Genomic DNA, 72,089 nt, shown 5'->3' on the forward strand with positions numbered 1-72,089 from the left:
GGACTCCTGGTCTAAAGTCCTGTGTTTGTTTGACCCTACTCAAAGTCATTTAGCCGTGTGATGTGTCTGAGTAGGGTTGTAATACAAGCAGCCTGCCTGAAGTACATCAGGATTAACATATCAAATTTAGGGAAAACACTGCTGATGGGTACGGAGGAGATATGGACGCAAGCCCTGGAGCCTAATAGATTTCATGTGGCTTAAATGTCTCCATACATTTTCATTAGCGTGAGCGTAAGGACACACTGTGTTAGGATGACAGTAATATACCCAGACAGCCACGGAGCGACCAGAATCTGAACCAGGGGCGGCTCTACGAGACGTGGTCTCAGACAGGGCGGATGATGCTGTGTGTGTGTGCGTGTGTGTATGTGTTCGGCTGGTTCAGCACGGTTCGTGACCTTCTCTCCACATACGTGCTCCACGGGGCCTCTGTCTTTGTTTGTGATGGTATTGGTCTTGCTGGGTTATGCTGCTCAGTGGGTCTGCGCAGGCCTGAGGTGGCTACCCGCTGGGGTTTGGACTCTTCCAGATGTGAGGGAGTGAAATGAATTTTCATTATGCTAAGAACAAATCGCCTTTTCTCTTCATATTCCGCTGATGGTTGAGCACTGAATGATGAGATTGTCTCGGCATTGTTTTGTTCCTTTGCATGTCTACAGTAGCTGCATCGCGTGATGCTGTTGAATATAAATTCCAATCTAGCTGTGACGATTAATGCATATGGAACGGATGGGTTGGGCACATGACTATATTTTGAATTCAGTGTTCAGGAGGGGAATGGGACTAGATCAGAGCTACACGCCATATTTTCCAGTGTAAATCACAATCCAGTGGACAGAGCTCATTGATTCCATTAAAAAGCCTGATAACACATTTAGAAAGCATATTATAGATTACAAAGAAATATTAAAATGGCCCACCTGGGTATTTAGAAAGCTTTGTGGTTTAAAAAGATTAATGTCTAATTCCTGGCAATATGGCTATTTGCTCCATGTATTCCACTGGTTTGGTGCAGTGTATTTATACTTTGCTTCATTTCTTTATGTAATGGATTAAATCAAGCAAAATACAAATAAATGTCTTCAGAGGTACGGGGATGACATGATGATGATACTCGTTCATTTAGTTTTTGTTATTGTTTTTTATTTATTTATTTATTTAATTATTTAAGTGTATATGTGATAAACATAAAGCTCATTATTCAAGTTATTTAAGTTATAACAAAAGAATGTAGTGCTTACCTCTGCCTACACTACGTGTAGACTATTTATTTATTTTATGTAGAAACTACTTGCCTTGAAATTTGGTGCAGTCATTCGTTGTTCTCAGAGAAAGAATACTTGTAATTTATTTGTATATGTTTACTGTTCATTTTATGGGTTATTCTAGTTTTGTTTTCTTATAATTTGAAGTATGTTGAAAATAAATCTATTGGAAGAAAATGGATGGATGGATGGATGAAAATAAAACGTTTTGGCATCTTTCATTTTGGTCAATAATCTTCATTTTTCCTCTTGGCCGTCCTTTATTGACTCGAGGTTGGAAAAACCAAAGTTGTTTTATTATGACAGCTACCATTGGAGTAGACTGTTGAAGTCTACTTTGAATTGTTAGATCAATCCACCAACTACTTGTGGAGGTTTTTGTTCGTGAATATGTTGTCCTTAAAATTAGTTTATTTATATTGATATTTAGAAAGAAAATATAATAATAATACTATTTTCAGAGATAAAAAAACATCCTTTCAACATCCAAGCATTATAAGCCTTGCAAACTTTTTACAAATATTACAGTTATGTGTGAATTAATTCAACTGTTGAATAATTGATTCCCGATGGGATTGTTAAATGTCTCATGGCTGTGATGAAGACAGAGAAGTTCCAAAATGAGTTGACTGATTTATTGAAATGGCGGCTCCGTTCGACACAATACACAGAGAGATGGAGGCCAGAGAGAGAGAGAGAGAACGCTGGGAATGGTTGCAGCACGCATGACAAAAGGTTTGTGTAATGATGTCTTTCTCAATTACTAACCCTTGTCACCCTTGGGTGTCATGGATGAGTTTTCAGCCTGAACAAAAAGACTCAAGTGGGCGAGATCAATCAGAGAGACGCATCACTTGAGTTGGGCTGATTTCACCGCTGCTGTGCCGCTAACTGTGTTATCGACATTGGTTTGCTGAATTTCTAATTAAATGAAATGTGTATTTACTACAGTATGCTGGAGTGTGCTTTGCTTCATGTTCAACACTTTCAAACTACTGTACTGCTCTGTGGGAGAGAGCGTGCATTATTGTTTGGGACACTGGGGGATTACGAGGAAGTCTTGTGTGTGCCAGAGCCTGCTGCCGCAGAGCCGGCCCGACACTAGATTTAAAAGTCTTCATGGCGGGATGCTGAATTAAACATTGCATGCATGCCATCCTCAATCTGCGGCCCTTCAAACAATCCAAGAGTGCGTAATTAGTCACACACAGTGCTGTCTTCTCTTTTGGAGACACGAGGCCAAAGTCAGGATTAACGCACATGGACAAAGAGTCCCACATAGAGGAGGGACAATTATGACAATTTAAATCCCACAGCATGTCCCCAGGGCCGCCGTCACTTGTCCAAGATGTCTCCTCCCCAATTTTGTTGCTGCTGCTGCTGCTGCTTTTCGACAATCAAGCCGCCTGTCAATTACCGTAAAAAAACAGCAAAAGAACACACTTTGCAGGGAGATGACAGAGTACCCAGTAGAGACACTGCAAACAAAAATATTCTGTTTCAACCCGGATGCATGGTAGCGTGGATTCATGACAACCCTCTGAAGGGGAGAGATCAAGATCGGTGCTTCTGGTGCCACAGAGTCAGAAGAGTCAAGTAGCCCCCTGTAGACGAGCCATATGGCCTAGGAAGGGTTTCATGGGTGGCAGCAAGCCCCATGCCAGTCCCTCTGCTGATTTCTCATTATCGAGGAATAAATAGAACAAGACAACAAAACAGTGGCCCTGTTGTGTCGTATCCATTCTGACTTCGGTGTGAGACAGATGGTGCAAACTAAATGGCAAGATTTGAATAGTTGGGAAACTGGGCAGCAGCACTGAGCACAACAAACAACAAACTGTGATGAAGAGAGAATTCCATACTTCCCCTTTTCTCCAACACCATGATTTCCTTCCTATGTCTCCTGTTTTGTGCTGCACAACCAAGTGTCACTTTTAACAGTAATCAGAACGACTGCCCCTGCACTAGTTCTTGCTTCATTGCCCGTGCAAGCGGAGTGCGTGGCAGTGGCGTGGGAGGCTGTAGGGGAGCCACAGGGAACAGCAGATGCCAGGTCTCCTCCAAGGTGGCTGACGGGCGGGCGGGCAAGGCAAGACAAGCACAGGATGCAAAACGCTGAGGCAAAAAGGCTACCTGTATATATAGCACAGCAGCTCGGAAGCTTAGCTTTCCATTAAATCGCCATGCATTTCCCAGCTCCTGGCTTTATTGCACCGTTGCTTCGAGACTGGGAGCCCAGGAGGCTCTTCAACATTATTAGCAGCTTACAGTACATAATCCCAGAGCAGATCCTTGCCTGTCCTCAGACCAGACTGAGATATATAGCGAGCGATGCGGAGTGAGAATAGGGAAGGAGGGCGGGGCGGTGGCGGTCGCCTGTCTTTGTGAGTCCAAGTCACTGACGCAAAAGGAGAGACAGAGAGGCAGAAATACACTGTAAAGCCTCCGTGTTTCTTGTCATGGTGTCGAGCTGGTTCAATGACGGACACCAGATGGTGGCCCGTCTCCAGAGGTCCCGTGTGTCTCACTAAGTCATGATGCCAGACATGGTGCCAGTGCCCTCCTCCGCCATTCCTTTAGAAGGAGATGAAGCCACGTCATTCGGCCTCCCCGATGCCTCGGCCTGGTTCCTCTCCCGAAGCTGCTGGACACTCTCAGGTGCTGTTTGCTAGCAGAGGAACTGAGGGGGGGGGCTAAAAAGAAGCAAATATGCAATTTTTAAAAACTAGAAGAAAAAAAACTTTATGCCCTGAAATCGTCCATCTTCATATTAAAAAGAAACATAATAGCTTTAATTCATCATGCTCAAGGGCTGCACAGTGGATCTGACATGGACTCGTCATCATTTATGCAGTATAGGAGAAACACACTACCAACAAATGCAGGACAGAAACCTGCATACTGACGTCTTCAGTGTTTACTGTGCAGGTAGACTATGCTGTATGTAAATAAACAAACAAATAAATGAATTTGTGAATAACTTCTTTCCGGATCCAGGAGGTGCTTCGTCACCAACAGGAGGCTCAGACATTTGATCAAAAGAAGACATTCTGGTTTCTTCTCGACTCACAAGAGGTGACGAACTGAAACAATAGCCAACCAGCAAACAAACAGTAAGCACTGCATCTAAAGATGCTGGAGTCACAAAGACATATTTCGTTTTATTCAGAAAGATCAAAAATGAGTGTGCTGTATGAAGTTCATTGGTTTTTAAATCATTGCTGTAATTCGCTGCAGACACTAACAGGTGTATACATTTCGACAAAAGTATTTCCTCATTTGAGTGTAAAGAAGCTCGACGAAAGTGGACGAAAGAGGAAAATACAAGATGTCAGTGCGCGAGCTGGAATTCAAAGCTACACAGTCACATGAGAACGGGGCATTTTCTTCAAATAGATGAGCCATGAGGATGCATCCACAATTATACACTGTACACACCAGCTCATCACACGCTGTGCCGTTCTGACACATCCTGTGTCAGAAGGTGAAGATACAATCTTAATATCCGTCAGCGAAATGTCTCATTACCATTGTTAGCTTATGTGGTCGTCACGACGCAACGGAGCCAGCCTGTTAGATCATCAGTAGATTAGAAGCAACGAGGGACAGAACCAACACATCCCTCACAGCCCTCACAGCCCAGGCCTTTTCCCGATGTGTCGCATGAAGAGACACGTGTTGATGTGGCACAGAGAACCCCTCATCACCCTGACAGGACTTTCTGTGCACTCTGTGATTTTAGGCCACTGATGGCACAAATAAACAGTGTCAAACCATCCAATCACCCCACTTGCCTGAGTGTTTTAGTTTGTCATGTAGACCCTGTAATCATGACCCCATGGTTTGTCCTTTTGTCCGGCTTATCTTCAGAAAATTAAAGTGATCTGAATCTAAGATTGCAACCAGACATTTGTGGAAGTATTGTTATTTTCTCACCACTTTTAAAAAACAAAGTGTTTGAAATGTTTAGTCTTCTGCTGATTATGCACACTCACGAGTCCATATTTGTGATATAAGATGTGTGAGGGTGGAAGAAGGAAAAGAAGAACGTCGTTTTTAAAGAACCTACGCTGACTCTTTTCCAATCATAAATCTATTGATAAAAAAAACCAAATAAACAAGGACAAAGTTTGTATCTTCACAATCCATACCTCTGACAATGATCACTTCACCTTACTTCAGCACCAAAGACAATTATGGAAAATCAATAATTTTGACACTGGCCATTTTTAAAAAACAACAACTCTAAACGGTTTGTATTCAGTTTGGATTAATGACACCAGTGCACTGAGCCTGCTGCATGAGCATGTCACTGCTTCACATGTATCTTGCCTCCCAACTCCCCCGCGGCAAAGCTCTCAGCTGCCTCTGCTGCTCTGCTATCCTGCCTGGCAAGATGACTATCAACACCAACTTAGCATCTGCCCAGTAGCGTCTCTGCAGAGATTTCATGCCTTCCCCACTTATCCACCTGCTCCTCCCCTCCCTGCTAACCTCACCCGCCCCTCCGCTCACCCTTCTCTTGCACTCTCTGCGCTCCTCTGCTGGCTGGTGTGACATTTGCCATTCAGGCGAGGGAAGAGGGACGAACCCCTCTCCAGTCTCTGACCTTTTCCCCTCGCTCCCTCTCTGGTGTCACTGACGCATTCACTGCCAATTTCACTGCCGATGAATTTCAGAGACTAAGAATAAAAATTCTGTTGCCTATATTGTATGTAATTTGCTTTTGTTTTGGGGTTAGTTTGAGCCGAGTTTCTCTATCCAATGATATCTAGCTGATAACCTGTCTGAACACTGTACCCAACTGCCTTACTTAATGCAGGTAACTGCTGCAGCAGCAGTAAAGGTTAATGAATGCTCATTGAATGCCACACGCCACGGGCCGCTTTGGGGCATTATGTATTCAACTTATTCAGTGGTTGGCCTACAGATGATCTACAGTACATTTTCTGTCCACGGCAGAGCTACTAGAGATATCCTCTCGAGGCGATATAAATATCTCATTATGCCCGGACTAAAAGTAACTAACGTAAAAGGAAAATGCTTAAAGTTTAGTTGTTTTTTCTCTCTCTTTGCATTCTAACCACAACTTTACTGCAGCTGCAGTGCTAATCAGGCAGACTGCCGGCACACAACAGGTTAATACTAATTGAAGTGGAAGGAGGGCTCAAGAAGTGTTTGCCAAGATAAGGCTTACCTGACATGTCAAAGCAAGAGCCATCCAACAATCACCTTGTCAAAGCTGTGATCTCCCTTTCCTCCCCTCCAGCAGCAGCAGCAGGGTGCTGGTGACAGATATGGCCAATTATAGGTGGAAGTGGAGAAGATGATGTGAGCTGAAAGCTTGTTCACACGTGGCGGGTGTCCAGACGGCCAGGGGCTGCATGGTGGAGGGCCATGGGAGAGAAAAGAAACTCATCAATAGTTGAGCTCTCCTCTAGTCTGCTTGTCGTCTGCTCTCCTCTAGTTTGCTCACCTGTCGTCTCGTCTCCTCTCCTCTAGTCTGCTCACCCGTCGTCTCCTCTCCTAGTCTGCTCACCTATCGTCCCCTCTCCTCTCCTCTAGTCTAGTCTGCTCACTTGTCGTCTCCTCTCCTCTAGTTTGCTCACCTCTCGTCTCCTCTCTTCTAGTCTGCTCACCCGTCGTCTCCTCTTCTCTCCTCTAGTCTGCTTACCTGTCGTCTCCTCTCCTCTCCTAGACTGTTCACCTGTCGTCTCCTCTCCTCTCCTCTAGTCTGCTCACTTGTTGTCTCCTCTCCTCTCCTCTAGTCCGCTCACTTGTCGTCTCCTCTCTTCTCCTCTCTAGTCTGCTCACCTGTTGTCTCCTCTCTTCTCCTCTCCTCTCCATTCATTCTGCAGGTCTGTGGCAAATCAAAGACTACTTTTTAGCCGATCAATACTGCCCCTTAACTTCCCTTTATTACTCCACAGCCGGGATAAGGGTTAGCGAGGGAGATGCAATATTCAGTTCATAAATCATGCAGTAAAAAAATGTCAGGGGGGTAATTGTGGTTTTCTAACACCCTTTAAAGGGAGGCAGATTTTATTAGTGGGTTAACATCGGCCGGCGACCCTCATTTCTTCTCATTATGGGCTCATGGAGGCATCACCAAACCTTAAACCCTGGCTTCATTTCTCAAACGCACACCTCTGCTGAACATGCGGAAGCGCAACAAAGCCTTGTTTGTTTGTAATACATGACAGGATTGTCTTGGTCAAACTCATTGTCTGGGCTTTTTAGTTTTATTTTTTTTAATCATTGATTTGTTTTCTGTATTACTTTCTACACTTCTAGTTTCCTGAGCAAATAAAAAGCCTCTTTTCTTTGAGCAAATACATAGCACAAATAACTGGAATGATTGCCTCATTAAGGTGCTCCAGAGTTCTATTACTCCCCCTCTCTCTCTCTCTTTCTCTTCCCTCTCTCTCCAATGAATTTCAATTGGCTGATAATTTTCCACCATATCCCCCAGTTACAGCGCTTTTGTCACATCTTTTAGTGATTAAACGGATCGATTTCTGTTCTCTGTGGGTGATTAATCCCACAGGGTTAGAGAGATTACAGAGAGGGGAGCCACGAAGAAGCCTTCTTAATGGATTCACACAGAGAGCCTTCCATTCATAGGGCTAATGAAATTGGATTACAGGACCGGGGCTTCTAGAGAGGAGAGGGAAAACTCACAAGAGGAAACTCATGTCCAACGGGATAAAAGTTAGGAAGAAAGCAAAAGGGTTTTATGATGAGAAACATTTTGCTGCATGAAATAATGACCTCACCCCCTGTGCTGTCCGAGTGACCCTTCTTGTCTTTTTTTTTCTGACTGAAAAACCCAACACCTGCCTGGCTGGTGGGGGTTCTCACCTCAGCGTGTATCTGGTGAGATATTCTCACAGTGGAGTCTCACATATGATTGATCGTGGTCATTATTAGTCAGTGGGACGGGTGAGCAGTGCAAGGGATCATTGCAGCGAGCCACTGCAGCCGCTACAGTCATTTGGGTATGCCATAGCCCAGCTGTTTAAGGCTTGAGGGAGCTGGTTGTGCTGCAGGGCAGTGAGGGGGTTTGGATGTTGGTGACAGTGGCTGCAGGCCTTACAGTCAGAGGCTCATATCTGTCCTCCACAGCTGGACATGGGAGCGCGGAGGGGAAGCCGTGACTCTTGTGGTCCAGAGGACTGGAACTCTCCTTCAGCCGGGCGATCTGTGTCACACCCCACAGCTTCAAACCTCCTCTAAAGCTGGAGTGGAAGGGGGGTGGGAAGGGGGGAGGCAGGAGAGTGGAAGGACCGGAGGGGAAGGTGGAGGAAGGAAAGCCTGTCGTTGAGTTTTAAAACACATGTATGACCCCCCGGGGGGGGGGGGGGGGGGGGGGGGGGTCAGAGGCCCCAATCACAGCTGGAGGTCATCCGTGTTTCTGGGAGGAAATTGGAGGCGAAGTTGGTCGGAGCCGGTTACTCCAGGTCATCGCACAAGCGATAGCCCCATTTCATCTGGAGTACATAGACTAAATGTGTGACGGATTACAGAGCGGAGAGCACACTCTTTAATCTTTAATCTCAATGGACCTAGGTCTGACGAAATGCCGCGTGTGTGTCTGTACTGCATATGGTACGTCTTTCACAAACATAACAGCTGTTTGTTTTTACCAGAAAGGTATCCACACTGAACAAGAAATTGCAGGAAGTACTGTATTTCCACTATAGGCAAGATTTATTTTTATTTGTGTACTTTATATTCAGACAAAAATGTATTTGGCGAGACTTCGGTGCATGTCTCGTATCAGTCCCACCACTGTACTTAAATGAGTAGTGACAGGTCATGAGGGGGCAATGAAGGGGCAAACAGGGCCCTGAGGTGACATGTCTCATCCCAGAGCAAAGGGCACCGCTGACAGGAAACTGCGAACCAACTAAAAAAAAGCAAAGAAGCGACCGGGTGCTTGTTTGCAGTCACATCCTGTCCCCAATCCACCCTGTCTGCTGCAGCTAGACCAGGATTCCCCCAACATCACTAGGGGGCATCACTGAGCGCGCACACACACACACAGACACACAAATGATTGGTCTACTGAGCCATAACTCAGTTGAATCCAAACACACAGACTTGATATGCAGAATTTTAGATTCAGCATCATTTTGGCTTTTCCCCTCTATCCATCGAGAGTAAATATCCCGAACAAAAGACCCTGCTTGTATCTGCCAAATTACCAAAATGTAAACAAATCGTCAAAAAAAAGGCTCAAAAGGGGTCTTTAAAAACTTCTGGGTCTATAAATTGTGAACTGCTCTTATATGCTAAGGTATGAATTTGTTTTAAAAAAATAGTTGGGCTGGTTGGTAATGCCGATCTTATTTATTCCCCACTCGTTTAATAGCCAACCTGCACTTAAAGCCCATGAAAACGCTTCAAATGATTTCTCTAATAGAATTAAATATTATGGCTAAATAAGCAACAATTCAGAAACACAACAACTGATCAGATTTGATTGACAGTGAGCAAACAATCCGATCTAGAGGGTGCTACATCGTGATTGGCAAATGGAACATTTGACGTCACCGTTTTCAGATGGAGCGCCGCCCACTTCAACCCAGAGAGAAGAGCACAGACACAAACTGTCGTGAAATAACTGGAAATAAGTGTTTCCATGTAGGAACCTCACAACCAGATCAAATGTGTTTTCACTGCCTTTACAACCCAAATATACTCTTCCACTTAAAGTTTTGCTCTTACTGTTCATAGTTTGTTTATTGCCATGAACAAGTAGTGACTTCAACAGAATGAGTAATGATGGAAGTAAAATAATTGAAAATAAGAATTTAAATTCTAACTGTAAAGTTTTCTCATGGTCAAATCAAAATGAATAAAACATTTAAATACTGCAAGCGCTTGCCATTTTTTTCCCACTCACTTTAAATAATTCCACAGATTTACTTTCTTTGAAACAAGAAGGTTTGAATATTTCTGCAAAAAACACACATAAAGAAAACATTTGCTGTGAAATAATCCGCAAAAAAAAACCCACTTTGTAAAGTCCCTGAGGTACGGCCACTTTGAGTATAAGAAAACAAATATTGAAGCTTTCATGACTCACATGACTCGCAAATCTGGGTGAGCTGTGCTTGTGCGCTAACCCAGGGTGCTTTTTTGGAATCCAGTCCAAGGTTGGTTTGGTGTCATGCACTTCTGACGTCAGACGGTTGCAGTTTTGGGGGGCTAATTATGGGCCAACACAGGGGGATTTCTGCCTCAAGTGAAAGCTGCTCACGTAGAGAGGTTAGTCGAGCTGCTGACTCTTTCAAAAACGGTCTGTCTGAGTGAAGCACTCATATATATATACCGGTGTATATATATATATATACACTCACACACACACACACACACACACAAAATCCAAGTGTAGCCTTTATTTCTTGCAGTGCAGAATGTCTCCAGGTAGAGAGGCGAGAGTTTTCCCTCAGTGCAGAAGCCATTAGTCAGAATGGAGGTGATTTATGGGTTGTCTCCTTGCAGAATTTAAATTAACTGCCATGCTGTACGGAGGGAGGAGGGAGGGTACCACTGCTTTTTGGGTTGCTCCCCTTTGCACTTCACCTCGCACTCACTCTGTCTCTCTCTCCCATTCTGTCTTTCCTTCAATCTTTATCTCTCTCCCTCTCTCTCTCTCCCTCTCTCTCTCTCTCTCTCTCTCTCTCTCTCTCTCTCTCTCTCTCTCCCTCTCAATCTCTTGGGCGAAATTTGGAACGTTTTTTGGATCCAGGTGTGTTGTCCGGTGATCAGCTCACTCCCGGATCTCAGAAGATTTTTCGGGAAAATATGCTCAGGCAGGCCAAATGAAAACCTTTAATGAAGCTGAAATCTGAATCATAAAAAGACGGATTCAAGGTCACGGTCAGCAGTATACTCTGTGTCTTATGGACGAGCATTATTCTCCTCAGACAGCTGTCCAGAGAGGGCTGTAAACGCTCAAATATATACATCTTTTAATGTGAATGTGGTTAACATATACACACAATGCTTCCCACACTTATTTTTGAATGATTAATAATAAATGTGTGCCCAATGTGGACATACAGCATTACTAATCATGGGTTTCTCATTATTTCAGGAAGTGCTCTCTCTGCTCCCAGATCCATATTAATGATTTTCATATTAATGATGTTTTGTACGCTATATGATATATAACTGAGCTGGGAGTCAGGCCTGCGGTGTGACATGGGAGCTTAAGGGACAGGAACTTCATCAGAGTTCATCACAAATTCCCTCTGTGCCCTGAGACGGCGCCTGCAGGAATGGGGCAGGTAGCTGGCAGGGTTCGGAGGTCAGAGGTCAGAGGGCCCATGGGTGCCAAACCAGCGAGAAGGTCAATGCTGGGGAGGGTGATGGTGGAGTGAGGAGTGAGGATGACTCCTCATGACATTGCACTGTAAAGCCCATAGAGAGATTTACAAGACCATTTTCTTTCTAGTTGATGTTCTAGATATGTAGATAGAGTCAACATTTACTCACGCTGTATTAATCCCTCTGTGATGATCAGAAGATGCTTTACCAGCAGCTTTATTGCTTCTACCCCCAAAACACACACACACACACACACACACACACACACACACACACACACACACACACACACACACACACACACACACACACCTCCTCATTTCCTCCTGCAGGCTCATTGGGCTCATTGGGCTCACAGTGAAATATGTGGTGATATCATTATGCATCTGTTTCCCGTATAGGGAGCCTTGACCTTTTGTGTATTTGTGCAATTTCGTTGCTGCAGCGCTAAAAGAGGAATGCAATTATTACCTTATAACTTAGTGATTTTAATATTAATATAACTACAAGGCAATATCTTCATCATTCTGCCCAAGTTACAGTAATGAATTATGGAATAATAATTGAATGTAAAACAACGGCATTGTGCCCATGACAGAATTCTCCTCAAGGATGATAAAGTTTGCTTTATCTCTATCTATTGTAAATGTTCACTGTGTTTTACTTAAGGACGGTATTTAATGAGGGGACAACACAGCAAGACAAAACAAAGCATAACAGAAAAAAAGAACATGGACTCATGGGAAAGCTCAAGTTATATAAGTAAATTCATTTTATGACCAAATAAGTCAATAAAATCAGGATAAATAAAAAAAAAAGAGACTATTGTTTACAACATCATAGATGAAGGGAAAACGCATGAATCAATGCATCTATCTAATGTAAACGTTTGGAAGATTGAACAGAAGAATGAGACCATTCACATGTCTGTGCTAAGTGTGAAGCTACCACCAGCTAACTTAGCTTAGCATGAAGACTGGAAACAAGGGAAAACTGCTTCCTGTCCAAAGGTAACAACGGCTGTATGCTTTAGGGCGTGGCTACCTTGTGATTGACAGGTCGCTGCTGCTACCAGAGCCGGATTTGGCGTATCTACGTCACAACTCCCCGCCGTGCAAATATGGTAACCTCCGATCAGTGGTTGCAAAAAAGCCAAGATGGCGACGGCCAAATCGCCAAAATCGAGGCTTCAAAACGGCAGTCCACAAAACAATAAGGTGACGTCCCGATGACTACGTCCACTTTTTATATACAGTCTATGGCTGCAAGGCCACTCGTCCTGGCCAAGAAATAGCGAAGAGAGAATTGTCATTTTTACACAGATTATTTTTGTGCAATACAAAAACAAGATAACGGATACTCATCATTTCATGTAATTGTCAGAAAACTAATAAGTGTATTTCCCCAAAGCGTCTATTCCATTAAGTTTACTAGGATCAAATTGATGCGATAATAATTTTAATTACCACAGTCACTAATAAACATTTTCTTACACACACCTTCTTAAACACAAGTTATTTATGTGATAATTGCCTAGAGACAGATATTCATCTCACTATTAACACTCTTCATCTCCCCCCACTATCTCACCTCTGGGGATGTTGTCTCTTCCATAAAAGCGTGATCCCCTTCCCGAGGACAGAATATTCCTCTGTGGTTTCTCTGCTGCAGTCCTGCCACGCTGGGAGCCAGAGCAGGCCACAGAGAGCCTTCGCTGGACTCCAACTGAGGGTTTGACGGGCTCTTGTCTTCAATGCCTGGATGAAGGAAACCCCCCAGGGACTCAGGGACCTCCCCTTTGGGTTGGAAAAGAAGGACAAACACACAAAAAGAATGTCTCACAAAAGAATCCTCACTTGTCTCCACCAAATATCGCTAAAAACGAATAAATATTTCATTCACACAGGGTTCAATTCCTACAGCGAGGTGTCTGTTTCACTTTCAGTTATTAAACAAGCTGTTTATTCATAGCTTATCAGAGGGATCATAAAATGCTCAATTAACTCTGATGAGTCTCGCATAGAGATAGCTTTCATAGTCTCAGGGTAAAAATAACAATTCAATAATGTTTTTTTTGTGTGCGTTGCATTTTTACACACATGCTTATTAATTCTATTTACTTTCACCACTAAAATAAAAGCACTAGTAGCACTTGAGAGATTTTGGACCACCTAGGTTGACATACGGCCCACAGTCATCACTCATCCACAGACAACCGACAAAAAGATATGAACAGACTTTGAGTTTCATGCCCTTGAAGCTATAGAGTGGATCTGGTAAGAGAAGCAAGGGAAAGTATATTTACTACTACTTGTTTTAAGCTATTGACACATAGCTACTCCTTGTTTTCTCTTTTTTACAAAGCAACAAAATGTTTTACTGAAAAATTAAAAGGAAAAGTTGAGTTTGAGTCTGAGCTGAAGGAGCCATATATCGTTTGGTCCGAGGAATCAGACCCAATGACCCAAAAGCCGATTTCCTCGCTGAAGGTCTCGTTTGTTTATGGAGGTCAAATAAAGGCATCAGTGTTAAAGTGAGACTGTTTCATAGCCAGTTGTAGAAATTGGAAAGAAGGATAACATTCCTAAATATCTCACACTGCAAAATGGCAAATGGCAAAGGTTGTGTATGGTTAAATATGGCAAATATGATGTATCCCAGGACTATGTGTATATAAATATATTCTGACCCTTCTTGTAAAGCAGGATTCAAATCAGATGCAAGAGAAGGAGGAAGGCAGGGAGGAGAGCTTTCTGAAGTGTTTAGCGAATAGATGAGTTTCCAGGTCATGCTGTGAGTGACACTGCAGTCCTGGCCGAGGTGGAAAGGTCATCCCATCATTTGGGAGCCTGGAGGGAGAGGAGTCAAGACCGATTGAAGCCGCAACCAGCTCGCCGCAGGCAAGGCAGGCTAAGGGGACGCACACATGAATCACACACGTGCACGTATAACACACCACATCAGCACATTCGCTGTGATACCTGGATACATTAGCCAGCCCCGCAGCAGGTCAGTCGAAGAGCAAGTCTGCTATTTCTCACTTCTCTTCATTCGGCAGAATTGGAGGACAACGAGTTAAACAACAGTTTCCCTGGAGCTCCGCTGCTCAGTCGAGGGAAAAAAAGACAACGTGTAAACAGAGACTAAAGACCAAGTCGTGTTCAAGGGTGACAAAGCACAGCTGAACATCTTCACTAAATTGTGTGTACAGTATCCTACTCTCGGCTAATGCTGATAGCATGTCTGTGTAATCAGCTCATAAACCTTCCATGATCTCGCATGCAGAGCATGCAACTGTAATCAGCTCATTGCGTTGAAAAGTGCATGCAATAAGGCTGATTTGACTGCACATGTCACTTAACGTGCGAGGTGGTTACAACACGTCGCAATTGCTTTGGTATCAGGCTCCGCCGCGCAAACATGGACCCCTGAGCGTGAAGGAACACCAGGCTGACTCACCTTTAAGTGAAAGAGCTCTGGTCGGCAAAGTCAGAGTTATTATCTCTCGTATGAATGTGACGCTGTCACATGCTTTAGTAAACAGGGCAGACGTCAGGCTTGATGGAACCATGGCTGCTGTAGTGAGGAGGAACACATGGCCTCAGGGTATTCTCTCTCTCTGTGTGTGTGTGTGTGTGTGTGTTTGTGTGTTGCTCACTTCCTCTGGAGTCATGTCCTTCACTGTTTCTGCATTCACCTGGATATTCTGTGCACTACAGAGCGTGTCAGCAAGAAATCACCGAGCCAGGGAGGGCTTAAAGCAAATACATATTAATTTTCTCTGCACATATATAAAACAACTCCTCCCCAGACTCACACATTGCCCTCCTCTGCGTTCTCTCTCTGACATAAACAAACACACACACACACACACACACACACACACACACACACACACACACACACACACACACACTCGTATTCCACAGATACTTTGCAGCAGCCGTGGGCAATTCCCCTCCGATATCAGCCTTTTTCCTTTCCCCTTTTCCTTTAAATGCACAAATGCAACATCTCCCCTTCACTCACCGTCCTCAATTTTTTGTCTTCCTCGTCTTCTTTGTCCCCCCCGCACACCCCCACACCCCCACCCCTCCCCATCTCAAAACCACCTCAGTGGGTGCCAAGCAGTCACAGCAGTGGCTTGATCCTGGCACTTATGAAAGGAGCTCTTTGATAAGCCTCGGCCAGGAGCAACACAAGGGAAGCAATCAGAGACACAAACTCAACTAGAGATGAGGCATCGACTGTGTTTGCCTGTGTGTTTGTGGTGTTGTTTTGTTTCTTTGACCTGTTAAACTTCACTCTTGAAAAAAAAGGAAAAATAGAAATCAAATCTTTGAAAGTCTATTTTTTCTTTTCTTTACTCTTCCATGTTTTTTGGTTTTCCCTTGTGCACTTCTGAAACATTTGGAGACACATTTGTTCTGTCTCCCCATCTCTTTGTAACCAGGGAGAACAACAAAGTGATTAAAAGCGTTTGAGGTGTGTTTGGATGTGGCTGATGTCTGGACACAGTGAGGTTGTGGTTTCCTGTTCTTGTCTTGTCCTCGCATCCGCTCACTTATTGTGTTTCAAAAGCCCTCTCTTTCATCACAGTCCGATCAACTGTGCTGTACAATATCTGAGCTCTCTTTTTTTTTAATACAAATTAACATTACAGCAGTCTTATTTTAATAGGAGCCATCATTTCTACTGGTTACAATAATATTCAAAGGTGATATTTGTATATGATTATATTACATTATTATATATTTGAATTTCAATATGTCATCACCATACACTAACACTAGCCTGATATGCACTCAAATAAGGTTCTGGTTAATGGTTTGAGTAAATAATTATTGAAAACTAGATTGTCAATAAGAAGAAGAAAACATCAGTGGTGTAGTCTATTTCCGCATGTGACTTGTGTTGGCTTTACCAGTTGGTAGCTACCTGTTCAGCGCCATACAACAACAGGCCGACAAAAGTTTGTCACTAGAGTGTGAGCTAGTGAGCACAGTGTAGCATTTAGCAGCTAAAGAGTCAGATGTTACTCTGAGGAGTTGGTGGAGACCAAAAATAGAGCTAAAAGGACTGTGACCATTAGGCTCGGAATTAACAGATGAATGACTCAAAATAAATGCTACTGTTGCTTCGTTAATGCTGGATGTGTAAAGAAACAACAGTTTGCTCTCCATATCAACTTCAAAGGTGAATATATGTCAATGTTGTGTTCACAGCTTCTGGCAAAAAAATAATGTTTAAAGCATTTAATTAGGATAAATTACCAAAACAATTACCACACCTGCAAAGTTAACACAAAAAAAGGACAAATTATTTTGAAATTTCCTAAATTTTCTTTTCTTCTATTTTGGAATGTCTAATACCTGAACACATAGGTGTGTCACACTATCGCCCCAGGTCCACTCCCCACTGAGCAGTGCTACAAACAACCAGTGCAAAGAAAAGGTTAAGAACGTGTGTCTGGTTTCCCACCTGCCAACATGCCACATGTGTTGGCTGGAACGAATCACGCCTGAGGGGCTACAACCCAACCTCTGCAGTGGATACGAACCTTACCCTTACTGTTTTTAAAGAATCTGACATCCATAAGACATCCCCAAAATGCAACTCATGTCATTAAAATCTGTCTCTACCACACGCAGCAATTCAGGGTTTCACAAAATGTCACTTCCATTAAAATATGTGTTGTCACGACAGTCTGGATTCTCTCCCTACATGCTCCAACAAATCAAGCAAAACAAACCAGCTCCACTGACATGAAGCTCAGCTGTCACGGCAGTAAACTCCCTCTCCACGTTGCACCTCTTGCTCCCCTTTTGCCTCTCTATTGCTTGTCTTCCACATCTTTGTCATCTCTCTTTCATCGCTACCGCTCTCTGTTTGTCCTCCCTGGTGTGCATTGATCTCTGTGGTTCAGAGATTTAGAGATTTGGGGCACAGTGATCTCCCTGGCAGTTACAGCCGACAGGTGTGCAGAACAAACAATGGCCCCCTAAACAAACCCCAAAACCAATTTAGGGCTTGTGTGCTTCCTCATATAGGCAAACTCCATGTCTGTTATGAGGAATAAAACAAAACAGGCAAATTTGCATTGCAGGCACACCTGGTGTGCCAGTTATTTGGGTATGTCCACAGACTATGCTCAGTGATAAATTATACAACCAACTGGTGATGCCATAAGTTTGCAACTGAAGTTTAATGATGATGAAGAGAGAGAAATGCAGCAAAATAACTGGAGATATGTCAAGTGTAGTGATGACAAATAGCCAGGCATCTTGCTCATTGATCCATCTCAATCCATCACAAGTGCTCAACCCAGTTCAGGCACAAACAGTCCTATCTAAGCCAGGAATGGGCAACCATGTGAAAGACAAGAATCTGCAGATTTGTATTCAAACCAATGACTACGCCATCTGATTCCACTGATTAGTACAACTTTAAACAGAGAGGTGGAACTGATCATTGAAAACACCTGGTGGATTAAAGTCCTGTTGACTCTTAATCCTCCTTAATCGGTGCATTAATCCCAAAATGTGTTCACGTCATAAAGTAAAAAGCTAAATAAAACTACTCCTTCAAATGTACTATGAACAAACAGCATATATACAGTATATATATAAAATCATGGGTAAAACTTCAGCCGTTGGATTGTGAAGAAATCTTTTGACAAAAGATCCTCCTAGGCCACACCCCCAAAAACTGTGATTGTGAAAAATGATTGTTGTGTGTTGCGCTGCACCGCATCAATCATGGGGCTACTTTTCATAGAACTTCAGCCCATTGCTGTCTGCGTTTCCATAGCGGTCCAAAGACGAGACTGGCGAGGGCTGCTGGTCGCGTGGGGAAATCAAATATAGCTTTTGTCTCGCTGCAATGACATTTCCTGTCGCTTTGTGTTTACTGAAGAAGGTTGCATGTAATTACTAAAATACTGAGGAAGACAATGAAACTAAGAGCGTTTGTCTGTTGAGTGTTTGAAATAATTTGTGCTTAAGAATGTAACCGCCATCAAACAATCAGAAAATATTTTTTCTCCCGTTCACAGCAATGCAGCGCTGTCTCTCTCTCTCTTCTACCGCTCGCCCTCTCAGCTCGGTCGCACGATCGATTTTCTCTCTCTCTCTCTGTCTATTTTAAAAAGAGTGAGGAAGCCGCCTAACTTTACTTTTAATGCTAGCAAACACAAGGTTTTAGGTTTAACTCTTTTTGTTGGGTATAGGTAGAACCCATGGAAGGGTTCCAAGTGGAACCTTTATAAAAGGTCCTACCAGGAACCAAAAGAGGTTCTCTTGAGGGGACAGGGCGGAGAACATAATCGTTTCGATTTTTTTGTGACATTGAACTGCGTTGAGCTACCAGCTGTACCAGCCAGATATACATTTTTACCATTGCTTCTGTGAGGCTGACACCTTTTTTTACCAATCAGCAGCTCATATGGACACGGACGTACCATGTTCTCTCCATCCAACCTGAGCGATGTGTCCATTTTGTGTTATGAACTGTATTAAGACCAAAAACACTGAAGACTGACCTCTCTGCAAACACATATTTCACATGATGACTATGTTTTTTTGCCATCTACAGTCTTTGTCATTTGCTCTCCCACTTCACCATTCATCACTCTAAGAGATGAAAATGTCAAACAAATGACATCACTGCTTTATATAGATTTTTTTTTTCTCCCATGCAGGACCCTTGATTTGATAAAAACCATGAAATCAATAACTAAAAAAAGACACCAATAACAAACGGTGTCGGCGCATTCAGGTGGCAAAGAGGGGAATACAATATCAGCAGAAGAGCGTAAATGTCGGTGGCCCTTAGCGGAAGGATAGATTGGCTGCTTTTACCCTTAAAAATGTACCCGATGTGATGTGCCACTAAGACCAGTAAAGAAAAAGTTTTTAAACAGTTCTTTCTTTATGTGATGTGCCACTTAGACTCTTCTTATACGTGTTATTGCAATTTTAATTTATATTATGCAGGTCAAGCTGTTGGCGTGTGAAAGCCTTTCTTGGCATTCACTTTTGTAATTAGCACCTTTTTTTTTATTATTTGAGAAGCTGTTAGCACTTCCCGGCATAGCAGATTATGTGTTGCCTTGTGTCTGTGCACATATATGCATGAATCTCTAGAACCCTCCTCCAGGAAAAAAAAAAGATTGTCTATCCACAGCTCCATCTTTATTTTTAGAGTCTGGATGCTGATGAGAGAGAGGAGAAAGTCAGGGAGTGAGAAACGGCATGAAGAGTGGGGAGAAGTAGGGAGGGCAAGGGGAGAAGAAAAGAGAGAGATGAAAGAGGGGGAGCAAGATGGTCGGGGGGGGGGGGGGGGGGGGTGTTGTGTTGGCGATTCGGTGGTTCAGGAGAGTGGTAGAAAGAAATGCAGTGATGAGAGTCCTTCCTCTGAGTGAGCCGGAGAGAGAGAAGGGGACGTAACCACACCAACCTCTCACTCGATGGGGGAGCAGAGGGGAGGGGGTGTGGGGGGGCTCCGCTGCTTCTGCCGTATAAAAAGCCAAGCCTGAGAATCCGGCACCACAAACTCACCACACATACATACACACACACACACACACACACACACACACACACACGCACACACAGATCCAGTGGCTGCTCAGTATCTTTCACACTCACCCACTCTCATCCTTTTTTTTTTCTCTCTCTCTCTCTCTCTCTGTCTCTCTCTCTCTCTCTCTCTCGCTCCCTCTCTCCCTCTGTCTCTCACTCCATTCCTCTGGGATCTGCATCCTTCTTGCTTCTTCTCACAAGTCAGATTGTGTTTGTAAGTACAGGCTGAATGTCTCCCTGTGTGTGCTTGGGTTTCCGCAGGTCTTTCTGCATGTGTGAGTGACTGCATGCCTACTTTAGTGTGACTGAGCAGAACACTGAGGAGTATCAAGTGTATGTGGGTCTCTGTCTCGCCCTCACACACTCGCCGGTCCTCTCGCAACTCTTCTCGGGATCTCCGGATCCCTTCCGACGGTGACAGGCTCCCCACACCAAGCAGTCACCATTTCCGCCCCCGGGAGACCCACGCTGGCAGCGCAGCCCCTTCCCCGACTCAGCATCGGGAGGAAGACCCTGGTGGCGGCTGCCGTAGGGGTTATGCTGGTCCTGGTGCTGGTGGTCCTCATCCCCGTGCTCGTCAGCTCTGTGGGTACAGATGCCAGCCACTATGAGATGCTGGGCACCTGTCGTATGGTGTGCGACCCCTACCTGAACAAGGGCACTCCGGCCAGCAGCACCAGCTCCACCGGTCTCCAGGCTGAGGCAGAGGCGTTGAGCGACCACGGCAACGTGCTCCCACCCTCCACTTTACTGCAGGGCCCACAGGGCAAGCCTGGCAGGCCAGGCAAGCCCGGACCACCGGGACCACCGGGGGAACCGGGTCCACCGGGACCTGCGGGGCCTCCTGGTGACAGAGGGGATCAGGGACGGACTGGGATTTTGGGTCTGGGGGAGAACGGAGCTATAAGCACGGCCACCTACAGCACAGTGCCTCGGGTGGCGTTCTATGCAGGGCTTAAGAACCCCCACGAAGGCTATGAGATCCTCAAGTTTGACGACGTGGTCACCAACCTAGGCAACAACTATGATGGCATTTCGGGCAAGTTCATCTGCAGCATACCAGGCACATACTTCTTCATCTACCACGTGCTGATGAGAGGAGGAGATGGCACCAGCATGTGGGCAGACCTCTGCAAGAATGGCCAGGTTAGTGCTTTGAAAGTTTTTCTGAGTTTCCTTTCCTCAGTGTAAGCAATACCTGACTGCCCTGATGCTCACTCTCTTCCGGTCCCTCGCTGCCTGGCTCTGTCGCGCTCTCTCTTAAAAAAAAAAATCCACATTGTCGGGAAGCGATCATTCAAAAAGCCAGGGAATAAAAAGTGACATTGTCAGGCAAGCGTGCGCATCTGCCGTGCGCCTGGAGATAAAGATGTGTTGACTGGCTGCAGCCCGCGACCCCTCTTCGCATGATGCGTCCGGACATTGCCGCGTCCCGCGATCCAAAGGACGGTCACGGTTTGGGGTGAACGGGGGAGTGCGCGCCGATATTTTTGCCTTTACGCAGTAAAATTCGGAACTTTTGGCCATTCCGCTTTTTCTGAATTAGTATTGATATCTAGAGGAATTGATTGGATACATTTAAAGTGTTTCGTGTATTTTATGAGTGATTGTTTTGTATGTCGATTGCTGTTATAGTTACGCTGATATTATTATAATTATTATGATTGTAATTATTACTGCACGAGCCATGCGTGCACCCTTTTACTTTCCGTTTATTTTGTTAAATTGATCTCGTATAACTTTTAGACTATGTGAGCTTTAGTGGCTTGTCTGCGCTGTAAGTGTAAAGAGAGGAGGGGGGATATTAGACATTTCGCCCATAATATTTAGACCGTGCGAGCCCACCAGATTGTGCCCGCTGTCCATCGATGTACCCATCCGTCTTCGCAGTCGTGTTAAATGCACTAGGACGTCTACATGATCTATTCTCGGCTTCTCTGATGCATCGTTTTAATGGGGCTCTAATTCTATTTTTGCGCCCCGGAGGGTCTTCTCAGATTGGTTAATGTGTGCCTTCCGATCAGCCGTCAGATCTGTTCTCTTCAAAGTTGCTCCGAAATACGTGTTGCCTGTAAAAAAAAAGAGAAAAAAAAAGATCGGTGTTACGCCGCAGTTATTGCAGATCTTGTTTGCTTTGTTTGCTCAGGCTGCAAACTGCGTCTCTTTCACATAGTTTGTTGCCAGTATTATGACAAACGTGAAAATTGGAAAATGTTGAATGCATGAAAAATCCGCTAAGAAGCAATTTGCCACTTAAACAAAAATGCTTATGCTACAGTAAGTTTTCACACTCGATCCATCAAGTACAATTTCAGTGACGTGCTCAAACAACATGCAACATTAAACTAATTAAAGCTTCAATTCTGTGTTAAGGGTATTATGTGATAAGAAATCAAGAGGAAGTAGAAGTCGAGGGGTGGCCTGTATGGCATTTCACACATTGCCATGCTTCTCTAATTTGTACTGCTCTGCTGCACTTTATTTCTTGCCACCGTAATCTTTATACTCAAACTGAATTGTACACATGGAGACACAGTAGCCTACTGTAATTAGAGATGCTGCATGGTGACACACTAAGTCAGATCCCACTTGCACAGGAAACGCATCATTTGCGGCCCTTTTCATGAACGCTTTGGGATTTCTGATTCACCATCGTCAGGTTGTTCTACAGTCAGAGACACAGAGCTCTGCAATGAGATGAGATAAGTAATAAACGTAAGATCGGATCCTCCAACCGTCATTTAAAATCATGTCCCAGCAGCCTCTGCGACCTGTTTCACGTCTGCTGACTGTGAAATAATGTAATTTTTCTCAGGTTTTTGGGGGGTAAATGCCATGTGGAATACATAGGAGAAAAAAATCATGTCAATTAATAAAAAGAGAGTTAAACTAAAGCCGAAATATGTTGGGATCAATAATAAATAAATAAACAGCTGGCATGGGCTGTGTAGGGTGAAGCTGCAGTCTCACCAAGGCAGCCATAGGTTATTTCCTTTACCCTCGCCAAGTTCACAGCACGCAAAAAAAAGAGAGTTACAGCAATCTCCTTCTATATATATAATGTCTCACTCAAGAGTAATGTTTATGGGTGGGCGTAAAAGCATTGATATATAATAGGGGAAGAAGAGCATATGTTCCTATAAAACGCCTTCTGTTCCCGCTTCGTTGTGCTCCCAAGAGGAGGTTGCGGAGGTACTTAAGTTAGACGAACGCAGTGTGCATCTCCAGAGACCCGCGTAATGTTTATAAAGTGGCAACTGCGTCTATTTCTCTATAGCCTATGCATAAACACGCTGTCCTCTCGCCGCGGTGTTTATTAGCTGGTGTGTTTGGCTGATGGAGAAGGCCCCAGAGCCTCAGTCTGTGTAAGTGACTGTGAATGGTTATAAATGTTGGGCCAACTCATGCTACATCATTGATGAAGTGCCCAGAGTCAAAGTGAAGCTCCTGCAGTCACACCGGTGCTTTCCTCAGCTCATTAAGGCCGCAAAAAGCTACACAGTGGGTCAGGACGGAGGAGACTAGGGAATTGTAGACAATACTAGCATTTTATCATCTTTTGGCTTTAGTGAAGCGGTGGGTTTCCAGGCCCTGCAGTGCTGTTTCACTCCAGCGTGTGCTCCTCCCACTCAAGGGGTTCTTACAAGCTGTGACTAACATCAGCATCCATAGGTTACTTTATTTCTTCTCCTCTGCTTCCCCTGCCAGAGCGCAACACAAGAATCCTAGCACTGTCCTCAAAACTTTGACACTTTTCAAGTTAGACCAAAAAGTGTGCGAGTGGAGCTTCCTGGTAAACAAACAAATAGGAAATCTATTTTCAGCACAGCACACTTTGCGACACACGCTTTCCGAGCTCCCTTCCACACACCCCCCGATCGGCTTCTTCGCCGCCTGCTCTTTCACTCGTGTGCCAAATGCTCCGGCCGATCCTAAAATCTCACCGGTAAATCAATGCTCTGTTATAACCTGTCTTGTACAAGCCCCGAGAGAGACACAGTGGTGACAATGAAAACAAGTTCAATGGATACAGTAGCAGGGAGAGAGAGAGAGCATAGTTATTGTGCTATTGTGCCATCAAGTCTGTTTAATTGTAATTAAAAAGCTTGAACCAGATCCAAGATGTGTTTGCGCTTCTCCTCTCCATTCCCTTCTTAATATTGTTATTAATCCGCAAAACCGTTTCAGAGTTAATTAAAAGCAATGACTTCAGCGTCAGTCTCTCAAGAGGACCATAGTGAATAATCACTCTGTCTCCTCCTTTAATAAGCTTCAACGTCCTTCGTGCACATGGCTCTTCCTTAGCAATTACCGCTGCAGTCTCCTCCTCACACACACACACACACACACTCACACCACACACACGCATGCCCCCCCCCCCCTCCTTTTCACCACACCCTCACAACCCAATGCCTCAACCCACACTGTGCACTGCCCTCCATCTCTCCTCTATATCAGGTCTGCAGACGTTCACTTTTCCAAAAGGAGCAGAAAGTTTTCATCTTAAAAAGGAAAACTTCTTCTTGAAAAAAAAACAACCAGAATCCAGATTGCGCTATCACAGAATCGATTTGCCAACACACAATGTCATCAATATTCTTCGTTGCCTTCAAGTGATGCATTGCACTATAAGAGAATAAGTTAAAGCGTGCCATCCTTTTCTCAGATTCTGTTTTTGCGCTTGAATCACAGGGAGGGGATGCTGTTTTTTTTTTACCCTTAAGTGTTGCTCAAGTTCAGCCGCGTGCCATTTCCTTCTCACACCATTCCCCTCAGTACATCATTGACACCTCCTGGGTGGGTGGGTGGGTGGGGGGGGGGGGGGTCTTCATCTCTGGTGCACACAAACACAAGACTATTTATCCTGTTGCTGGGTATCCAGGTGAAACCCACGCATTGTGTTTAGCATGTGGTGACAATCCCGACATCCAAAGTAGGAGCAGAGCCATCTGGATGAAGTCTGCTCTGTTTGATTTGGTTAGAAACTCTAATGAAAGGTGTGAGAATCCCATTAACTAGCCTGTCACTCAAGATGGGCTGGGGTCTTTATTGATTAAACATACTTTTATTTATTTTTTACAGGTGTTTTGCAATTTCAGTCCAAAAATGTAATACATGATTGCAAGCGAGGTATCCACACACGCGTACGGCAGCACTTCGACTTGATTGATTTTAACATTCTGGTAATGTTCAGACCTGCTATTCTTCATCGTGGTGTGACTTCAGCACTGAGAGGCCTCTGTGTGTCTGCCTGGTGTAACAGAGAGACTCTGTCTGAAATAGACAGACAGGGTTTGAGAGAGAGCCACCCTCAGTCCCTCAGCCTCTTCGCCTGCGGTATTGATCCCCTTATGTGTACGTGTGCGTCTCTTTCCTTCTTCTGACAGACCCATTTCTTTCTGCGTGATGTATACTGTGGCATATCTTCTATAATCAGCCCGAGAGGTACTGGAGGCGGACCTTTGGCCTTGATCTGCTGTGTAATTGGACATTGGATTTGACACTCTGCCGAGTGGAACATTAGAGCCGGTCTAATTAGGTGCGAGGGCTATCAAATGAAGATTGGCCCATGTTGTTAGGAAATACCACACAGATTGGAAATGTCAAGATGACACGGGCTGTCATCGGCAAGGAACAGGCGAGAACATCTATCATTTATTGGTGGAGTTTCAAATCTTGCACGGAAACTGCCCACCACTCGTCTGCAATAATTCTAGAGCCTTTCAAACATTTTACACACTGAGCTCCACAGACAGAGAGATATTAGTGCACACACTCACCGCGCCCGGCATCCCAGCCTAAGTAGCTCATGAAATGCTGCTATAATGTCTCGTGTAGTCGTGAGAGCGAAAACACACGGTCTAAAATAGGATTGTCTCCGGTGGCTGACTGACTCAGGGATGCTATGGTGTTGACTCACAAGAGTTCTTCATTATAATGAGGGCCATATGGGAGATAGACAAGTGCCCCTGGCCCTCTTATGCAAACATCTCTCTCTCCGTCTCTCCCCACGCCCCTGACATTTAGCCGTCCCCCGAATTCAGACTTCAGTGATACCCACAATTATCCTCTCCGTCTTCACGGGGGGAAGCAGCAAGTCAATGGCTTTGAAATGACTCAGAGTCTGCTACATAAATCAATGTGTTTAACACCTACTACCCCTCCCCTTTAAAATGAAAATGGGTGAGACAGTAAGAGAGGATGAATCGGCTACTGTATGAAAAATGCATGTCACAGCAAAGCTGACAGTCTGCCTCTCATCCAACACTCGTACAGACACTCTCGTCGCCTCATTTTTAGAGCGTCTTTTTTCGTTGAAGAATAAAGGGAAAATCTCAGTGCCTCCGGGTTACTAGGAAGCACGCTGGAAGAAAAACAGGCTTAGTGGGAACAAAGGTTGAACATTTTGCTGAAAAAGTCTCTTTTTCAGACGATGCCGGGAGCAGTGATTGTGGTCTTGGGTGTCGAGTGCTGGAGGCGCACAGTGCCCTGTATCTCAGTAATTAACTGAGCGTGATGAGTCAGACACAAGAGAGAAAAGAGTGGCTGGATCGCAGGTCAAAGTGGATGCCTCTTTTTCCCCCCCAACCACTGTTTCCTCTGACAAGCCTCTCGCAGTGGCTCTTTCAAGAGGAGCCGTCTTGATTTCCTCCTCTTTGTTGCCCGCTGATACAATTGCAACACGGTCCATTCTGGCCCCTGGATGGTTTCTACAGTATTGGGATTGAATGTCGGTGACGAGCTAACGTCTGACACCAGATTCAGCATCGGTGTCAGCAATTTCGTAAAACAGCGAGAGGTTTTGTGCAGCAAAGTCATTCTGTTTTTTAAAGGAGGCTGAGCAGGTACAAAACGAACAGCTGGTGAAATTAATTCAGGAAGCCTTTTCCTACTCCTGTCTGACAGATGGCAAATCTCCTCTCACCATTTCATTCCTCTTATCATGTTTTCACTTAAGTTCCTCCGACAAATAAACCGGTATCACATGGGGGACCTGGCGTTTTCTGACACAATTCTTTTGCAACCCCATTGTAGTTTCCTGCTCTCATTAGTTCTGTAAAATTGCATCTCGTGCGCACAGAAATGCACGTGGACGTGTGTGTGTGTGCGTGTGTCTCCTTGGCTCTGTGTGTGTCTGTGTGTGTGGTGCAGTGAAATGTTGGACCGGGCTTAATAGCTGTGGCAAACTATCTAAGCTGCTATTAGGCATGCAGTTCACGGCCGGAATGTTCAAACACAATTAGACGGCAGTACACTTTGATTTAAAGAGGACCAATAGACCCCGTCGATCCAAAATGGAGGCTCAACATCAAGTCAACAAATCCCTGTCAGTGAGACTTGTCCTTGTCACGGTGACAAAGCCTCTCGTAAGATGTCCCAGTGGGACGTTGCTGGCTCCTCCTGCACCAGACACAACAGATAAAACTTCAAATTGTCCCGCTTTTCATACACAGCATGCTAATAAGGGTTTAGAACAGACGCACACTACAGCTGCTGGAGGAAAAACAATATAGAATGCCTTTTTAAACAGACGCAGTTTTATCATTTTGTCATTGAGGAGCGGTGAGTCGGTATTTTAAAAATGTGCGACAACTTGAGCTCAGATTCCTCAAATAAAGCCCCGTATTACTGCTCACTGTGATGTTCACATTCACAGCTACTGTACACAGAGAATCCACAACTCCCTTTTCCTGGCACGCATTATCCATTAAGGCCGAGCACAGCGTTGAATTTCCCGTTTCTCCACTCAGAGTATTATTCAATCAAAGCCATCCCGTTGACGATATGACGGATACAAACACGCGCGAGCAGCCAGAAGGAAGACAACATCGCCTGACACCTCATTTACCATGGCTGGAGCCGGCGCTCGCAGCCTCATGCTTTGTTTGTCTTGTCAAAGTTCCTCTACATATTCAGCGTCAAGGTCACGCACTGCCAGTTGTCTGTTTTGTCCTGCTCATCTCTCTCGCTATACATCTGCCATACCCGGCATCCGAACCTCATATCCCTAAGTTCCTAGTGTGCAGTGAAAACAAGAAAAAAAAGAAAAGAAAAATAGCTCCAATAGGAGCTCCCTGATCATTATTTCAAAAATAGTGAGGCTTTATTCATGCGCGCTGATCATTGAGAGCAAACAAAGGAGGCCTAGACTAGGCAGTTAGTCTCAGAAGGGGATAAAAAAACCATTAGAGCAAAGAAACACAACAAGACAAAAATATCGTTGTGGAAGAACTGGAAGGATTTCAGGGAAGTTTGCCTTCATCAGGGCTTTGCTCTGTCTCTGCTGAAGGAAAATGTTATATTTATAATGTCCTCCCCACAAGAAGAAGAAAAAAACACAGAAATCATGCACAGTTAGATGGCTTAAATGCCTTAAAGTGCAAATGAAGAGAATAATTTAAAGGTATTACACATCGTTGACATTGCCAGAGGTTCCCAGGTCCGTGTGTGAACACCTAGAAAGGGAATTTTTTTTTAAAAGTTTCATTAAAATCCCAACTGACAAATCCTCCTGAGCCATCATCACCCGCTCCCCCGCCAACCCAAGGCGCTAACCCTCTAATAGGACGTTGTTGACTTTGCACGCTCGGGGAGCATCATATCATATTAATATGCTCCGGACGGCGGCATCTCAGAAATCAGAACAGGAGGCTTTGTTTGCACGTCGATATGAGCTGCGCTAGATTTAATCAACAGGATAAACAATGAAAAAGAACAATATTCCATATATTACTCCTTCATCTTAAAACCTCTCCTCAGAATGAAATTATTCAGATTAGGCTTCACGGCGCTCGCACACTAATACCAACGTGACTTTCACTGTCGATGGCATGTTGTTAAAAAGTTTGAGACACCCTCCAAAACTCCTTTAAACATAAAGCGGGTCATTTTGCAGTAAAGTCCTGAGGATTGTCGTTAGGACTGGAATGTTGCTGTATATAAATTACTCCCCGAGTGTCGCGCACACGTGTTCTTTTAAACTCACCAGGGTCACTAGAGAGGTTTTGCAATGCCCCGTCATTGTTCATTTCACCTTCCATTACAAGATTGGGTTTTTTTTTTTAAATTTCTTTTCATTGACAAAAATTCCGTTGAGATGGCTGAAGGAGTGTCGACCTCGCTCCTCTCTGCTTCGCAGCTCGATGCGGTGAGGTGAAGGAAAAAACACATTTTGAGAATCTCTGACAGGTTCACGAAAGAAAGCAAAATATTATATGTAAAAGCTCATAAATGATTTGAAGGCACAGTTTTCTGCAAGTAATAGAAATGGTATATTTCTCTTGCTGCTGTATTTAATGCTGAACCATATAAAATCAGTGTTAATAATGGTCACAAATATCACAATGTTGATTTATGTGGGGATGTTAGCAGACCTGCAGTAAGATGAAGAGATGCTCTGTAATACAATGTCACCAACATACTGCAGCACTATACAGCCTGGTCCTTTCCAGGTCTTTGCCTGCTTCAATGTAAGGAGTCACGGATGTGGCACTTTACCACTTCAGTGCTTTCCACAGTAGCCGTGCGGGAAAGGCTCACTCTAGCCTCTGGTGACTGTTTGTCATTGTGCTGCTCAGGAGAACAGCATTTAAGACTCTTACATGCTTCTTTTAAGAGATGGTCTGCTTTTTATAGCAGACTTTTATAGCACTTACAGCTTGCCAGTAATTGTAAAGGGACAATTTGCCGTAGTCTACCACATGCTGTAACAGAAAGAACAGAGAAACAGTTTAGTACAGTTTAGTAAAATAAACCCTTTAATGTGTATTTTGGGTCTTTTCTTTCCACTCGTCTGGAAGAAAAAACTCAAACTCTTAAAACTGACCAGTGTGTGAAAGACGATGAGTGTGCCTGTAGGGTCTCCCCTTAATGAAGCTTCGCTTGGTGAACAGAATCCATAGAAAAAGACTTAACAACAGTAACAACAATAATGATCAAACAAACCCAAATAGAAACTCTTGACAATAAATAAATGAATCTTGAAATCATTCATTGGAATTGTGCAAAAACCACATAATGTATTCATTTTTTGTAATGTCAGGAGAACCTGTTCCAGGCTGCCTGTTAGGTTTTCTGTGCTGTAGATCTCTGTAAGTAGCTATACCTTTGTCAATACGCCTATTGTGTGTGCTCCTTAAATAGGCCAACTAATTATTGGGCATCCTCTATGCCGCCATTTGGGTCAGCGTGTCGACACCCGCTCGAAGAGCCACGATTTAGAGCTGTGTAGACAAACGCGGAGCCATGGAAAGGGACAAAATGGACTTTGGAGACCCGATAATGAGCCACATTGATTCAACCTTACTGACCAGACTAAGTGACTAATTGGCTTATTTAACCAATGGATACTTTAAAGGATGTACAGTACTTTCTTTTTTTTCATCTCAAGAGAAAATAATGATCTTTTTCTTTTTCGATTCTATTTAAGTTACGCCTGACGCAGTTCTCCTCGTTAGTCATTGTTTAATAGCACTGAGATACTGCACAGACTGGAAGCATTTGGAGAGTGGCACATTTTTGGATGCTCTGCTCTGAAACAATGCCTGTTAGGTTAACGTTAACACTTAAAGTTTTAATTTAGCTTCTGTAATGAGTGGACCGTTTAGGAATTACCACCCTTTTTATGGTCAATTTTAGGTGACCAAAGTTAGCTGGCAGATTAACATGAATGTAAATTAAGTCAATGTTTATATCTGAACCCTCGATTACTATCAGCAGTTTATGACCCATATAAACCCACAGACCTGGAGAGGCTCTGCCAGGCCTGTACTGCCGCCAGATTTACTTCTTGCCTGTTTTGTGGGCTTTTTGCCTTCAGTCTGGTCTTTGATGCTGCAGTACTGCAAGTTGGACTGAGATGAAGTTGATAAAGTACACTGGCCATTAAACCCCCTTGGTTGTCTGAATGTTAAGGCTCATCATCCTGCAGCATGTCCGATATGTAATGGTAAATGGACTTGTACTTGTATAGCGCCTTTCTAGTATTCCGGCCACTCAAAGCGCTTTTACACTACATTTCATTCACCCATTCATATCCATTCATACGCTGATGGCACAGCCTTCGGGAGCAATTTGGGGTTAATTGCCCAAGGACACGTCGACGTGGACTGGAGGAGCTGGGGATCGAACCGCCGATCTTATGATTGAATGTATGTGTGTGTGTGTATGCGTAAAGTCTATTTACTGGTCTCAGGGTGTGAAAAAAAGTTGTGCAAAGCCTTTTTGTGCCTCTGCAAAATCTGATAGATTGCTTAAAGTGATGTCAGTTTAGGGGAGTGAGTTTACCAGACCTGTAGCTTGAGTTGCATTGTGGGTAATGTAGGCACCAGCTTTTGACAAGCAAGAAGAATGCATGGAATAAAAAAAAGGCGATAGCTCTTGTTCTGCTGCTATTGATCAATCTCAGTATTCTCTGTGTCTGTCCGGAATAAGGTTTATGTTTAAGACTGCTGTGGAGGATCATATCTAACTGGGCCTCAGCAGACAAAGTCACACACCGTATGCCGTATCTATGACCTTCATTGAATGTTAGTGCTGTTTTCTTTTAACTTTCTACTCCCACTTTTTAAATTGTATGCATATTGTATTCTGCAAAAAGAAGACTACAAACAGTTCTTAAAAAGTGCAACTTGAGATGCAGTATTTTGTATTAGTCATTCCTGGTAATATGTACAATTAGTCTCCCTGTCACACACACACACACACGCTTGAAAACACAGCTATTGTTTCAGTGCCCATTTGGCATCGCAGCTGGCTTTCCTCTCCAGCGAGAGAGAACATGTTTGTGGTGGAGGTCTTAATAAGCCAGGACAGGTTATTTGGAAACAGCTCCAACCTATAAGCCAGACTGGCAGAATACCCACACACACACACACACAAATACACACACACACACACACACACACACACACACACACACACACACACACACACACACACACACACACACACACACACACACACACACACACACACACACACACAAGAAAACAGAGATAAAAAGTCTCTATATACTCTTGCTACTCCTCACTATACATTTTGAAATATTTCTTCTTGCCTTCAGTGGGCATTGTTTGTTTCTTTTATAAAAATGTGAGTCATTTCCTCCAGAAGGAGAAGCTCACAAAGCCAGCCTTGTTGTTGAGTTTCTGAGACTTTCTCTTCCCGTGGACCTATTGTTCCAAGGTTGAATGTTAGGTCTTCCGTGGAAGACCGCTGGCTTGATTGAACCCATAAATCTGCTTGACAGAAAGGCCCGAGGTTTGACTGACCCTGTGGTTGGACCTGTATGTTTAATATCTATATGAAGAACTATTTGTGCCATTGTGTCCAGTAACTCATACAACTTCAAAATGAAAAACTTTTTGGACGTTTTGTGTTTCAAGAAATTCTTTCAAGAAATGTTTTTTAGTTTAGTTTTTTTTTAATAATTATTATTTGGCACACTTTCTCCCTCTGTGCAAATGATGTAACTATCTAGTGGTGCAGCAGAACAGTGATATTTTTACCAGTGACAGTTTCTAGGTTGATTGTTTAACAATTTTGTTCTCGGCAATTATCAGAATATCTAATAACCTTATCAATAGATATAAATACTAATGTGGTGATCTTTACGCCATTGAAGAAGGAGGACTAGATGTTGGTGGAGAGCTGAATCCAGGCATGGCTCCAAAAATCATCGGATGGATTTTATTTATCACTGTGAAATAGAGACTTTTTTTAACATGTTCCCTGTTTTCTCATAAACTCCTGCACTTTCTTGAAGAGAAAAAAATATATATTTATAAATGCTTTGTAAGGCATAAATAGTCCTCACTTTAGATGAGGTCACACAAAATACTTTACTAATGATTAGTAACTACCTTATTAATCGTGAATTGCACTATTAATACGCGTTTATAAAGCATATATTAACATATCCCCTAACCATTAGTGCATATCTAAATCATATATATACAAACGCATGAATAATGTAAATCTAAATAAGTTCTTAATCCTTAACTTACACTTTATAAATGATCTTATTAATCATCGACAACTCCTCAATAATTGGTTTGTAATACATATAATACTTCATTTACAAATGGGAATCCATCATTTATAAAGTATGAAAACACAATCATGAAACACATAATAGACGAGCTTATTAATCAAGAATAAAACATTTATAACTGTTGTTATGAATTGTATACTAATGAGAGTTAATGTCGGAACAATGCTTTATAAATGACTAGTTAAGTGTTTACTCATACTTAACCAATGCTTCATAGGGTGTAGTTATTATAAAGTGCTACCAAAACTTCTAATTTCCTACCAGTATGTCTATTTTTCTGCAGAAGAATTCAGAGGATTTTCCAGAGGATTGTGAAACCTTGGTAGCTCTGTTTCACAATAATGGAGACAGGGAATACTAACGCTATCTGTCTATCTGTGTGTGAGAGAATGACAACCTATTTGGGTGTTTTTTCTAAATGATTTAACCCACTGTCCTGATATGCACTGTCGCTAACGAGCCTATACCCCTTTCTCCTACATGTTCGTCTGTCCCCGTTCGTCCAGGTTCGTGCCAGCGCCATCGCCCAAGACGCTGACCAGAACTACGACTACGCCTCCAACAGCGTCATCCTCCATCTGGACGCCGGCGACGAGATATACATCAAACTGGACGGAGGCAAAGCCCATGGAGGAAACAACAACAAGTACAGCACCTTCTCTGGCTTCATCCTCTACGCCGACTGAGAACAGACAGACACAGAGACAGTCAGTGGGGAAGAGATTGAGCGAAAGGAGTTATGTGGGTTGGGGTGGGGGTTTGTGGGGGGGGGGGGGGGGGGGGGGTGAACGTGTGTTAAAAGCTGGAATGCTGTCTAGTTTTCCTAATTCTCTCCATCATCATGGACACTTCTGCTTCGTAAATTCATCAGCCGAGACATCCAGGCTCTGTAGCCGAGTCTGGATGCAAAGCTCCCGAAGGACACACTGCGTGGGGGCCGGGCGGGAGTGGGCCGTTTTCTCTCCCCCCCCCCCCCCCCCCTCCCCTCTGACACTCCTTGCCACGATGCCGGTGCGTCGGCAAGCTCCTCGCTTTCGGTGTCTCTCCTCTTCAGACCTGCTCCATTGCACCGAAATATCAACATACAAAAATGAAAACCCTGCAAAAGTGGATGACCTCACCTCTTCTCTCCACAGTGGCAACAGTCGGCCGCGCTGCCGGGTGGACTCGATTGACTCAAACTCGTGGTGTTGTTCCGTGCAAATTTCCTTAGAGTGTGTTTTTATTTTGTAGACATGCATAATAATCTACAAAAAGAAAAAAAGAAAAAAAAGAATATATTTGTCCCGTGTGAAGATATCCTGTTTGACTGAGAGAGCGGGGTTTGTGAGATGTTATTTGTGATGCAGCTCAGACATCTAACAGCTGAAAAAGAAATTCTTTCAGGCCGTCAGTGTTTCGTGACAGTGGGTGAGTTTCTTCATCGCTGGGTGCAGCAAGGTACCTATATAATGTTTATGTGGAGAATAACAGCACATTCTGCACTGTACCGGTAAAGGGAAAAATCTCATATTGACAATATCTTTACTACTAACCACCTCAACACTGTTCGCGCGCACACATACACACACACACAATGATGTCCCGCTGATGTTCAAATTAAAAATAAGAGTTCAAATCGTCTCCTCAATGTTCTAGTTTTATGTAGGCGCTCTACCGGCCACGTGCTGAAGCAACGTCTTCGGATTCAGAGGTAACCTAGTCGAAGAGGTCTTTCTTCTTCTTTGCTGTGCTGACCTCCGAGCCTTCTCGCACTCAACAAAAAAAAACAAAAAAAAAAGAATAGTGGCTCCTGAAGTGGAGGCCGAGGGGGGAGAAAGGCACAGAGAAGGAGAGAGAGAGAGAGAGAGACTGAGAAGTGAGTGAGGCAGTGGGGGGAGGTGGAGGGTGCGTTCAAGCACGGTAACCGTGAGTGACCGATTTTTCAGTTTCAGTGTCTCTGAGCTTCACTGGATGTCATCCATTCATTAGCTGCATTCTCACTGACACACAGGCATTATGGTAATATTTACTCAACATGGCGGCCTGACAGCTTGCTTGAGAATGAAACTGATTGGGTGAGTGACTTGGTCAATCACGACTGCACGTTTGTTTGTGTGTGTGTGTGTGTGTGTGTGTGTGTGTGTGTGTGTGTGTGTGTGTGTGCGTGTGCACGTGCGGGTATGGGTGTGTCTGTGCATACCAGTGAGCGTTTGCATTCTAGCATGTGCCGTGCCATCGTTCCTTTTCCAGAGTTATTCCGCGCTACAGCCAATGACAGATATTTTCCTCAGCAGCCAATGAGATTGTGCTCTGCAGGGTTGGGAGCCGCTATAGATATGACGAGAAGAACAAACAGCTTGTAAATGAAATCTATGACATGTTTGTCTATCTTATCTTTTGGAATTGTTGAATACATTTAAATAATAAATGGGATTTTTTGAGTGGCTTGTCTCACGAGAATTCTTGTATCCCAACTACGCTAATTAAGGGAAGATGATCTGTACAGGGTCTCATTTGCTGTGTGAGAATAACAAACTACAGTGCAAACAACATGTCTGGCAATGTGTTTCTTGTTCTGTTTAAATTAAGAATTTTGTGCAAATATTAAAAGAAAAGAAGATTTATCTGCAAGTCCCTCATCTCTCTTTTCTCTCCAAAAACTAAAGTATATTTAAAGAGATGGGTGTCGAGGGAGAGATGTCTGTGTTTATGCTCCTAAAGGGATCCTGTGGAGCTTCTCTCCATCTGGAAAGGTGCGCTCGGAGATAAAGACCCTCCAACTTTAGCAACATCCTGCGGTGGAGTAAAATGCCGTTCCTGAATGCTGATGAGTCCTTAAGGAAATGCAGGCTATTCCTCAATCGTCTTTTCACAGATTCTCATCAACAGAGGCACGATATATACCCGGCGAGGAAGTGTGGACGAAGGAGAAAAGACAAGCGGGGAGGAAAGATTGAGCGAGATAGAAGAGAAGCGGAATATGGTTTGACAAAGACAGATGGAGACAGGAGAGAAAGAGTAGGCCACAGAGAGAAGTAATGGGGAAGGGATGGATAGATAGATAGGGAGGGAGAAGGTAAAGAGAAAAATAAGGAAGACAGACAGAAGGAGGGGGGGGGGGGGTGCTGGTTGCCGATTCGGAGAGGAGAGGGAGGGGGACTGGATTGTTTTCAGGGTAGAGTGATTCCCTGTCGGGGCTGTGCGAGGTGTCAGGAGAGATTAGCCGGCGTGAAGTTGGAGGAGAAAGCGAGAGCTAGCTTGGATTGGACAAGTGTCAAGGACTGGACAGTCTTCAGATCTGGCAGGGATGGGATGTGACACTGGCTGCTTTGCTGGTCCGCACTACTTTGCCATTAAGGGAGCCAGTCACCCCTCTCTGAATCATTTCATCCGCTTCCCTGTAGCACATAACAAGCTAACGCACACTGGTGGGAATGAGAACGTCTTGTTTGATGGCACTAAATCGTTTCCACAGTCCTTTTGAAGACGTTATTACCAAAAACCAGCAGCCATCGCGGAAAAAGAAGCATCCACCAGCTGGGTTTTAGTGTTTGACATCGGGTCAGAATCTGTTTCGAAATGTTCTGCTTTGCACAAACGTGGGAAGTGGCTGCTCTTCAACACAAATGGACTTGAAGCTGTCAGAGCTTCTTACAAACGCAGATGGTGAAAGCAGTAATGGGGCGAAAGGAAAATTGATTTCCTGTTCATCATCCGCTTTGGAAAAAGGGGGCAACACGGCTCATGGAAAAAAGTGGGTCTCGCATTGTCGCAGCTCGGCTCTTAGAATAAAGAATAATAGAGTGCCGAAAATAACCAGAAACCATAACTCTGGAGTGTTTGCAGAGAGGAGATGTCTATCGGCCTGAATGCTGACCCAGTCTTACACACATTTCATGAGTTGGTGTTACTTATTTCATGCAGAACAACCCCTCCCTTTGCCACCACTCTGTGGCAAAACAAACTCACGATGGACGCAATGAGGAAAAGACAAACACATGCGACCAGAATTGATAATGATCCGGATGACCTACCAGACAGCCAGCCGTTTGTAGACATTGAAATGGGGCCAGAAACAAACTTTCCTCACACTAAAAAGCCACACAGAAGAGTTGAAAGGCATTCGAGACAAAGGCTGGAGACGAATGTTTCACTCAAAACAGACAAGTTCCTGTGAAGGAAGGACTGAATTGTCTCACTAAGATGTGCTGATCGATCTGCTTCTCTTGTCAATAACCTTCTGCAGTCTAAAGCCCCTTTGCCATTGCACAAAAAGCCCACTAAAAGCCACTAACATCTGGCGTTTGTCTACAGCGGGAAAAGCTACAATCGGCATTTATTCACAAGACAAATGACTCTGCAGCAGTCACAGGTATTTATCTACGAACGGCAGGGATGGAAACAAAGACAGCCGGGGTGGAAAAGCTAATATTTATGTGTGTTGAAGTGAAAGTATAATACATGAAATCAACAGGGATTGGGAAACATATTATGATCTATTAAAGTTAGAAGCATACAGTCAATGTATTCTCCTCAAAGCCACCAAGCTCCAGACAGAAAACAGTGATTTTACATCGGTGATCATAAAAAAAAAACGACTTCTGGATATGTCACCTGCATATCCTTATGAGAGAAAACTGGGCCCGGGTGTGTCCTGTAATGTAAAATGACAATTTAGTGTCCAAAACATTCTGTCTAATTATTCTAACGCACTGCATGCCTTGTCATGTTTGTATAGTTGAATCAAGTAACGTGTGAGATAAAATCCTCTGAATCCCGGTCTCTCGGGTTTGTTACGCCGATTAAATCAAGCTGTTACTTTATGTGATCTTGATGCTTGTATGTAATTTTACTAAGCATCTTCAACAGCAAGGTTTCAACCTTCTCTTCAAGATGCCCGCGTTGGCAGAAAATGTTGGCAGCCAGCTTAGACTCTCAAAAGGGTTCCATCTACAGCGATGCCTTTATAATTCGGACATGCATGCACTCCAGCACCATTCTTTTCTTTCTATGTTCAAGTCTGACCTTTTTCCCCTCTCACTTTCTTTATTCCACCTACTTTCTCCTCTCGTCACCGTGCCCTGCCTTTAACCTGGTATGACAAACACAAAGGTTAGAGGAGCGGACAGCTGTTAGCGGACCGGCCTGCTTCTGCCGCCCCAGAGCCGCTCCTATATGAGCAAACGAATACACACAGGGGCCTCTGCATGATAGTGCAGTCACACATTAACACTGTCAACCTTGCTCTGTTCGCTCCTGCGATCGCGCATGATTCCCTTAGTCAGTTCGGGTTGCATTTGAGGGGGAAGCCTTTCCCAGTTGTCCCTGGATGGTCTGAAGCTGCCAGGCCAGGTGTACTCTGCAGTCACTCCCTGAAGCCGGGGGGAAGGCGGCCGAGCTGAGCTCCCAGACTCCTCGGACCGTGTGACCGCGTGACACCGTGACCCCCCCCCCCACACACACACACACACACACACACCCCGCCGCTCCACTGCCTCGCACACACTTGTTTCACACGGCAACAACATGGTTTCTTGGCCACAACAGAATCGAAAGTTAACTCTCAGAACTTCCCAGGCACCTCTGACCTCCACACTTTTTTTCCCAGACTTTAACTCGCCACAACCGTCGTCTTGCCCTCTTAAACCCCTCGCACTTTCATTCTTTGCAAACGTCTGATCGCGGCCTGCGCCGCTCCTTACACGCTGCAGGCAGAAACAGACAGGATGCAATGCGGTAAATGTTTCTCACATTCTCCATCTCCTCCGCCCTCACAGCGAAAAAACGCCGCGGCATCCTCACACGTTGCAGCGCCGCATCTCCAGAGAACTCACTGTAAAGAGAGATAAAAAAGCACAAACAAACATCCAACATGCCTTTTTTTTTCCTCCCTTCAGCAGGCTGAGTGCATTAGTGACCTTTCAAAGCGCTGCCTCCCTAGCGCTTTGCACACACCCCAAAGAAGAACAAACTACTAATAGGGCTAAAAAACTGACACACTTTAAACAAAGATCAAACCATTTCTTGGCTGTGAGGCAGTGCTTGCTCCATTAATGGTATTCAATTATGTAGCAAAGACAAACAAACAAATCTCTGTAGTCAAACAGCAGCCAAATGTTTAAACGATTGTGCGGAATGAGGACCACAAATATGTAAAAATACTGTTTTGCTTTTTCTATACAGTATTAGGTGCTCCAGTCTATTAGATCTAGATCTATTCCCTCATTTCAAACAACAAGCGTGACTTTGCCTGCTTCACTCCATTTCTTTTCTCATACGAATGGGAAATAAAAGGCTCGGAATCTGTAGAAAAAACAGCGATGGAAAGAGATTGAGGACACCGAATACAGTATGAAACAGATTAGATTTACTGTTTGGTTCAGGGAAAACACAGGGTTGTGGAGTGCACTCGAAATGGGCAACTTGCAGAAATGGAAGTATTTGTTTTCTTCATCTACAAAATGACCTTATTGGTTAGAATCGTGGGAGGCAGTAAGCTCACACCGTGTGACTCTAATTGCAGCGAATCTGTGTGTGTGCACGTGAGCGTGCGCGCGGAGAGCGCGGTGGTGTTTGCGTGAGCGGACATCAGACAGAGCTGCAGGGCCCACGGCGCTGCGGCGAGGTGGATAGGGTCAGAATTGCAGAAGCCAGATGTCAAAGAGGAGATATTACCCTCCACATTACTCCCACTCAGCCGGGATAGGCTATTACATGCTGCGTTTCAGACATTAGCATGCAGATAAAATAAATATTGACAAGTAAGAGAAGTAGTCCCCCTTAGCTGGCAAATTAAGAGACTGTGAACAACACACAAAAACCTCTCCAGAACGTGCAACCAGGAAATACGTAATCACGCCAAACTTCTGATGAAACACCAAAAAAGACAACAGATTCTTGCATAACTGTGAGCAGTCTGCTCGTACTGAGTAATAACTACCCAAATTTAGCTGGTTGCACTCTCTCCTGCTGCTTCTCGCGGTCTGATGGATGTGTGGCGTGCTAGTCACGCCGCCTTGTGTCACCTGTGCTGCGCTCGCTCCGGGCAGGGAGACAGGGAGAGAGCCATGGGAGGTCTGGAGGAGGCCATGAGAGGGGGAGAAACGGACATCTGTGATTAACGCACACAGACACGTGTCAGTGTGGAGCATTCGCTGCGAGGCGCGCTGGGAGACGCTCACACACAACCTGCTCCCCACAGCAGAAGTTTGCCTAAATAAAGACACGGATAAAGTGTGGGGGGGGGGGGGGAAATGCGGGGAGGCCGCGGGCAGCGCGTGGAAAACGTGAGCGCCTTGCACAGCAAGAGTGGAAGTAAATGAATAAGATTGGGTGAAAATGACATGTCAGGCTCAAGTGAAAGGCGTGCAGCTGTCTGCACAGGTGCATGTGCACGAGCATCGTCATCGCTCGCACAGAGCCACATGCATCACACGCCTCCCCTTTGTTGTGTGCTATGAACGGTGAAGTGTCTGTAGTGTCTTCTCTGGAGACGTGCCAATTTAATAAGGTGGTGGTGGGGGGGGGGGGGGGCTGGCATGACAATTTCATCATTCTTGTCTAATACCACATATTTAGATTACACACAGCCCTCTCTCTCTCTCTCTCTCTCTCTCCCTCTCTCTCTCTCTCTCTCTCTCAACAAGCTAATTCTCTGGAAAAGTGTCGATAACAACAAAAACAAGGAGTCAGATGAGCACACAGTTTTTAGACAAGCCCCATTTCGGGGAGGAAACAAAGGTGAACGGTGAAAGTATTGGCCAAAAATGTCTGTTGCAAACATCCGTCTATCGCATTGACCTCCAAATACAGAGTTGGCTCGTTTACCACCAGTCTGATCATCTAATGGCTCATGTTTCTTTGGTACTATGTCGTCCAGGTCTCAGAACATACAAACGTAGAAATAAATCAATACAAATAAAAGACTAGATGGCTCCTCCTCCTTAACTGAATGCATTAAACTGGTGATCTGCTGGGAATAAGACAACCTTTCAAATAAACAGGCGAGGGCAGTGCAAGGTGAAGGAGACCACAGGGGAGGCCAAAAAAAAACTAAACCAACAACATTATCCCCCATCTGTACCTGGCTCACAACTTCCAATCCTGATGTAAACTTCAGTCGTTAAGGGGACGCTTTGAAGAGTCTTGGTCTCTGAGGAGTTACACAAGCAGAAATACACGCACACGCACACATATATACACACACTTTTGGGAATGTTTCCACGGAGAGATTCAGTGAGCCATCTGCCAAATTAGGCCATGAGCCACGAGCCAACAACTTCACTGTTCTATTCAATTTTCAATTACTGGGCTGGAGGCTTAAGTACAAGGTCTGTACACACACATTCGAACACATGCACACATTAATACAATAGATTTTTGTGAAAACTTTTTTTTTTACCACGCGCATTCCAATATGAGATAAGATGAATCATGCAAAGGCGGCTGACTTATTCATAATCTTTCCATAATGGATAACGTACATGGTACAACTACTTCTTTGGATCTCAACACATTTCTCACGAAGATGCAACAGCGACGAGATGCAACAGCTTAAGTGAGAAATCACCTCCGGAGGGGACAACTCGCATGTCAACATTGATCGGCGCACGTGCCGCGCACACGAGCATCCAAACGTACGATGAATTCTGTTCATTAACAAACACGTAGGGAGAAACCGCCAGAGCCAGCAGCAGAGCTGCTCTTGTACCCGGCGCCAGCCACGTCTCCCTTCCAAAATGTCAGAGGCGCACATGGCGGGGAGGGTGTGAGGTGATAAACGAACCCGACTGAAAATGTCAGAGTGTCACCCGTTGCCATGACAGCCAGCAAAGTTTGGCAAGGACTGGAGTGCTACAGCCAAAGGCCAGCTTATTTGCTACAGCTAATTGAGCCTGTGGTTTCTAGTATGAACACATACAGGCGTGTGCTGGAAAAAGATGCTGGAAAATCTGCTTTTCCGTATTGACAAAAATAACAAACAGAAAATAACACTCCTTCCTCTTTATTTTGGGCTGTTCCTGTTAGGGGTCACCACAGCGGATCATCTATTTCCATAGATCCGGTCTGGTGTGGACATTTTTTTAAAGATTTTAGGATCTGAATATTTGATTTGACGTCAAATATTCGGTTTACACCAGATTGACACAACCCTACCATTCACAACGCCCGGGGAGGGATACGTGTTTTGGTAAGAAAATGACAGTCCTGCATGATTTAAATAGACGGTGACAGTGACAGTAATCAGTGACACCAGACTAAGAAGAAAGTGGAGAAAAGGGCAGATGGAGGGATGCAAACTCTCTAAGGGAACATTTGAGGTTTCTGTGATCAGACGTCAGTCATCGGTGCGCCCACTCTAAGGCCACAGTTACATGTAAAACCTTTTGATGCAGAGAGGTTCAATCTTCTTAAACCTGGAGCAGTTTGCTTGAACAACATTGTGTCTATCCATAATACCTCATGTGCTGATTGACCAGAAATATGGAAACACCTGTATGACATAATGCAATACAATAGCCAAGGATTGCAAGCTTGAGTTTGTTAGACTCAGCACTATCGTTTTTAGGTTGTACTCTGTGGTGACATTATATTGGCAGGTGTTTTTCAAATTATTACTGAGTTTTATAAAGGTAGTATTTATTACTTGACCATTGGATTGGATTGTATCACTGTACTGTGTAATGGGGTTTCTAGTTGGCAGGATATCTTAAAACTAAACAGATTTTAGTGACATTTGGTGGAAACTTAAGATAAAGAACCAAGAAAGATTTGATTATTTGAAAAAGATCTGGGGGAAAAGAGTGAAACCTACTTGCTTGTTCTGGAGTTTATGACCATATCATATAATTTCCACCCACAAATGTCAATTAATCAAGAATTAATTATGAAATAAATTACATGTAAAAGCATTTTCCCTACATACATTTTTCCAAACATGTTTCCCTATAATTAGATAGATAGATAGACAATTCTCTGAAAAACAAGAAGGCAATATAAATGTCGTCTTCATACTTCAAATAATTTATAATTGCAAAATGTAATTGCAGCCAAATGCACACAATGCATTAACATAGCGATCATGCAACATTTTAACTGCAGGAACAAAGATCTGTCTTTTTCTGTTTTGAGTATTAAATAAAAAGGATCTTTTGTAAATAAAAATGTAAATTACTATGATTAATTCTTTTTTCTTTTCTTCTCTTTTTTCCAAACTGATAAATTGTACTCTGAAGTCACAATTGCCAGCCAGTGTTTTTCTGGTGCTTTCTGGCTGTGTGATGCAGCTGCTGACTTTGTTCCTAGAGGCGGGTATGTTGACTAGTTATTATGGAAATAAATTACTATACTTTGCAAAAACTTTGCTCTTGCCAGCAGTTACAAATGTTAAGTCAAGTACAGCATACTTAAAAATGAGATATCACTTCCAGAATTTGAAAGCATAAAGGCAAGTTTTAAAAGACCGAACCTCCGTTTTGGGAATTCATTTGTAGTTGTGTTTAGATTTAGGTTAATATACTCAATCTGTCTTTGTAATTTTTGTAATTGTAACCAACCACATGAACCCGCATAGATTCTGACCAAGCACAGCACGGGCCAGAGCCAAATTAATAATCAGAATTTCTGACCATTAGCCGCCGCTCGTTAACGGACGGGATCAGAGCCTTGCATGCGGATATACTGGGGTTGGATTGCCTAAAAAGCTGCAACGATAATTTACCAACAGCTGAGCGTATGTGCCAAACTGAGTCATCGGTTGCCTGTTACAACGGTTTCCGCTGGTAACGACATCCCCCGAGCCTCGGTGGCGCAAAGGCATTGACCCGTCTTCACCGTTCCCCCCTAGTTATTACTGCTAGCTCTATCAGAACTGTTGCTGCTGTTAGCACCGTTAGCTGCTAGCCGCCGGCCGTGTGCAGGCAGGCAACCCTGGCTGTATGGGTTGTAGCTGCTGTAGTAGTGGACCAATCACTATCGAGTACCGATACCCAGCCCGAGATAACAGGCATTTGTGACACGATCTCCGTCATGCTCTTTCATATGCCATTTATATGAAATAGCGATCGTATAACATTTCTCCTTATTAATGAGAGGCGGGAGTCTGTTCTAGGAAACTGCCGTCAGTGTCGTGATTTTCAAACAGCAATGAAAAATGAATGAGACAATGTTGATATGCGAATTATGCACAACTGTTTTTTTTGTCACAGGGCTGGGCGATAATTCAATGTGATAAATTATTTCAATGAAATCCTATTACTAACTAATCACATAATAACTTAAATGTCTCAGAATATATGAATTGATAATAACTCACCTCAGTAGTTAAATCAATGTGCATGCATGTAAACATAGTCAGTGTATAGCGGAAATATTTATTTATTTTTTCTCTATAATCTCACTTGAAATACTCCGTGCTTTGCATTCGTATTTCATTTACACATATATAAAAATAGGCTTTACCATGTTGTTATTTCATATTGTCTATATTGAATTACCTGAAAACATGCTATATATCGTGGGAGTTGCTTTTGCATTCCCAAATGCTTACAGCAAATTGCATTATAACTGTGAGACACATTCCCATATCTACACCATCTGGTTACTTAAGTAACTCTTCTTAAACATTTGTATTGTTTAGTGCGAGCTGCACAGTGGCCCAGTGGAAAGCAGTGGGACGTTTCTGTGTGGAGTGTGTTACGTTATCCCCGTGTCTGTTACCTTAACCAGCGTACTCTCTACAACACTGATTTGTGAACTTTTGAAGTATGAGAGCTTCGCTCAATCATCTCCAGATTATTATCCTCATGTATCATCTTTACAGAGAGAACGGCCGCGTGTTTCTCAGAGTGGGGTGCTAAAGCTGCTAACAGAGGTAATGAATCTTCATTAATTGGCCGAGCGTCTTTCACAGTCGTCTACTGTAGGTCCCTGGACACAAACTTACCAGCGTAGGTAGAAAAGGTCATTGCTTTTGCACTGTCCTCTTTGTTTGCATAAAGTTGAAGGAATGATACTAAGAGAGAATGGAATCTTAAACATTAGCAAAAAAGAATGTAAATAGCCTCAAAATGTAAAGGTTTTTTGTCTGCTGTTTTGTCTTTAAAAAACAAATTAAAAATTAGCTAAAGTCGGCTGAATGCCTCTACTAACCATGTTGCAGTTTACATCCACGTCCGTCCAAAATGTCATGACTTCTTCATTTTATCCTCAACTATCCTACCGTGTGAAATTGTCACAATTAGCATATGACTTCTTGGGTTGCAGCCAAAAACGTGTTTGTGAGGTCACAGCTAACCTTTTACCACCAAATTCTAATGAGATCAACCTTGAGTGAAAGTGGACAAATTTGAAAAGAAATTCCCCCCGGGCGTTCCCGAGGTATCGCGTTCATGAGAATGGACCGGACGGACAGATGGACATGAAAACATACCTTACTCTGCATTCAGGGATTATTTATATTTAAGATATGGCATGTTGTAAATCTATTATTTCCATTTCTTCACTGACATATAAAACAGATCATGAATGTAGATCAGACCAGTTTCTATCTATTAATTAGTGGTTTCTTGCTGCCCTGTGATTTAGTCGACATTTATCTTTCCGTGCTTCATATATGAAAAGTCTAATTCGCTCAATTATCGCCAAGCGGCCTCAAGAGGTGATGAGTTTGCACAGACCGTCCCTCAACACTTTCTTGCAGCTTTAGCATGAAGCAAAGAGGAGAAAAGAGGCTCCTGTCTGAACTCAGAAGTGAAATAAAAAGGAGCTACAAAATGATGATCATAGTGGGTTTTTCTTTTTAAATAGCAACCTTTTCAATCCAAACAGGGTGAGTGGGTTATATATTTTTTATTTTCTCTCAGGGGAGAGAAGTGTGAATGTTTGACAGCACATAGAAGGGTATTTTTTCTCCAGCTTTATGTTTCATTTCGTACCTTGCAAAGCTGCGAGCAGTGAACCAGCACATTAACTCTTGAACCTTTTCACCTACGAACAAATGTAAACCCCCCCCCCCCCCCCCCCCCCCCCCCCCCCGTCTCAAGGCGAGATACTGCAGGCATAAACATCGTTTTTTTTTATGCCCTGGTCAATTTTGAGAGTTTGAGCTATTATGATTTCCAAAATGTCTTCTTTCAGACTAGTGGAAAGAAAACATCCAAAGTAGACATTGCTGTGTTTATTTTGCAACTTTGTCGTATGTGGATTTCTCTTAAATTGACCGAAAGTTTGCATACTATAATGCGTCATTTGCATCTTTAAACATAACATTTACGGAAATTTGATATAAGTAATCAACTGGGGAAGTTCACCGGGAGTGTTTTGCAAAATGTAGTGCTACTTACAATAGGTCATTTGAGAGTTTTACTGCATACTCTGAGGAAGATTCCCTCTGTAAAAATCTTTCACTCTAATATGTCAACAAAACTTTGAACCTGGCTTCAACGAATGTTCAGATTTCTGTTCTGTAAATGTATGCAAATTTGAATATTTGATAAGATAAAGCCAATATTTAAACATATCTTTACAGAAAACTTGTAATACTAGAAATAATTGACTTGAAAGAAATAATCAACTGAGGGAAATGTCATGAAGATATCTGTTAGTTATCTTTTCTGTTACCCTATATTCATCTGCAGTGTCTCCCCATAATGCCTATTTCACACTACACAACAACAACACCTTCTGCTCCCAGAACGTTTTTTGGAGCTCCCGGACAAAACTGCCAGATCAGAGGGAAATCCACGTTGGCTCGGTGCTGCACATCGGCGCTTGAGCAGGCTGTTTGTGATCAAGTGTGCTGACGACATCAACGAGTAACGACAACACAAAAGGTAGTTCGGAGACCCTATTGAGGATTGTATTGTGTGACCCCCCCCCCCCCCCTTGTCGCCGGTCCGTCACGTAGCGTGAAAACCACAACGGCCGCAAGATTCCAAAACTACTTGCAGTGTGGTCAATTTCATCAAGTTTAGTTGGCTTGTATTGTTGGATTCATCCCCGATCACAATGACAGAAAGTCATGCTGACAAGTTTGTACAAAAAGCACGTCTTTGATCCCTCAAATCCCTCTCGCTGTTTACTCGTGATTTGATATGAGTTGACTCAGTCCAAGTAGAATCAATTATGAGGATTTGTTTGCTTTGTTTACTTTGTTCTTGAAGAACAGACAAACGCCTGAGGCTCCGCCACTTATCTAGCTAATACAGTCAGTGTAAGTGTGAAGACTGAGCCTGTGAAAATCCAGAGGTTACGAAAACCCTCACACAGAAAGACGAGCAAACAGATGACTGATATTGTGACGTCTGGCAGTGAGTCTGACAGCGCGTGCCTCTCACACACTGGCTTGTGCAACACAGTCAACACAATCGCCTTCTGATCCGCAAAAAGGCCAAGTGTTGACTTTGACAAAGGCCAAATCTATTCTCACGCTCTTCCAATTCCACTCTTCCCTGTCTTCCTCCTTTCACCTCTTTACCTGTATTACTTATTGGTTTTTCCATGTTTTTTGTGCGCGAATATGCAAATTCACAATGGTGTACATTAAGGCTGCGACTAACAATTGGCGATCAGTTTCCGATTATTTTCTCACTTAATCAGTTTATAAAGCAGCAGAAAATTTGGAAAAATGTCCATCTCGGTTTCTAAGAGTCCAAAGTCACGTCCCAATCGTGTTGTTTTGTCCAACTAAAAGTCCAAAACCCAAAGATTTTCAATTCACAAAGAGATCATAGACAATATAAAATGTGAATGTCATCCATAGGTTTCTGGAGAGTCATTGTGAAGCATTGTGGGTGGCTCTCGCTGTTACCATCCTGGCAGTGACGACAGTGCCTAACTCTAAAAGAGCTGGATTGTCGATGACATAGCAGAGGAGACAGCTGGCGACCTGGTACTCAAAGCCACCACGCCCTCAAGTATACATTTAAGCTTTAATATAATGTTAACGGGGGAGGTATACAAAATCACCCCCAAAACTGACCAAAACCAATTTTCTTTTGTACCAGGCTGTAAGCATGTTTGTTTCTGCAGCGAGGTTAGGCATTTCAACATGGGGGTCTATGGGGATTGACTTGTTTTTGAGGGGCCGACCTCGAGTGGCTATTTAGGGAAGTGCAGTATTTTGAACGGAGGAAAGCAGGAAATCAACATATTTCAGAGGCTGAAAACAGCCATTTTTACATTTTTTGCATGAAATAATGACTTCAATAATTAATCAATTAGCAAAATAGTAGCTCATTATTTTTCTGTTGACTAATTGCTTCATGGACTAATTGTTGCAGCGCTACTGTATTGATCCCACTTGCCATGAAAATATGAAAATAATTTAGATGCTTAGATTTTTTTCTTTCAGTGGTTAATGCAGAGGGTTATTTTGAGCTTTTTCCCAGTATGAGGAATCTGGTGGCGAGACAAGATGAAAACATGTATTGGCATCAAAGTCTCCAGGGGATAAATGCCCAGTGTACCTGAAGCTCTCACTCTGCCTGGCTTTTACCAGCCTGTGTTTCTGTCCAGGCCACTGGATTCTTCCAGGATAAAAAAAAAATCTTTTCTCTCTCTGTCTGCCTCTACTGGGCTGTTTCTCTGTAGCGCCACGGGGGAACAGTGAGACCAAGAGTGAGCCTCCGAGGGCAAATTATGTACATTTAAATGAACCGTTTCCTTGAGTCTGCTCAGCTCAGCGCTGAGAGAGAGTTCAGACGGAACGGAGCTGGAACAGGGGGTTGAGAGGATGTGTGTGTGTGTGTGTGTGTGTGTGTGTGTGTGTGAGAGAGATAGAGAGAGTGTATCAGGAATACACACGGTGCAGCCCTGAATAGGGGTGCAAAAACTTGAGTGGACCCCAGGCCCTCGCCTAGCCTTAATAGCTTTCCTGTCCACCTCCTCCTGCTGCATTAGAGGTACATTTCCACTCTCGGGGGGGGGGGGGGATGGTCCTTCTTTTATATATTTTATTTATTCTATTTTCTATCCCTGCCCTAATGCCAGGGCTTCACTTCACAGAGGTGCTGCTGCAAGGCTCACTTCAAAAGCCACCTAAACCGTCCTGCAGGGGCTTGGTGGCGATGGACAGACAAGGTTTCAGCAACAATCAGTCCTGCTCACGCACTCACCCACACACACACACACACACACACACAGACACACACCTGTGGCTTTGTTTCACATTCAGACAATGCATCACGGAGCCTCCTTTGTTTGTCAGGCTGTTCCATTATTTACCTCCTCTCCTTCCCCGTCCACCTGGGCCTTCGGATGCCATTTATCATCCCTGAGAAACCTTGCGTCCGCTCGAACTTGAAAACCTGATGAATAAGTAAACTAGTTCCTCCGCACTGACGCCACACTTCCTGTCCCTTTCACGGGAACAAAGACAAAGAGCTGGGATGCAGTGCCGCAGTCACAGCCCTGTGTGGACTCCACACAAACCAGACTGTGCAGACTTTAAATCCCCCCCCCCCCCCCCCCTCCCTTTAAAGAAAAAATATACTCCCTGACCTCGAAAAAAGCTTTCCTTTGATTCCCGAAGCCTTTAAACTGCTTTCAGAATTTTTCTACAAGTCATTAAAGTCATTAAGCTACGTGATAAGAAGAACTCAGAAATGGTGGTAAATCGGCCCCTTGCGAGATTTCACCGCCTCTTGCTTTATCCGCTGCTCTTATACTATCTGCGCTGTGTAGCTTAGTCTACAAGTACAACCCACCGTCAGCTCCCGTCCTCAGCTCGGGCTTTTTCTCCAGCGAGCTTCCATACAGTCCGCTGCCCGCCAGCCTGTCAGGCAGCGCTGTCTAAGCATTCCTGTCTATCCAATGAGCTGGAGTCAGCCAAATATCTGATCTGCCGTTAGTACTTCACCCGGCTGGCCCCCCACGCCCTGGGGCTCGGGGTGTGTGTGTGTGTGGGGGGGGGGGGGGGGGGGGGTACCAGGGAAGATGGGTGCGCTGTCCTGTGTGGAGCTGCGTGCTCCCTGCGGTGGGAGCGGGGAGGCCCCCCCCCACGCTCATTCCCCTCATTAATAGAACAGATTTGGCTCTGATTTAGCCGATTACCCAAAAAAAAAGAAAAAAATCAGTCGTATCATTTCTTTGTCTCGTGGTGGCTAGCGGTGAATGTGTGTGGAAATCCCTGCGAGAGCCTGCGTGTGTTTTGAAGTAATTGATATTGTGCAAGTATTCCCACGAGGACCGCACGCTCCCAACAACTTTTAGACGCACTAATACCAACAAGGCTCTAAGCCCACAGACATAGCCTGGATGAAATATTTGCTGTGTCTGCCATGAGACCAATCTATTCTCTGCTTTCGGTAAAATACTGCCTATGCGGCAATATCTTATTTGTAGGCTGAGACCAGAGTCTCACAGGGACCAATTGAAGCTAGCGCTTTCAATCCCTGTGCTTTGTGTGCTAATTACAAGGGTCAGAAAGACTGATGGCTTAACAGAGAAGGTTATAAGATAAAGTTGTCACTGTCCGACTCCCTCTCTTCTTTCTTTATTCCCCCTCTTTATTTCACAATCTTCTGCTTCTCCACAGGGTGCTCATGGTTGAGTAGACCACCTCAGTCAACTAGAATTATCGAATCCATGAGCTGCCATGAACGATAATGGCTGACATGAGTGAATTTCCATATCCTCTGGATGCCATGCCAATGTTTGTGCTCCAGGTAGCACCACCGGGGTGTTCATGGAGGTCATGTGAAGGATCTGCCTTCTCTCCTGCTGCCCTTCTGCCCCTTTGGGAGTTATCTCCCTCACCATCTCGCTCCCCGTTTGTTTCACGCTCTCTCCATCCTTCTCTGTAAGTCAACACAAGCCTTGCTCTTGTGCCGATCCTCTAGAGAGGAGAGAGTTAGCGGTAGAGGGGCAAGCTGAGCCGGGACAACATGTATCGGTTGTCATCTCCCCTCATGTGGCTGCTTATTGAATGCCCCGCGCATTAACCCAGCACGTCACAAATTCAAGGCAGCCATCACATTACAGCTCCCTTAAATTTATAACCTTCGCGTGACCTTGTTATGTGAGGGGAGGGGGGGGGTAGAGAGGAGAGACAAAAAAAAAACAGATTTTATTTTTATCTCATCTTCACACTCCTGACTTCACAGTTGTTTCTGCCTCTGTTGTTTTGTCTTTGAGAAATGTGTGTCAGCAAACATGGCTCAGTGTAAAATACAGCTCAATCCCACCAATTATAGTGTGAGAGCAGAGATATTCAGATTGCCTCCACCAAGACCTGAATGGAACGTTTACCCTACACACATAATAGCACTATGTGTGTTCACTCACCCGTGCAGAATAAATGTGACTCAATATTCATCATCTCAAAGAGCACATATTAAACCATTAATGCAATGCACGCCCTCGCTCGCCCTCCGAATAACCTAATTAGTCTTCAAATGAGATGTCGGCTGGTCTCTCATATTGGCTCATTTCACAGAAATCAGGTGTGGGGGGGGGGGGGGACAAGACAGATAGCGCAGCTGCCTTAACTAGACCTAAGCACCATGACACCATCACATGCACTTAGAAAGCACATGATGAACATGTGCTCCCCATGAGCAAATGTAATGTAAGCAAACACATACATGCGACCGGCACACATGCCAACACACACGATACTCGCCCCAGGTCCTAAATGCACAGGCTGCGTGGGAGGGAGGGAGGGAGGGAGGGTGGGTGGGTGGGTGGGGGGTCTTTCCCCCAGTCTCCGGAGGAGAGCCAGCACCCTCAGGTGATAATTAGCGCTGCGGTTCAGTGACCTTGCTGAGGCTCCGACCACCAGAAGAAAGAGAGTTGAAAGTCTCAGTCCCACACACTGTTTCTCACACACAATCTAAAGACATATAGAGTTACGGGACATGTAGGATGTAGAATGTGAAGCATTTCATGTCATATAAAAAGTCAAACCCAACGACAGACTGCTTGGCAGTGGAGGACTAGTTCTCCCAGGCCTCCAGCTGTGCTATTGGACTCTGATTGCAAATATTGTCTTCATTTAGATTTCATGGTTCAGAAGGAAAGGATTTTTGTGGCTACTGTTATTTTTATTCTTATTAATAATCATCATCGTTTTAATTGTTTTTATAGTTAAATATTCAGGTTTAACAGACCCAGAAGTGATGTCTGCAAATTGCTCGTTTGTTCAAACCAAAGTCCACAACCCCCCAAATATTCCGTCTTCCATGATAAAACACAGAGAAAAGCAGAACATTCTCAAATGTGGGTGCTGGAACCAGTAAATGTCCATTATTTTCTAAATAAATGCTAAAGTTATACTTATCAAGTACATAAATATAAGTATACATTTTATGTCTGTTCTGACTAATCAACTAATAATTACATCACTAAAAAGAATAAATCATATAATCCCAGTAACATCCTACTTGTTTATAGTGTAAGAATGTGATGCCACATGCATCATTCAACATCTGGCAGAAAATATACAAAACTTAACATGTTTATTTACATAATCCACCTGTCAAATATGCCGAGCAGTTTATCGAAACTGTCTGGAAGTGGTCTACAGTCTATCAGCTACTTCATAAATATGTGCGGTTGTTTTAACACTACAGAAGAAGTAGCGCTCCATTTTAAGTCTAGAGCTGCTGGACGATCGACCATCAGAAACCATCACTATCACTCCCGATCGCCAGCAGCCATCGCTGCCACTGAGCACGTGTTTAGCCAACAACACCCAGAGTCCCTCAGGGTCATCTCCAGCCAGCTCTCCTCTCCACACCACAGAGCTTCGGCTGCTGTGACAGCCCGGCTGCAATGGGAGCGTCTATTTCGGCGCGGACCCCGACCTGTGGGTGACTTCGTGCTCAACCCCTCGGGCTCTGATCAGACGTGCCAAACACAAACCCTGGCCTGATCAGCTGCAGGGTCCCGAGGAGGTGCGGACGTGGGTCGAGGAGTGGGAGTGGCGGGCCTCTAATGGGCAGAGCTTCGGGTCGGGGAGAGCTGGAGATCAACCGTGCAGGTCCTCCGACTGAAATGCTGCGATAAAAAGCGAGAGTAGTCCACCTGCTGCCAGCTTTCTGACAAGCAAGGATTTAGAACCGCTGAATTGTTTCTGAAAATGACTCGATAATAAAAAGGATGGAGCCGCTATAGCTGACACAGAACAACAGCATTACCAATTCAACCCTAAATTACCCTCTCCAACGCCGTCCTCCTTTCCCCAGTGAGTCACCCAACCTCATCTTAAGCATACACACACACACACACACACTCAAATGATCAAACTCTAGTGTTATTGCAGATGTCCCACCCTCCACAGGCGGATAATTACAGTGTTAGTGATGGGGTGAGGTGGAGGGTGTGGTGTGGGACAGACTTTGGGGGGGGGGGGGGGGGGGGAGCAGCAGAATGATTCATCACCACAGCACTCAACACACACACACCCCTCCTCGGCAACATGCCCGCTCCTCCAACACCCCGCCGGCAGTTTGGCAGCGTGCCCGAGAGTGACAAGGTGACACTGGCTCTTTTTTTTTTTTCATGTGCCGCAGCTCCACGCCACTCCAATCAAACCGCGAGCAGCACCTCGGCTTCACAACAACACGCCAGGCGCTGACTGGCAGAAGGCGAGGCAAACCGGAGCTGCGATCGGACATAAATCATTCGCTGGTTGACAAGTGCTGCCAAATGTTGATTGCTTTCTGGTTATCTTCAAACCCCTTGTTTCATTGTGATAGCAGCGACATATGTTGAGCGTAAAAAAAAACCAAAATGTGTAAACAAAAGTCGGTTTGTTCGCGGGCTCGGTGGCTCAAGTGAATGAATCTGCGTATTCGGCAATGCGACATACTGTACTCGAAGAGCACAATGAGCACGTATTGTTGTGTGCTTGGTTAAATATCGTTTTCATGCTGCTTTTACCAGAGAGGCTGCTATATGCATGAAGAATAATAACACTACCCAGCATCCTTTGTGATGCCGTTCATTACCGCAACGCTCTCATTGCTGCTGCTCAAATAGTTCAACAATGACCATCGTGGACAGTTTCAATTTATGCTCGCCTATTCAACAATCGAAACCAAAGTACAGCTGCATTGAAAAGAGAGCTGGCCCCATTTCCTATAATTCAAACTGCAAACACATGGGGCAGCTGGGTATTCATTAACACTGCAATATGTGGATGCTTTAGATTCTGGGCTCCACATTCTGTGATTCATAAGGGAGGAAGAGCTTTTTGGACAGAAATCATTCACCAGAGACGGAAAATTACTTAGTGTCGTATTTCATGAATTTGAACTAATACACGATTTAACTGGCAGTTAAATTGAACGTGTTTTATTGTCGTCAAAGAACAGATACCCAAGGTGACGCTGTGGATCTACAAGAACAATAACAGCAACTTCAGCACTGCAATGTTTTTTTTAATACAAGGGTTCCTAATATGACATTCACCATGACTCCCTAATGATTCTCCTTAATGTGCATCTGAAATGCAGCTATTGACAACCGCACTGTCACTTTGCCGTGAATTGTTTCAGGGTTGACCTAGTACTGAACTTAGCTTCTCCATTTGGACCTTTTGACAGCTGTATCTCTTATATGTGCATCAGGATAATGGTCAAACAACCGAGACACGTCACATCTCAAGAATGATTGCTCACGCTCGGAAGATAATTCTCATAGCCAAGACGTGGCAGAATTATTCACTTGAATTAGCAGCGCATGCTGTTGAATGGTGCGTGTTCGAGCCCCACACACTGCGGCGGTAGCACAGCACTAAATATTTGACTAACCGCGACGAAGGCAGGGGTTATACTGTATAAGCTCTATGAAACGAAGAAGTGTCGAAAATGCACTAGACCGTTTTCTTTTTTTGTCTCTCAGGAGATGATGAGACGCACAATATACTGTAACTGAGACCTGAAAGTCATGTTAAACTAGCGTGTGTCAACATGTACTATCCTCCATTAATACAGCAAAATGGATATTGGTAAAGTGATATGAAAAACAAAAATATGATGGTGGTAACTATGATGGGAGCAAAGGAGGAAGCAAGAAAGTGTAGAGAGACAAAGTATCATGGGATGTGGTGCAGGGGTAGAGCAAAGACTCAAGGACACTGGAGACGGGGTGGAAGGCAAGGTTAATTTACTGGCACAAAGGTGGACAAAGACAGGAACCAAAAACAACTCCAACAGGGAGCGCGAAAAATACAGACTGAAAATAAACAGCAAAGTTCCAACAGGCAAAGTCCAAAGAGACAAAGTCCAAACCCTGAGACGTGGAGGGAACCAACCTGGTACATGGAGCGCGCACACACAAGGAAGCAACTAAACAATCCGACAAAACAACAGGAAAGCAGGGGTGTTTATATAAGAGGGGTTGACAGAGGGAAAACTGTTAAAAAAAAAATTATCATAAACCTAAAAAGTACTGTTTGTAACTCAAACCTTGACCTTCCCATAAACTTAACTCATGGCTCAACACTGACTTTTAGAGGTGGTTGCCATCAGCATTTGGTTGTCGAAACTAAAAATACGGTTGCCATTTGTAGTCACCTTATATTTTCAGCAATTAAGATACTATGCAGGTAAACGTCAGCGTAACAATACAAATGTGGCATTTAAGTAATAGCTCTCGACAGGCAGTGAGTGGTACGTTGTGATTATATCACAGCTATATCACATTTTGCAGCGTGTTTCAGCAGCTAACTTTGTTACTTTGTATCGGTAACCTGATCCGTGTTGGCAGAAGTGATCGTCCCCTGTGACTCTGTCGCTAACAAACCATGACATTCATCTTTTATTCTCATAGCAGCGGTATGTGGGTATTACAGCACGTCTATCAACCAATCAGATTGCTTGATTTGAGCTGCCCCTTTATCTGGTTCTTTATTAGTTTCATCAATTTGCACATTCCTTTGTGATGTTGGCGGGTTCGTCAAACTTTTTTTTGCATTGCCATTGTCTCTAAAAGAGATGCCTGTGTGCACAACGCTCTTGTTGTCTGGTTCCCGCTCTGACTGTAACAACAACATTTGTTTGTATTTAACTGATGCAACAAATACCAAAAATGCATTTATTTTCGGGGTGCAAGCTTTGCTGTTTGCTGTCCCTATTTTGTTTTCATGTTAAAAGGTGGTTGCCAGGAATTAGTTGCCAATTTCTGTTACTGTCGAGCCCTGCTTAACCGAGTTGTTTTTCGTGCCTGAACTTACCAAACCTTCCATCCATTTGCCTTGTCACATCATAAAATGGATTTGTTTTTCAACAGTGATTTGTAACTCAGACAAATAGTACTGTTGTGCAGATAAGGCCGTCAGATCAGAAAACCCTTCCGCGTGTCGCTCCGCGACAGAAGACGTTGACGTATCTTGTCATTTCATTTGGAGGACTTGCCGGAGAGATGCAGGTGGTCGTATAGCGAGTTTTTAATGCAACATTTTTACTTTTTACTACAGTAAGTCTACCACCATGTGTATTGTGACCCACATGGTACATAGCTGGTTCAGGACCACTGCAGAGTTCATCCGAGTTGTGTTATGAGGATGAAAACTTGTGTCCACTTAACTCCTCCTGACTGCATCTGAAATTGGCATGTTTCACCTGCTGCCCTTTGTATTATGCCTTGTTCTTACTGCATGCTACTGGACAGTGACTCACTGTCAAATGCATGTTTGTGTGTGTGTGTGTCCATTGATTCCAACAGAGGCAACAAGAGAATTGCAGTACTTGTGGTACTGTAGGAGATCCCTTTCTCTATTTAATAAAAGCTAATAGTCCACATCACTCAGAGAATGCTGTATTTGCCTTGGGCGTTCAAACAGTCTACCGTTAACTTCTCAAATGTCACCGATCAAGATGCCTGATGATGAAATCGCCAACCCGAGCGGCTGAAACTAGCTCTGGTCGCAGCTATAGAGCCTTTGCGAAAAAAGCTAACACGAGATGTGACGCTTGGTTCTGTTTGTCAGTGCACAATTTACACAAACTGTATGTACGTGCATAACGAATGGCCGAGAACTCAGTCAACCAAAAAGCAAAGCACTGTCATGCACATGGGCGTCCAGTAAACACTGCTCGGGTCTATTGAATCAGTATAGACGTAATGCACAATGCAGTTTACAGAAAAAACGAAATCTGGGGCAGTGTAGTCAATCCCAAAGACTGGGTCGGGACCCTCAGGTGGGTCGCAGGAGATTTCATTGTGCAGAATTTTACTCGACATTAATATCTGCAGTAGACCTTTGAGCCACATATTGGAGCCTGAGTGTTTGTATTGTTCTGATAATGAACTACTTATAACATTGAATCTGATATGAAAGGCTAGACTACGTTGTTTGACTAATGAGAGGAAATGAAAAGAATGAGATATCCTGTTAACTCAGCCTAAATGCATTCATTTGGTCTCACTAATAAAGTATTTAACGTGTGTACATTGTTTCGTGTGAGGTGATGGGGAAATGGCAGTAAAAAATAGCCAGGGACGCTCATTTAAGCACCCAGGAAAAAAAAAAAAGTTCGGGAAACACCGGCGTAATTCATGGATCCTCACTAAAAAAAGGATACTTTACGACACATTGACAATGAATGAATAACAAAAACTCAAACAATTGGTCAAACATGAAGGTTTTCACATACAGTATGTAGGCTCCTCTATTACAATACAAACCTGTCAGAGATGTTTTTATCAGCCTTTTAGAAACTGAGAAAAATAACATTAAAACATTTGACACAAGAACAATTTAAATGTAGAGTATAAGCAGAAAGTGCAGAAGAATGTCCTCGTCCCAACTCGAAGCTCTCTGAAATGCTGAAGGACAGTGTGTGTCTGTTTGTGGTGTGTGTGTGTGTGTGTGTGTGTGTGTGTGTGTGTGTGTGTGTGTGTGCGCGCCTGCATGCGAGTGTGTGCAGACCTCAAACAGAGCAAACTGCTTCGCTCCCAGCCGGGGAAATACAATAACAAAGGGGTCAAAGCCTTCCGAAGCTATCAGATACTGCAGCTCCTCCACCTTAAACGGACACTGCAGTAATGCAGGACCGATTGATTTCTACGTATCGAATACAAACAGTGTTACCTTGTGGGAGGCATTGTTTTTCCTCAGGCTGATGTTGATTAAAAAGTGTAGAAAGAGAGAGGATCAATTTGCATCTGACAACTCAGAAAATGATAATGAAGGATTTAATCGAACCCCCGTGCACAGGAGAGGAAATGGATAAGGAGTATGGGAAACAATGCTGTACGGAGCGGAGTGCTGACATCAAAGTGCGGAGCATTATCTTTCTATAATGAATACACTTCATCTATGTGGACTAAAGACAAACCCTTCTGAGTGGGCAACATAATTCAGCTTCCTAGATAACACACACAAACACACACACACACACACACACACACACACACATACGACACACACAGAAATCCGTGCAAACAGTGGGAGGTGCTGTAACAGTTTGCCAACAGGAGACATTCACGCTTTGGTGCACCAGGAAGGGTGCTAGCTAACGCCCATGACTTCCTATCCCACATGAGGATTGTGGATGACTTTGTTCGTCATTAGCCATTTACACAAACCAGCAGCTCTGCATGTGAGCCACCGCTTCTCCCGTCTCCCACTGAGATATCCTCCTTCTCGTGTCTAGACTCACACCTTCATTCTCTCTCCTATCAAACCCACACACCATGTCACAGTGTGTCACCACAAGAGATGTCATCTGCCGATATACCTGTTGTCACAGGCAGCAGGTGCTGATTACTAAGGATGTCACCCATTGTGCCCCGTAATATCCCAAAAAAGGTCTGTGATCATGTCGAGTGCAGAGACTCACTGTGTGTGTACGCAGTCCCACCGGGTGAGGAAAAGGCTTCTGCCCACGGAGACGCTTAATTGACAGCCTGTAAATCAAGTAAAACTGCAGGCTAATTGTTTACGTCTGTCTGAACAGTGTGTGATGTGTATTGTATGGAAAAGTTGCTTCAAACTCCATGGCATAATAACAGCAAAGGAGTGTTTGTCAAACCACAAAGGGGCAGAGACAAAGTTATTTTTGCATCCTCGCTAAAAAAAAAGGAGGCAACCTGACCTGCCAGACGGTTTCTCACACAGAACCATCCGAGACTCCGTCACTGGAAATTGTTTGGGGAATAAAAGTGCGGGCACTTTCAAAAAATACGTCGCAAACCTGTTTGAATTTCTATCCTGCTGCTTTCAAGTGTTGTCTTCAGAGATGTTAGCAGACTAGCAAGCGCACAACAGATTTGACAATAAATAGAAACAAACAAAAAGCCCTTCGTCCTTGGCAGGATTGTAATAGAGGTAATGACTGTGGTGGCTGACGTTAAAGGACCATAAAAGTGAGACAGAAATGATATCTGCTATTGGCGACGTACAACTTGGTGCTATGTGTAGCTCTTCGCCGCTTTCGTTTTGTCAAATGAGCTCTCAAGAGGAATAAAGGTTAGAGAGAGCCCTGGTGTAGAGACTCTATACATTGCATCTACTGGTGTTTCTTCTTATTCTGCTGAAAAGGGACACGCTGTATGCATTTGGATGGTGCGACAGTTAATAGGATAGCTGTCTCCAGTTTTGTTGCCTCAATCGACACCGCTGTCTACCTGGTTTGAACAAGTTCAACACCTTCACAAACAAATCCACTGATCGCGGCGATTCAACTGAAATGAATAGAATTCGAGCACAAAATGTGGACCTCATCGGGAACAAGTCCTCTTAGAAAATGAGAGGGCAATTCTGAGTACATCAGTGGGATGTTGTTCACCGGTGACCTGATCACAACTCTGAAACTGTGAATGTTCTGTTATGTTTATTTGATTTGATATGGACATCACAGTAGCATTAGAATTGTAACATACATTTATGCACAAGGACCGGATGCATATGTGTTTAGTGTTTGTAGCGTAGCGCTAATTTACAACACCTGTCCACAGGAGGCTTTTTTAAAATCAAGCAAAGAAACAATTCCTGTCGGTTTTCTGAATAAGTGACGATGTCTTCCATCAGATTTTGTCTTCTTGCTGTGACATTTGATTATGTCTTTAATTCCCAAACTTACAGTTCCCGCGTGACTAAAATGTGTGTGCATTTACGGATAATCAAGGTTCAAAACAGATCTTAGCAAGTAAAGCAAAAATAAAAATGTGGAGAAGAAAGATGTGCTGGTGGAACAGGCAGCCCTCTATGGCATGCAAATGAGACAATAGCTCAATATTGACGTTGGAAGTAGGAAAAAAAAACAGGTATCTCGACCAGCAAATTAATATACTCTTTTTAACTATAATAATATTGTGTTATGACATCGTATAAAACGGGTTCTGCTTCTTGGCTGATTATACCATAAAAAATGAGTAGTGATCAGCATTTCTATTGAAATAAACTCAACCTCTCATCACATATTTTCATGCTGAAAGGAAAAAAATATATATATTACAGGGCATGCAATGCAACACTCGCATACAGGGCATCCGGAATGTAGTTGGGCTGATTACATATTTATTTTGCGTTCGCCATGTATGTGCAAGAAAAACCTGTGTCACTGTAACAGCTTTCTAGGCACGGAAACCCTGACAGACGAAGGCGTTTCATCCAGGAGCTATAAAACAATGCGTGCAATAAATATGTGCTGCAATAAAAGCCGATATGACGGCGAGGGAGAAACGAGTGGAGATAAATATCCTTTTGAGTGTGACAAAACTTTCTATATAAAAAGGTTGCGCGACACCAGCAGGGGTGTGCTCAGCACCGTTGCACGTACAGCAGCCGGTGCAGTCGACTGTGGCAGGAACGGAACAACTCTGCAGAGCGGTCTGATGAAGCTATCCATGGCACCGCCTGCTGTCACTGGAGAAGAGTGGGCGGCTGCTGTCCTTTTATAAGGTCAGCACCCTGAAGGGTTGAAGAGGCTCATTGTGACTGTCTGAGCATGTACCTGAGTGGCTTTAAGCTCCGTTAGAGGGAGACGCTTATGTAAAAATAGAACACAGAAACCATCGCATATAGACATTGGATTAGATAATACGACATTATTATGAATTATATACATTTGACTTTTCGTGGTTTTATCATTCTCCCTTTAAATTCTCCCACCATCCTGTTCTACACACTTTTAGGGAGCTTTTACAGGCGTTTAGTCCGTTTTAATCAAACCCTGGTGCGCTGAGGCCAACTGATCTTCTTCACAGCCATTGGCAGTAGCATGGACTGTTATTTACGGTACTTTGATTTTTTTTTTTTACCAGTACTCTTTCCAAGGAAAAAACGGCCCAACACCTCTGATGGGCTGGTACTCGCTGCTTTTGTTGAGGAACAAGACTGGTGGAGGTGGTAGGGTGAATGGTTTCAGGTCTAGATGTGGATGTTTTCACAGGGACGGCAGAAAATAGAATTTCCCCTCTGATCGGTCTAGCCAACTGGATCATGGCTTGTGAAAGCGCCCTGAGACACAGCCACGCGAGTCTACGTACATCACCGATTTACGGCCGTCCAATCGGCGACGACGTGTAGACATTAACTTTTGTTTTGCAGCCATTGTGCTGAAATTAATTTGTGCGTGTGTGTGTGTTCTCAGGTGTGGATGAAGACTGTCATCACTCATCAAGCGCTCTGTATTGTGATGCACACACTGGGGGCCAATTGCAGTCTCTTTACTGAGTCCAACAGACTTAGCCAAATGTCATGCAAAAGCCTCAGCAGCTGATGCCATGCGGCTGTTGTGTTTGTTGGACACACACAAGTCGCTTTGCATCTGTTTTATGACTAAATTAAATGTATTTACTTAGAAGTGGTTTATTTCTCTGACTTGACTGTGAGGAAGTAGCGGGATATAAGTGTATCCATGCATTAGTCTCTCTTGAGTTACAGATCATAACACATAATAAATCAAATTAGAATTGACTATCTCAATTATGTGTGGAGTCTCTCGCCAGCTGCTTCTTTGAACCGATTTACAAATACTTGACCTCGTGCCTGTTTTTGATCATTATTCACCACAACAAAATCAAGTGCTTATAGGAAACAGACAAACAACGAAGCAAAAAAACAACAAAAAAACATCAGATGAAATATATTCGGTTCCTTCCCCATTTTTGGAAGGGTCTACATACAACAGTTCCCACTGTATTTGTCAGACCATATGCAACTCCTCTGCAGAGAGAACCATATTACGTTCCCTGTCCCATTTCTCTTTAATATACAGTGCCCCTTCTGATTTTATATTTTTTTAAAACAGCTGTATATCTTGTAAATAATTGTACTGTTATATTCAGAGTTATAGGCGGATATAACATTTTTCATCATTCCATCCTCTAGGTTTGCCAAATGATTGTGTTTTATGATTGTTGCTGTAACACCTTTGCTCGTCCATTTACTGTAAGTGTTCCTCATATTGGAGGAAAAGTCACGGTGGAAGCCACAGCACTTACATAGTTGTCATATTCTTTGAATATTGAGTTTCCTTCCAAATCTTGAGGGACCAATTAATGAATGGATTTGTTCTGTTCAAGAGATTTTTAGACGAGTGTTTTATCCAAATCAATTGCTTAAAGTAGGATCCCATCAGTCATTGCCATTTTCTACAGTATTTCTTTCCACCTACCAAAATAACCAGGGTTGGCCCATCATAGGACGGGCTTCAGCTGGGCTGCATAATAATACTCTAACAAGCATGGAAGCCCCATTCCCCCATACACTTTTCTGAGTTGAAGGGTTTTATATTCTATTATTGGGGAAAAACAAACAGCAATTGCAAAATCAAGAGCCTGGATTATGATGAGGGGATGTCTGCATGTTTGAGTCTGCACTGTATGCTCATTTTCTGCAGTTCAATGTTGGCTGAAGTGCTGGAGCCCAAATCCCCAAAGACAGAAGCCTCCGCACTCTTGACGACCACACAATTCTCACATTTTATTAAGTTTTTATTCAAAGTGGCAGAGCCATAGATATTGAGTTATTATCGCCGTTATTCATGAGAGGAGAATGTATGTAGCACGGCCCCCTCAGTCGAGCAGAGAGAAAACAGGAGACCGAAATAGAGGGCCAAGAGTGAGGGCTCGTTTTCATTTTAATCAGTCAGCTTGTTGGTTCAGTTGACTCCGAGCACTCTACAAACAAAACCAAATGGCAGCTCCTGGCACCGGCTGAGTCTCACAGACTTTGGGCGAAATGATGAGAGAAGAAACATACAGAGAGAGGGAGTTTGGGAAATCAAGGTTTCATTAAGCTGGCCAAACACAGTAAAACTCAGAAGTGATGAGGGACTCCAAACGGAGGACTGTTGAAGAGAGAAGACGGCCCAAAACCGGACGTTTCTCTTCTTTGAGCCCTACAGCGTCTGTGACAATGGCTGTGTGCACTGCAGGACTTAAAGGAAACATACAGAACAGACAAGAAGAGAAGTGTTTTATTACCCTGAATGAAAAACTCTGATAAGGCATGTTCCTCACTGTCTATTTGAATTGGTCCATATGGTCAATAACGGGGGGGGGGGGGGGGCGTAACGTATCTATGAGTGACATGTTGAGAGTCCTAATGAAGATAAATGGACTCCTTCAAATCTACTCATGTCTGATAACCTGCGGTATTGATAACGGCTTCATTATCCCCCCCCCCCCCCGCCTCCTCATTTTAAAGGGAGCCACAGGTTCTCCTTTACATGTGTAAGTGCTTAACTGGAGGCTGATGAAGTTCACGGCGGAGACGGCCCCTCCGGGGGACGTCTGCGTCAATCACCGCAGCTGTGATCGGCGGAGCGTGAGTCGGGGTCGTGTAACTCGGCCGTTCGACTACATGTTAAACAATTAGGGGGAAAGCTGCCTTTGCACCCGAGCTTAATTGGGAAAACGTCAAGCTCCCCGGCTGAGGGCAGCCTGACATATTACCAAGATTACTGTCTCACTTGAAGGCTTTCCCATTACCTAAGACATGTCTCCACATCTCGCCCTCCTCTATCTTTTGCTTCTGTCAACTATCTTACTCCTCCACTTGGAGATCACTCTTTGCTTCTCAATGTCAGGATTGCCGTTTTAACTTAAATACCCGAGAGGCAACGATAGCAAACCGAAGTAGTGTATCAGCGTCATTCCCAGCCCCGCGTGAATTATGGACGCGACTTTAGGTTCTTTTTACCGAACTGGTCATCGGGTTTGAATTAGCGGTATACTACTGATGTCTTCCATTTTCTTTGACATTTTTAGGAAATTATTTGGGAACACAGCCTATCACACATTTTTTGTAACAGGAGTTGAGAGTTAGACGTCATCTCTAATGCCTGTTTGCTAAATCTGAAGCAACAGCCAGCAGCCTGATATCTTAGACTGACAACAGCAAGACTGGCTCTGTCCAAAGGGAACAAATCCACCTGCTAGAACCTCTGAAGCTCACTTATCTCCCATTAGTTTGATCAGTGCCCAAGCATTAAGTGTTTTATCATGTTTTGTTAGACCTCAACGATCGGAAATGCCTCCAATACTGGATTGTTTGCTGGCGAGTACGTGAGTCTATGCACCGATCCAATATCACATTAGCACATCATTCATGTGCTCATTTACGCTACAGAGCAACAACAACATGTGTCACTTACTATCTGATCCACACATCCTACCCGATGTACTGCCCATGAGCAACTCTCAACAGAGATGAGAAAGAAGCGAGATGGCTCACTCGTTAGCTACTTCCATCGTGAAAACTCTATCGCTGCGTTCGAAATCGACAATGAAAGTGAGTAACAAGTGAGCCATCGCTCTTCTCATCTCTGTCGATAGTTGGACATGAGCACTACTGATCGGAAAGCAACTGGTGGAGAGTGCAACGTGTGAGCAATTTGACAGTATTTTACACTGGAGAAAGAAAAGTTGTATTTATTGCTTTTTATGTATTTGTTCATGTTTTATAAAGGGCCATAAAACAATGATAGCAATCATAGCACATCTATACAGGGTTTGTAGCATACAGCTATCACAAAATAATTATATATATATATATATATATATATTTTTTTAACATACTGGTATCAGATCTGTACTCGGTATCAGCTGATACACAAGTTCAGGTATTGGAATCGAGACGTAAACAGACAGAACGGCTGTAGCCATGTACTTCATTCAGCAGCTGCCACAGCCCAGTTATTCTGCCCTCCGATGCCGAGTTCAAGGCCACGAGAGTAAAACATTAATGTGATATAAGTAAGGATTTAGCAGGCCATTCTGAGGTGACAAATGTATAAAGTATGGGATTTCTTCTTTAATCCAACCGATGATAACAGAGATATACTTTTGCAATAACTCCAGCTGCTTCATGATAATCCCATTCTCATCGTCACTGAATCATTTTTGCAAAACAACAAAACAAGCTCATCGCAGCAGCAGCCGTGGGTTTATATACACTACGCGCTATTCTATCGAATGTCTGATCTCGCCACACAGTGCCGCTATCAGAAGCGATGTCCCGCCGCGATACACAATTTTTAGACTTTGAACTCTCCGATAAGCGATCACAGCACGGTGTCTGAAGTCTGATAGCCATTTATGTAACGGAGTGTAACATAAAAAGAACTGAAGGGACAGCCGCATGAAATGTTTGCATATCAAGATGAGGCAATTATACAGATACTCCTCAACTGATGAGATGGGATAGTTTCCATGCTAGAACATATCCTGCCAGCGGTTTTCACCCCAACTCTCTCAATACTTCCGATACTGTCTCTTTTAAACTAATAATTGTCATGTTGGATATGCCTGTTCACAAATAAATGGCGCATGCAAACAGAGGTCATGGTGCATCACTGCCTAACACAGCTCACAGCTGAATGTCATGCTGTTCAAGCCGTTTCAAAGCTTTTATTATCAATGTTCAAGGGTTTCATTTCAAAGGCTTGATCACCCTGGGCTGAAGACAAATGACTGCATTCAGAAGACCAGGGACACGCTCCACCAAAAAAATAGATGCTGATGATACTTACTAAGTACATCTATTACTGTTTTCAGACGAGGCCACATGGAAAGATTGAAGGGACCTTGTGTCTCTACCGTTCAAAAGCTTGGGGTCACTTAGAAATGTCCTTATTTCTCAAAAAATAGCACTGTTTCTTTCAATGAAGATAACATTAAATTAATCAGAAATACACTCTATACATTGTTAATGTGGTGAATGACTATTCTAGGTGGAAACGTCTGGTTTTTAATGAAATATCTACATCGGAGTATCTGGAGCATCACATTTGTGGGTTCGATTATACTCTCAACATGGCCAGAAAAAGAGAACTTTCATGTTGCGAAGAAACTGAAAAATGACACGAAATTGTCTGGGTGACCCCAAACTTTTGAACGGTGGTGTATATATTATTAAACCAAATATGAAAAATGTTGCGCGATCCATCTTCTCTTCATCCATCAAGTTGTTCATCCTTGTTTTCTTTGTTGTCAGTTACACTCAGTTCTTATTTTTAGAGGGAAATAAAGACTACCGTTCAATAAACGTCCTTAGGCTACAGCTGCACTCACTCAGTAAACTCTTAACTGTCTAAAGCAACTTTTTACTGACTTGACACTTTGAAGGGAGGCAAGTAGATAGAGGAAAGGAAAGGCTGGAGGCTGAGGCACAGGCAGACAGTTGACGGACACTTCTTAACCCCCGGGGACCCGCTGCATTCGTCTACTTCAGCTCGTTGTACACGTCATTGCTTTTAAATCTCAAAGTCAGACCTAATGTGGTTGCCTTCAATCATATCAGCAACATCAACCTAATGTTTTCACACAACAGCACTTTGGTCGTGATGAGCTTGCTCTCAAAAAACATCTGAAACATCATCGAAAAGACAATTTTAGGGCAACGAGGGGGATCCAGAGGCAAATAAGGTCATGAATGCATTTAGATGTGATGCGCATCCTCTGCCTTTATTTGTTACATCGTGACAACATCACGTCTCTCATCAGGACTTTGTGCTGTAATGTGCGCACACTCCCGACATGCCTCTCACAGCCTCACAGTTATAAAGTCAAAACTAAACCTCCTCCTATATAAATACTGTACACCATGAATAAGAAATGAACCTACAGGAATAGAAAGAGGTGGACAGATGTACACAGTTGCACCACCATCATTTCTCTGCACTAACTAGAGGGAAGAAAAACACAGTCCCTGCTGTGTGTGGTTTGTGGGTCCAGAACGTCTTGACAATCCTTCCCTGATAATTAGAAATCGGAACAATACATTGGCAAAGATAACTTTTATCTAAAGACTTATTGCGTGATGTGCTAATTCAGTCTGGAGGAACGTCATCTGTCACTGCAACGTTTGACGAAAAGTTGAAATAGATACATTTCAAACATTATCACAGTATTGTGCTGAACTTTTCTGTAAGAATAATTACTCTTTGTGTGATAGAAATAATCCAATTATATATGTTCTCTGTCTTTTTTTTTCTACTTAATCATTGTTCCTGGTAACATCTATTGATTCAACTTTGTGGATACTTTATTTCTATTTATGACCTAAATCATTTCCTGCATCCTGACATCATTTGACTTCAGATGTGAAAACCTCTATTTATATATTTTCCCCACATGTGAAAAGGTTTTTATTGATAAAACGGATAGTTCAGGTCCTTGATATTGATTGGCTAAGCAGCTGTGACTTCATTACAATATCACTTTGCCAATTAGTCACCTATTGTTTAAAGAAATTCAGAGTTTGTTGTGGATTTTGAGTTATTAGGCGGGCTAAGCATGGCTGCGTGGAGGACAGCATTGAGAAGGAAGATACAAAAAAATAAAAGAGACACGCTGAAATTAATGAGAGAGAATTTAAAAGGCTGTGAAAGTCAAGAAATTCAGCTTGGACAGTTAAAGAGACTATGTGGTGTGTTCGCTGTTTTCAGACCAGATCATCCGCCTGGACAACTAACCCTCACCGGTCCAGAGTCAGACACCAATGTACCAACAAAGAGGAGGACACGATTAAACACTGCTTCAACAATTGCACAATGGCAATATCCTGATGAATGTCAGTAACCACCCCGATCTTTAGCATGCTTACCATCTAAGTGTTGCTTGGCAACTGTTCTGCTAAATGTCGCTGCAGAACTACATTGTTTGGCTGAAGAACGATTATTTGTTATCGATATTGTTAGTTTTGCATTTCTTTGTTGCTGTGTGTTTATTTCATGAAACCTTGCCAAGTTTGGGATCGCCTTCCTCAAAAGCTCGATTCGTTACAGTCACATGTCTGATGAACTACTCTACATCTTTGTAATTGTCTTTCATGCTTTTGGGATGTAGAAAGTCTGCATCACAAATAGATGGGGTTTTTTTTTTGGGGGGGGGGGGGGGTGGAGAACAAAACGTGGTGCAATGGTTCAACCAGACTGACGCCTGAAAGGACAGAAAGATACTAAGATCCTCTGAGCAACGGTGGAAAGAAACTGGAAGCGTAGCATCAAAATGTGAGCAGATCTAACAGGTTCCTCAGTGTCAAGTGTTTCACAATCATGCCTATAAGAAGCTGTGATGTTAACAGTTGTTTTTCTCATGCAAAGCGCTTCTTAAAACGTCACAGTAGAAATAGAAGGTTAGTGTGGGGTTAGCACGATTGGATCTCTATCACAGAATATCAGCTGAACATAGAAGCTCAGTGTTTAAACCTCTTCACGCTAACCTCAGAGTAAACTGCAGAGGGCCCAAAGAAAGACGTCTACCTGTAATATTTAGAGCCCACTGTGGTTTAATAATGATCTAATGTCACTTTTCTGGACAGGAAAAACAAATCAAATTCAAAAAGGTATTTGGGGGAATAAATGGTTCCAAAAGTATTCTCCCCTGGCATGTAACACTGGGGACATGGACTAGACTACATTTTAATAATTCAAATTCTTCTTATTTCGCGACCAAAACTATTTCAAATATAAATAATACATTTGGTGTCTGATGTATACTGTATTTTTGTCTCCTTCAAAAAAAAGTCATTATTGAAGGAGAGAAGGAAATATAAAACGTGACTCCTAATTGTTTTTAAAAGCTGTGATTTACAATATAAAATCCCAGTAAATCACAGCCTCCTATTTTATGTTAAATAAGTGATCAGGGAACAACAGTTTGTTTGAATTTGTTATGGATAGAATCCAAAATAAAATTGAATGCATATTTTCAACATATATCCATTTTCTTTTAAGTCCCAGTAAAATGGAATATTTGAGCAGGTGTTCAGCAACAGGAGGGATTTGAATCAAATTCGTTGCATGTGATTGAGCCGTTAAAGAGTGGGCGGGATCAGAAAGTAGCGTGATTCGGAGCTACAGGGGCAGTCGCACAAGCTTCCTTTGTTGCTAAAAGTTGCAGACTGATTGATGAATGGAGGTCATGATGCTATTGGTTAAAATGTGTCGATAACACAGCTGATACAGTAGCACACTTCGTATTTTGTTTTACAAAAAGAAAGGATTGAAATTGTATATAAAAAATGCGGAAAACAATGCATTTGTGTTTTGCATATATTGTTAAATCGCTGCACAATATGACCAGCGGTGTGATTCAAAAGGCATAAAAAGACATTTTAAGCAGCTGTTCTGTTTAAATGTGGATTTGTCCTTTAGTGCTAATCAAATGTCCATTTCCTTTCACATTCAGTTGTAATGTTGCTGCAGCACAGCTAAAAAAAAAGACAAAGACTGAGGAGCTGAATTCCTCATTTAGCTCAAACATGAAATCAGCGGGAAGCTAAGTTGTCCCAAGTTGTTTGAGCAATTCCAAGCCAATAACAGCGTGACCTTTGCACTGCCAATTAGCAAACATTTCATAACTCGGTCTGAAAAAAAAGAGTGTTAGACCACTGACTGTCTGCCACTGTTGGCTCATTGCACACATCCTCGTAAAATTAGCCTCACAATACAGCATGTACTCATCAAGTCTTAAAAATAACTGTTTAATATGCTTGCATTGTCTACAAATGAGTTTTAATATCTGTGGCGGATAGCTACATTTCTTAAATACTGACATTTGTGGCCTCTTAACTTCCGCGAGCATTGAGAGTACTTAGAGCAGATGGAAGACCAGCCCTGAGTAAATGTCAATCTCTGAACATTTTCTTGGCATTACCCACTGACCCAAAGAGAAGTCCCCCTCTCACCAACATTTCCCTGTAATGTAGCGTTCAGCCTTTGGAGAGTGGGATTGCTAACATGCCGGAATGAACATCAAATTCCTTTTAGGGAACTATAAACCGCCAACGGTGCCATGACGTCCTGTCCCTTTTCAAAGACTGATCTGAATCCATTTCTTAGTATTACTTCCACGGGGACTAAAAGGTGAGTAAACGGAGCCCGGCGCGGGAAGTAGTTCAACAAGTTTCTTTATGCATAAGTGCGAGGCACTTTGGCTAATGAGTTTAGTGAGGGTGTAAAACGTGTATCCTCCTCCAACAGAAAAGGGCAAGGCCGGGCCTAGCATCTGTAGAGTCTGCCTGGAGATCCAAGCAGCACCTTATGGTATCATTTGTACATTCACCAATTAGGAACTTCCCTCGGAAGACACAGAGAGAGAGAGAGCCGGCAACATTTCTCCTACGCCTTATCTTCTTGTTGTTAGAGTGGCAGATTGGCACGGTTACCCGGAGCAGCAGGTTTGTAAGTTGGCTTAATTAATATGTGGAAATGGCTGCGGCGGGTAAGGAGGGATTTACACAAGCACACGTTCCTCCTCAGCCAATAACCCCTCTTTGCGTTGACAGCCAGCCAAGAACAAACACATTATGGTTTATAGTCTAAGTGACATTTTTTTATTCCTTGAGAATCAGAGGAACTGGTACGTGCTCTGAGATGTCCGTGTAACCACCAGGCATCCCAAGCAGTGATTATATATGACATTACGTTTTATCATGTGAAAGACTTCTTTAAAGATATTCCCACTGTTTTTCCATCGCAAGTTCATTTTAGCTCAATCTCCAAGGCAACAAAAGGCAGCAGCACCAGCAGTGTTTTAACTGCCTACTGTCACGGACAGACAGAGCACAGCGGTAGCAACGGATAACAACCATGTGTGCGATGTTCACTAATCTATGATCAGGCAGCTGCGACTGAAATCTATTACTGTAGGTTGCTCTTGAAACGGCAAGGATGGATTTCGTCAGTGCTACCGAGCAGGACAAAGCGGGTGCTTGACAGCGAGCAGAGCAACCGATAATCACGGTGAAGTCAACGCTGCAGACTGCAGACTGACATCGCTGTAAATATAGCCAACGTGTAGGTGGTCAACACCGCTTGTGAATGAATAACAAGCACAGACATGACCCGGGAGAACCGCAGAAACAGCACGAGGCTGCCGGAGCTCACGGTGTCTTCTGTCACCGAGCGTACTGCAGGGGGGGGGCGTGAACCAACAACACTCCGGCCTATGAAGCGTCTCCGGAAATAAGGAGAAAAAAAAAACAGGAAACAAAACTGATAAACAGAGAACTTTGGTGGCGGGATCCCCTCGTGGGCCAATGGCATCACTCAACCGTTTAATTGGATGGGACTGACATTTGCAGAGCAGAGGGTGTCGTAGCATTTGTGTCAGCGCCGAGACGCGACTTGCTGTCGTACACATGGGTCGCGCTCCACGGACGCAGAAGGGGGCCGGGGGGGTTTTTTTCCTCGAAAAATAAAAACTCACAGTCACACTCGGCGGAGTCAAACGATATGCTCAAACATTTCAGTTAATGGGCAACTTGTGGAGATGTCGAGGAGCGGCTCGGGATAGAAATCAATAGGCGCGATCAATTGGCCAACACGTTTTCATCCGCCAACGTTTGAAGACATTCTTGACTATCAACTTCACACAAATGTCACAAGGCCCATTAATCAACTTAAATAGATATTTAAGTGCCCTTGACTTGATCTGCTGCATCATTCTGTAATTAGCGTC

The 72,089-nt window shown here is 43.6% G+C and overlaps 1 protein-coding gene across 1 annotated transcript; it reads left to right on the forward strand.

Annotated features, from left to right (window-relative positions):
- Positions 1 to 20,635: 20,635 nt before the first annotated feature.
- On the forward strand, positions 20,636 to 33,928 carry LOC306709816 (C1q-related factor-like; the record flags this gene model as incomplete). The annotated part of the gene is made up of 2 exons (XM_079178108.1): positions 20,636 to 21,334; positions 33,749 to 33,928. Exons 1-2 carry the CDS (start codon positions 20,726 to 20,728, stop codon positions 33,926 to 33,928), a joined length of 789 nt encoding a protein of 262 aa, XP_079034234.1. The 5' UTR covers positions 20,636 to 20,725.
- Between the last annotated feature and the right edge of the window lie 38,161 nt (positions 33,929 to 72,089).

The sequence above is a fragment of the Pholis gunnellus genome (genome assembly GCF_910591455.1).
Source record: "Pholis gunnellus genome assembly, chromosome: 17".
NCBI classification, from domain to species: Eukaryota; Metazoa; Chordata; class Actinopteri; order Perciformes; family Pholidae; genus Pholis; species Pholis gunnellus.